The 72089-nt window shown below is 38.5% G+C and overlaps 1 protein-coding gene and 1 long non-coding RNA gene across 4 annotated transcripts; one reads left to right on the top strand and one right to left on the bottom strand.

The window, feature by feature from the left end:
- Window positions 1-22209: 22209 nt before the first annotated feature.
- On the bottom strand, window positions 22210-70741 carry LOC150001871 (uncharacterized). Of its 3 annotated transcripts, XR_016513064.1 has the most exons (4): window positions 70621-70741; window positions 41036-41158; window positions 24307-24446; window positions 22210-22509 (listed from the first exon to the last, which is right to left on the bottom strand). It is a non-coding gene; the product is annotated as an uncharacterized LOC150001871 (long non-coding RNA). The 3 variants fall into 3 exon arrangements; XR_016513062.1 differs by having other exon boundaries at window positions 22210-24446; XR_016513063.1 differs by lacking the exon at window positions 70621-70741 and adding an exon at window positions 52003-52104 and having other exon boundaries at window positions 22210-24446.
- SMIM30 (small integral membrane protein 30) lies at window positions 24371-25741 on the top strand. The gene is made up of 3 exons (XM_090287390.1): window positions 24371-24453; window positions 24862-24955; window positions 25377-25741. Exon 3 carries the CDS (start codon window positions 25423-25425, stop codon window positions 25600-25602), a length of 180 nt encoding a protein of 59 aa, XP_090143516.1. The 5' UTR covers window positions 24371-24453; window positions 24862-24955; window positions 25377-25422; the 3' UTR covers window positions 25603-25741.
- Window positions 70742-72089: the final 1348 nt, after the last annotated feature.

Genomic DNA, 72089 nt, shown 5'->3' with positions numbered 1-72089 from the left:
TTGTAATCCTTCCTACTTTATTCTTATTTCTTAAGATTGCTGAGGCTATTTGGCATCTTTTTGGTTCCATATAAATTTTTGAAATATTTGTTCTAGATCTATGAAATATACCATTGATATTTTAATAAAAATTATGTTGAATTTATATATTGTTTTTGGTAGCATGAACATTTTAATGATTATCATTCTTCTTCCATGAACACAGTATATGTTTCCATTTATTTGTATGTTCTATGGCTTTTCAAGTACAGGTCTTTTACCTCCTTGGTTAAATTTATTCCCAGTGCCTCATTTTTCTTGTTGGTATAGTAAATGGGATTTCGCCCCCTAGTTTCTGTTTCTGATAATTCATTTTTGGTGTACAAAAATGTCAATTTCAGAATATTAACTTTGTATCCTGCTATATTGTCAAATTCACTTATTAGGTTGAGTAGTTTTTTGGCATGGACTATAAGGTGTTCTATGTATGTTACAGAGGGTGGGGGGGATCTCCAAAAATCCCAGAGCCTGTAAATTGGGAATGGGGAAAAAAGAACAGCTTTGAAGATGCCTTTGCATAATTATGGCTAGTAGCTAGTATCTTAGTTATGCAAATGGATTTGGTTCTTCCAAGGCCCCAAGGAGATGGGAGGGGTTTTGACAATGGAATGGAGCGGGAAGAGCATACAGAGCCCGCAGAAGGTTCTGTGACTGGTCAGAACTATTTACCATGCCAACTGTATCACAGGACACAGTCAGGGGGTTAAAAATAGGCAGCAGACAGGAGAACCAAGATGGCGGAAGAGTAAGTGGAAGCTACACTAACCGCCTCCCAGGACTAGTCTGGATTTACAACTTAATTTTGGAGAAATCATCTGGAATAACCAACCGAACACTAGCTGGAAAGAAGTCTTATAACCACGGAGAGACAGAAAAGGCCGCTACACCACAACATGACTGGTGGGGAGTGCGGAGATGCAGAAGGGCTGGCTGGGCTCACACGGGTGGCAGTTGAAGCTACTGAGAAACAGCTCAGCAGCCGGGGGTTCCCCCAGAGAAGAGCAGGGTCTAAACCCCCAGCTGGGCTTCCCACCTACAGCAACAGAGTGGTAAGTAAAATAGTATCCAGCTGTGAAAAGTGAAAAGCCACAGGGTTTCTTGCCAGCTGCAGAGAAACAGCTGGAGGAAAAGAGCTCTTAAGTGGATCACATACAAAAATATTTTGGCCCCCACTTACCCTGGGCTCAAGTAGAGGGAAGGCAGAGAGGACTAGAGATGCTTGGGGAGAGTTTGGTGTAGTGGCTTTGAGGGGAGAACTGAGGAAGCAGCCGACCAGGTGCCAGTGCTGACTCATCCCCAGTACTGCAGGAAGACCATTCCCCTCTGAGGGTGTCAGCCTGAGGGGAAGCAAATGTCCTGCCTATAGGAATTAAGCTGCCACACACTCGGTCCTTAAACTTGATGGCTAATCAGAGATTGAATAGATTGACAACTAGAGGAGACAGACAAAGGCAGTAGATCCCTGGAAGTCTCCAACAGACTGCCTAGGCCTAGGCTGGTACACAATCTTACGCCACCAGAACATATACAGGAAGTGCAGATCATTCTAAGAAACAGCAACAAACAGTAAAGGTCACAAAAATGGGGAGACAGAGAAACAACAACCCATCAAAAGAAAAAGTAGAATCCCTAGAAAGAGTGCTAAATGAAATAGAGGGGAGCAAACTATTGGAATTGGAATTCAAAACATGGATTATGCAGAAGCTCAATGAGCTCAGCGAAAAGTACAAAGGACTCCAGGGAAACTACAAGGAACTTACTGAGAATTACACCAGCATGAAAAAGGATATAGAAGCTATCAATAAGAGCCAGGAGGAAATGAAGAATACGATCTCTGAATTGAAGAACACAGAAGAAGGTATTAAAAGCAGGCTAGAGGAAGCAGAAGATTGGATCAGTGAGCTGGAGGACAATGTACACAAAAACTCCCAGACAGTGCAACAAAATGAAAAAAGACTGAACAATAATGAAGAGGTTCTAAGACAGCTGCAGGACAACATGAAACGTAATAATATCCGTATCATAGGAATTCCAGAAGAAGAAGAGCAAGGGATAGAAAACCTCTTTGAAAAACTAATGACAGAAAACTTCCCTAACAGGAGGATAGAAAGAGTCACACAGGTTCGGGAAGCACAGAGAGTCCCCAATGAAGATGAACCCCAACAGGTCCACTTCAAGATACATCATAATTAAAATGGCAACATTGAAAGACAAAGAGAGAATCCTAAAAGCGGCAAGAGAAAAATAACTAATAACATACGAGGGAGCTCCAATAAGGCTATCATCATATTTCTCAGCAGAAACACTACAAGCCAGAAGGGAATGGCAAAAAATATTCCAAGCAATGAAAAACACAGGCCTACAACCAAGAATACTCTACCCAGCAAGGCTCTCATTCAAAATGGAAGGTGAAATAAGGAGTTTCCAAGACAAAAGAAGGTTAAAAGAATACATCTCCACCAAACCAGCATTGCAAGAGATGCTAAAGGGTCTGCTTTAAGCAGCACTATTTACAATAGCCAAGTTTTGGAAACAACCTAAGTGCCCATCTGTAGATGAATGGATCAAAAAAACTGTGGTACACTTACACAATGGAGTACTATGTAGCAGAAAGAAAGAAGGAACTTCTACCATTTGCAACAACATGGATGGAACTAGAGAGAATTATGCTTAGTGAAATAGCCAGGCAACAAAAGAAAAATACCTTATGCTATCACCAATTACAGGAAACTAATGAACAACACAAACAAATGAGCAAAATTGAGCCAGAGGTATATAAACAAGGAATAAACTAATAGTAACAAAGGGGGGAATGGGAGGGAGAGAAGGGGGTAAGAAGGGGAAGGGTCTAGTCAAAGAACATGTATAAAGGACCCATGGACATGGACAACTGGGTGGGGATTGAATGTGGGAGAAGAGGGGGTCAGGGTGTGGGGAAGCAAGAGGGGGAAAAAGTGGGACAACTATAATGGAAAAAGAAATTTTTTTAGTGGGGGAAAAAATGAAAATATAAAGAATGAAAATGCAAGTTCAGCGAATATTAGAAGGACACAGATTTTTCCTTCACACTATATATTATTCTCCCTATCTGATCCTTCCAGAGTTTGGCATTCTAAACAAGTAAGTAATGACATAAGTTTCTTTGCATAAAACTAATAAGACCAGTTGTTAATAGAGGTTTTTTTTTTTTTGACTAAGACTTTGACTGGAATGTCATGCCTAAAGGAGACATGCTTGGGCTCTGATTATTACCAAAAAGCACTGAGAAACTGGGATTGACTTTCAAAGGTAATAAAAGCCCACGAGATAAAAGGCCTGGTACCGTGGTTAGTTGTGCGGTCTATAGCAATCTTTCCAGGGATGGAATGGAGGTTGATTTCATGAAAGGTGACTAGATGGGACCTTAAGGCACAATGTAAAATCAGAAGGACTTGGAAAAGACAGGTGTTTACAGGCAAAACTGAATGCCAGGTACTTGGCTCAGCTTCTGTGCCCTGAAGGGCAGACTGAAGGTTACGCTAAATGTTCCTTGCGTAAGTTCCAACAAAGCAGAACTAAAGATCATAAGTGATCATTTGCTGCTCTTGTTGTGTTTATGCAAATGAACAGGATAAATTAAAAATGGACTTAATGCAGTCCCTTCAATGACAAAAAGGGTAATCTTAGGGAGAAAAATTGTGATTCAAGGAAAATCACAATGCTCAGTGGTAGATTGTAAAGTAGTGCAGCTAACCGTCTTTAAAGTTTCTTTTCATTTAAAGTTTCTTTTCTTTTGTAAGTTAAACTAGATCTGTGTTATCTTCAAAGATGCTTAATATACAGGCAAGAAGAATTTCAAATACCTTGCAAGTGAATGTCTTTCCATTAAGACAGTCTTACAGATTTAGGGACTTGTTTGTGGGTTATGTTGCATAAAATAACATGTGTTTTCTGTTTTCAAAGGGCATAAGCCTATTATCTCATTACCTGAGTATGTATAGGCCTCACTTAATCCTGTCTGCATTGCTGCCTCCTGAGACTCAACAGTTTTGCTGAACTAAGTGGCTGGGTTGGTGAAGCATGGGGTGGTCTGTGAGCTTCACCTTAAAACGGGTTTCTGTTTTCTATCCTAATGGCTTGGACAGAAAGGACCCAGAGTTCTGAGAGGGGGGAAGTCTAAAGTATTTTCCTCAGCCCAAGCTAATTATAGTGGGCATAAGGGTTTTGGACAGATATGAGATGCCTGGCACACCTTCCTTCAAAGAAGCCCCTTTTATTTCCCTAATGGGGGACATTGAGAAATTAATACCTGCCTTTTGTCATCTAGTGGTTGTGGATTGAATGATGTCTTTTAACCCTGTTGCCAAATCTATTGCCCCCAGAATACAACAAGGTTGCCAGCTTGTTGAACCAAGCATGCCATTGCCCAGGGACAGCCAGCCGACCTGGAGTCTGCAAGATCCTTTCTCATGTGGGAAGGCCGCCCTCCCCTCCACACCTTCACTCTTATTAGGGAATTCTTAACCCAAGCGTAGGTAGGATGACGACCATGCCCAGCTTGAAGCAGCTAGAGGAGCATGAGACCATCGCCCATTGTCCTTTATAAGATTATAAAGGGTCTTAAGTCTGAGAGGGGGGAATTGTTATTTTTTATTGTTATAAAATTTTTAATTAATTAATTAAAAAAAATAATAATATAGGAAAGGAAGGACCTGGAGAGCTTGTGTGCATTACCCATGGGCATGGACTGGGGTGTGGGAGAGTGCTGGGGGAGGGGGTTGCTGGGCAGAAGGGAGCAAAGGGGAAAAAAATTGGAACTAATGTGACAATATAATCAATATATAATTAATAAGATATATTTTCAAAAAAAAAAAGTTTGGGAGTCTTCCCTCTTGTTGGAAATTTTGCAATATTTGAGAAGGGTAGGCATTAGTTCTTTCTTAAATGTTTCATAAAATGTGCCTGTGAAGGTGTCTGGTCCAGGGCTTTTGTCTCCTGTTTTCTAATTACTGTTTCATTTTCCTAGCTGTTATTGGTCTATTCAGGCTTTCAACTTCTTGATTCAGTTTTAAGATTATATTTTTTTAGAAATTTGTCCATTTCATCCAGGTTTTTCAACTTCTTGGCATATAGTTGTTCATAGTAATTTCAATAATTTTTGCATTGCTGTGGTATTGGTTGTAACTTTCCTTCTTTCATACCTGATTTTATTTATTTGGGTGCTCTCTTTTCTTCTTGATGAGTATTGTTAAAAGTTTGTCAATTTTATTTATCTTTTCAAAGAACCAGCTCCTGAATTTATTGACCCTTTGAATTGTTCTTTTAGTCTCAGTGTCATTTAATTCTGCTCTGATTTTGATGGTTTTCTTCCTTCTACTCGCTCTGGGCTTTGTTTGTTGTTTTCCTCTAGTTCTTGTAGCTGTAGGGTTAGATTTTTTATTTGAGATTCTTCTATTCTTTTCAGGTAGGCCTGTATTGCTATGAATTTCCCTCTCAGTACTGCCTTTGTTGTGTCCCATAGGTTTTGAGTTCTTTTTGTGTTCATTTTCATTTGCTTCCAGAAACTTTTTTATTTCTTCCTTGATCTCATTGTTAACCCATTCATTATTTAATAGCAAGTTATTCCATCTTCATGTATTTGAATGTTTTTGAAGTTTTTTTCCTTTAAGTTGGTTTCTAGTTTCAAGTCATTGTGATCCAAGCACATGCTTGATATAATTTCAATATTCTTTTTTGTTGTTGTTGAGTCTTGTTTTGCATTCTTTTATGTGGTTTATCTTTTAAAATGTTCCATGTGCATCTGAAAAGAATACATATTTTGCTTCTTTGGGGTGAAAGACTGTATATATCAATTAAATCCATTTGATCTACAGTGTTGTTCAATGCCACTATATCCTTGTTGATTCTTTGTTGGGAAGATCTATCCATTGTTGGCATTAGGGTGTTAAAATTCCCTTCTATGAATGTGTTGCTATAAATATCCTTTTTGAAGTCCTCTAGGATTTTCCTTACATATTTGGATGCTCCTATTTTGGGTGCATATATATTTAGAAGGGTTATATCTTCTTGATGGTTTGATCCCTTAAGTATTATGAAGCACCCTTCTTTGTCCCTTTCATATGGCGTTTGTTTTGAAATCTGTTTTGTCAGATATAAGCATTACTACCCTATCTTTTTTCATATCCATTTACTCAAATATTTTTTTCCATCCCTTTACTTTCAGTTGTGTAGATCTTTTGTTTTTCAGTTGGTTGCGTTGTTTTATCCTTTCAGCTACCCTATGTCTTTTGATTGTAGTATTTAATCTATTTACATTTACATTTAAGGTTATTGTTGGTAGGTACTAATTCATTGCCATTTTTTTTTTATTTGATCATTGCTCCTCTCTCTCTCTCTCTTTTTTCATCTTCTTAAAGCAGTCCCTTTAACATGTCTTGCAAAGCTGTTTTGGTGGAGATGTATTTTTTTAACCTTCTTTTGTCTGGGAAACTTCTTATTCTGCCTTCCATTTTGAATTAGAGCCTTTTTGGGTAGAGTATTCCCTTCTGGCTTATAGGGTTTTGGTTGAGAAATCAACTGATAGCCTTGTTGGAGCTCACTGGTATATTACTAACTGTTTCTCCCTTGCTTCCTTTAAGATTCTTTCTTTGTCTTTGAATTTTTCCACTTTAATTATGATGTGTCTTGGAGTGGGCCTCTTTGGGCTCATCTTAATTGGCACCTTTGTGCTTCCTGGATATGCATGACTTTTTCTCTCATCAAGTTAAGGATTTTTTTTTATTACATTTTCAAACAGGTTTTCTATTCCTTGCTCTCCGTCTTCTCCTTTGGTACTCCTAGTACATCTATTATTATGTTTCAAGTTGTGTTGCAGCACCCTTAACTCCTCTTCATTATTTTTGAGTCTTTTTTCATTTCATTGCTCTGTCTGGAAATTTTTTTCTACCTTGTCTTCCAGATTGCTTATGTGTCCGCTGCTTCTTCTAGCTGGCTTTTAATTACTTCTACTATGTTCTTCATTTCAGATATCGTGTTCTTCATTTCCTTCATGGCTCTTATTGATAGTTTCTATGTCCTATTTCATGCTGTTGTAGACCACAGTAAGTTCCTTTAGCTTCCCTGGAGTCCTTTGTAATTCTTGCTGAGCTCTTTGAGTATCCTTATAACCATTATTTTGAACTCAGGGTCTGATAGTTTTCTTGCCTCTATTTTCATTTAGCAGTCTTTCCAGGGATTCATCTTACACTTTCGATTCTGAGTTGTTTCTCTGTCTCCCCATTTTAGGTGACTCTTCCTGTTTGTTCCTGCATATTAGATCAGTCTGCTTTGACTCCCTGTCTTTGTGGTGTGATCTTCTGTGTTTGGAGACCTGTGGGACTCACTGGTGCACTCTCTTTTATCTTTGAGCTTGATGCTCTTGGGATGCCTTTATGCTGTGTGTGTGGGCTCTCTGGTTTTGGTTGTTGTTGTGTTGGTCTTTGGTGGCTCCTTCCATCGAGCTGGCTGCCTGAGAGTCATTCCACCTATCATGTCTTGTATATGGTTGTACAGGTACTGCCAGAACCAAACCAAACAGCCCAGGAAACACACCCACACCTGCAAAAACAACCCCCACCCACAACTACAGTATCAACAGCAAATAAGCCAATATTAATAAACTATAAAGAGATTACAACTATTATAAGATAGAAAAAATGAGTATGAGATAAACTGAAAGAAAATAATTTTTCAAGGGTAGAGGGAGGAGCAATAATAACAGTAGGGAATAGAGGCAAGGCAAAGAGAGAAAGAAAATAAAATTTACATCGTAAATAAAGAACGAAGGAGGGAAGGTGGAATGAAGTAAGAAAATGAAACATATAATATTAGAAATAAACTGAAATTTAAAACAATTAATACATATATATTATATATATTGAGAGAAAAACACCAACAAATATATGTATATATTAAAAAAATAGTGACCCTATTGGAGAAGATCCATTATAGCAATATCAACCAAAAAGGCTAAGATTAATATTGGTGGGATGGTAATAAGAAGGAAAAAGGAAAGAAAAATGGTTAACAGATGTCTAGAGGAAAGAGAAATAATTTTGAGAACATAGAGGGAGGAGAAATACTAAGAGAATGAAAATGAGGTTAGGACAGGAGATAATTAAAATCTTAAATAAAAAAACATAAGAGCAGGAGGAAACCAAAGTGGAGTAGGAGAAGGGAATTGTAAAATTTGAAATCTGAAGTACAAAAATAATGACTATCTGGAAATAAAATGGAAAAAATACAACCATAACCACCTTATCCACAACAAATGAGCAAAGATTGATTAAGGTGGAAAGAGAATAAGGTTTTTTTAGGAACAGGGAAAAGAATATGAGATGACTAATGACAAGCAAATATGGTTTTGAGAAGTTGGAGGGGGAAGAAATAGTAAGAATGTGGGATATAAACAAATCATAACAAGAGAGGAAGTAGAATTTAAAACAAAAACAAGAAGAGTAAGGAAGAAGGTAAAATGAATTAAGGGAAGAGCGGAATATGAGAAATTGCAATAAACTACAATATATAACCTGGTGACCTATTAGACCCAGAATTGAGGGACAAGTAATGAATCTTAAAAAGCTATGCAGGAGAGAAAATGGCACAAATCATAAAGAAGACTGAAGGGATCAGGGCCTGGGGAAATTTGTAGCTTGTAGTGTCTAGCGAATGGCCCTTTTAGAGTTTTTTCTTTTTTCCCCTGTGGAAATGTACCCAGCAGGAGACTCCTGAGCCTGGCCCTGTTGATCTGCAGAGCCCGTATTTCCACAGATGGGTGTTGGACTCACCTATCTGTGAAGGGATCTGGGTGGATAGAGCAAATCTCAAGAGTTCAGCTCCAGCCATCCAGTCCTGAGCCTGCCTCTCTCTCACAAGAGGTTTGGCCTGAATTCTGCACTCTGAACAGTCCTCTGCTCATGAGCCATGGTGGGTTGGGTTCTTCTGTTCCTTCAGTGTGACTCTATTCCTCTGAGTTTCTGGTTTGCAGAGCTGCTGCAACCACGCACACACACATGCGAACCCTGATTCCCTGCTGAATCTTGAGTTTCACCTCAGTTTTGCTTTTAAAAGAGTTTCTGTGTGGCCCCCACTCTGCAGCCCTGGTCCATGGGGGGGGGGGTGCCTGTTCTGTGTGTGCTCTCCCTTCCCAGAAATCACAGTCTCTCAAAGTCAGAGCTGTCCACTACCTTTCAGAGCTTCCAACAGTTTTAGATAAATTTTCTCTCTGGATCTTTCTCAGATGGCATTGATAAAAGCCTCACAGCTATTCTATAACACAAGGCAATGACAGAGTGCTAACCCCATTCCCTCCGGAGACCTTCAGCCTCGGGGGGGGGTCTGCTCCCACCATGCTGTTTCTAGAGCCCACACATTCCAGGCCTTCTCTCTCTGCCATTGTAGCTTGCGGTTCCTGAGCCAATCCACAGCTTCCCAAACTATCTGCAGCCAGGAATACTGGAATGGGCAGCCATGTCAGCTCTGCTTGGAAAGCCCAGGCCACTGGCTCTCATGTGCCTTGTAGGTGAGCAGGTTCTTTCCGACCGTCATGAATTCCCCACAATCTCATCCGCAATATGCACTCAATCACGGAGGCTCTCATTCACTCTCTGCTGGACTCTGTTTTGGCTGCAAGACTGGCCCAAGTTTGGGAGCAGATGAATGGAGCTACCAGGTACCAGCTGGTTGAGGAGGCCATGTCAGGTCTCCTTAACTAAAAATTTTCAATAAATATCTACATAAAAGGATCATATTCAAGTTTCCAAGATCAACTTAAAAGTGATCATTGCTTAGGTATTGGTTATTTATAAAAACTCTAGTCTTATACATTCTATCATGTATAAGCTGACTCTAGATAAAAGGCATTATCAAATGAATATGTTGAGATATCTAAAGCAGAAATTCAAGGTCTGAAAAATGAGTGATTTTACTCAGAAAATGTCAAGACCAGAAATTAATTTAATGTCTTTATTACAGGGAAATTAAGCTAAGAGCAGTTAGGAAATGATTCACTCTCCTATTTGCATTTTCTAGATGGTATGTTTTTAATTTTATAAACTTTAGGCCCTGACCAGCATGGTTCACAGTTGGGTGAGCATCATCCCACAAAGTGGAAAGGTCAACAATTCAATTCATAGTCAGAGTACACACCTGGATTGTGGGCCGGTCCCCAGTTGGAGTGCATGCAAGAGGCAACTAATTGATGTTTCTCTCATATATTGATGTTTCTCTCCCTCTCTTTCTCCTTTCTGTCCCCTCTCTCTAAAAATAATTAAATAAAATCTTTAAAATTCATGGTTAACAGCTTTTAATGAAAATGAGCACCTGGTATACAGAGGAATTAATATTTCCTTATGAACTGCACATACTAAATTGTTATAATATTTCTATACTTTTTCAGTAACTAGTTTAAGTTTTCTGACTTCTAAACAAAGATTTTCAAAAGGTTCATTTGACATTTTTTCTTTCTTCCTTTTTTTTTTTTGATTTTGTATATTATATGGACTTCAGTGGTTTCATGATAGTTGAAATTTGCCAGCACACCACAATCTATGATTTTTGACATGTAACATCTGTGCTTCTAAGCCTGGGTCAGAAATATTTCAATAAAAAAAAACAACAACACTTTTTGTTTATATTTATTGTATTGATCAAATATATGTCAAAGTCAATTGACAAATTAGTGAATACTGGTAATCACTCATTCACCAAAGTAGAGCCTGAGGAAAGTATATAAACAACAACAACTCCACAGTGACCCACCACGGTTAGGTTTCCTAAGCAACTTATTTTAAAAAAATGATCTTGTGGGCATTTTATATATAAAAGTATGTGGGCAATATTTAAGAGTCTAGATTTTGTCAGATTTCCTGGATTAATATCTTGACTCTACCATTCACTTGTTGTATAACCTTGGATAAATTAATTATGACTCACTTTCCTCATGTATAACAGGGGATGCTAATACTATCTGTTTCTCAAGATTATTTTAAGTACTGAAGGGACTTATATTAATGTGTAGTATTGTTTCTGGCACATATTAATCACTGTTTAAGTTTTTGTTAAATATAAACTGATCAATTGGTCTTACCCTATATATCATAAAACCATGTTTTTTCTTTTTCCGTAATAAATATTTGCTCACCTTCCCATGAAGCAAGATAATCCCGACTTTAGATTTCCTTGTGCAACATTTAAGTGTTATGGGATCAGCTAGTCCCATGTCTCTGAGGGTCCTATACACTGACCATATTAGGCATTTTACATCATTTTATTTAATCTACATTGGGAATCCTATTGTAAGCGAGCAATCCTGCCCAAAGTCCCCACAGACAATGCTTTTAGTGATGGAGGAAGGAAATAGTATAGATTTTAAGGTACTTTGCATATCTATTGCAGGCTGGTAGCTAGAGCTGGTAAAAGGGTGGATGATACTGTTTAAGATACTTTGCATATCAATGACAAGGGGATTGTCATTTGAAAAATTGTATGGGTCATGCTGTTTGAAAGGATGTAGAAGGGCTCCCATCTGCCATGAGAAGAAGCATGATGAAAAGAGCATGTTAGATGAGCATGATGTACCAGCAGGTTGTAGCATCCATGTGAGAAGAAGGAGCTATGCAGTGTGTAGTCAGGATTTAGCCATGTGGCCTAGGCTAGTAAGAAAGCAGGCACGCTGCTGCTTTGAACATGCCTGCTCTAGCTGACTTTGAAGTTACCAAAGACTCTGTCTTGCAGACCTGGACTCTATCTGGACTCTTGAAACTTGGGACAAATAGAGAGGAAACTCTCTTAGGACTTGTGCCTTCCCTGGACTCCACCATGATCCATTGTAACAGGGCACATCCTTTCCTGGACTATTATATGGAGGCATATGACAATGTACCCCAGATCCTGAAAGAGAGAACTGACAGATAAGGAATGGGGGACTCTTGGGCTTGGTTTTGGTTTATAACCTTTTGGGGAGCAAGGGAAGTGCTGGGTCCTGGGGGAAAACAGGGCTCCAAGCAGAATGCTCTCATCCCCATCCCCAGGTAGGAATATTGTAAATAAAGGCCTCTTTTTCTCAACACTAATTATTGGGTCTTACACCATGAATGAACCCCACTTTTCTCAGTAAACACTATGATGATTAATGATTTTCTTATTACAGATGAAAAAACTCAAGCTTCCAGAAGTGAAATGATTTGCACAAATGCACAGTTAGTAAGTGGCAGAGCTGAATTCTGTGCCAATGGATAACATCTCCAAGGACAATGTTCTTAATCAGTCCATTACCAAGTATTATACAAGACATAATCTCACAACTTTTCAAAATTATAAATTTATTCCATCAATGCATTTTTAAGCTGTTCTTTGAATCCCAACAATGTAAGAAAATTTGAATTCCTTAATTCCTGTGGGTGAGGTTCCTCTACATCCTGGACTCCACAGGCTATATACATGATTGATACCCACAGATTACTGAGGTTCATAGGTGGAAATATGGGTCACATCTGCAATAGACTCTAGATGACATGGTGTCTGGAACCATGACTTTTGCATCTTGCCCATACATCTCTACAAAATACTGGCACTGAAGTGTTTTGTCTCAGCAGGGATGTTTTCTGCAACAGCTGAATAGCTAGCTCTAAAATGTGTGACTTATCACATCCTGTCAACCTAATAATTAGCTCCAATGTAATAATCTGTAAAGAATGTCTTCTTAATGATGAAAAATGATGACAAGCTCTAGGTTGGTCTTTTATGTGAAGCTCCAGTAAAATGTCTGCACTCACCTGGCTTGGCTCAGTTCTCTGGGTTTTATGAATTCCCTGGCACACACCAGTCACTGAAAAATCCTGATGTCTGCCCATTCTGCTTCCTCTGATGGATCCTTCAGGGCCTATCAATGACTCATTTCTCTTGGTGATAAAATAAGCAGAAGTCACTTCCCCATTTTTCTCTGAAAACATTTCTTGGTGACAACTGACTTAGTAAAATTTGCCCTCCACTGCTCAAGTAAGTGATTAAGTAATGTTCTTTGTTTCTGAGTATTACTGGCTACCAGTGATCTATATTTTAGTGAAGGATGGTTTAGGTGTAGGTCCTCTTAAATTCAATAACCCTAGACACATAACATCAAAAGAAGAACTATGTAGAAACCTGCAGAAGCATTCAGACAGCTTGGGGTTGGGAAGTGAAATGTGGCATTACTGCAGAATAATTGTGTTTTGTGTTGCGACCAGAGATGTTCACAGACAGAACTTGTAGCTGGAAGATGCTCAACACAGAAGAAGCTGCTCATTTCCTTAGCACTGCTAAGGAAATGATTTTCATTTATAGAAGAGGGACTATACATTTACATCATGGCAGATATTGTCCAGAGGTCAATGATCTAGACCAAATACCTAAATCTGAGTTACATCTAGGAAACCAGAGTTCATTAAGATGGTTAGCAGGCACATTAGAAAGCAAGTTCAGGTCAAAAAGAGTAGAGATCATTATATTCATTGTATTCCAGAAATTCATCCCTGCAAATACATCATTTAATACTAGTAATCCCAGGGTGGAAGTTTCTAATTGCAATATACATTATAAAATAATGAAAACTATTTATATGACTCTTGACTTATAAGTCAGAGACAAACTTTAAAAAGAAACAAATATAATTTTTGAAGCTATCTGTCAAACTAGAGTTCTTCATCTAGCAAATGAGTTCTTAGTAAGAGTTTTGAGAAAATAATATTTGTCCACTTCAGACAGTAGACATTACTGAGGCCAGGAGGTAAGGTAAAAATCTTGCTACCCTATTCCACACTGTGTGAAGAAGCATCTCTTAGGGGTAATAAAAAAAGCATTTTCTTCTGTCCTGCAAATTCTGCAATTAACTATCCCATAACAATCTATCAAACGTCATATACCCCTTTGAGCCCATAGTTTCAATTCTTATAATTCTCTTTTAACAATGCTTCTAGCACTGCCTTTTTCTTGATTCAATATGGAAAAAGCAGTGCATTTATAGATTAGCTTCTGTGATTAGAAATATAATTTTTTTAAAAAATTAAGACTGTTTCTGTTTGTTGGGTTTTGTTGTGGTGGCCCTACAGTTCATTCCAGCTAAATTATTTCTTGAAGCTCTTCAATTCTATCCAGACCCTCTCAAATGTATTTTCAAAACCCCTTGGACTCAATATTATGAATCAGTAAATGGAGAATATGTTTTAAACATAAGCATAACTGCTATTGGGTATAAAATAGTTAAATACTAAAAGCCTAGCAAGGCAACAATTAGATGGTTTTCTGCCACAACTACTTCAGCTTTTGAGTAATAGGAGAGTGTTTTCCAGACACTCCTTAATCTGAAGCCTAGGAAACCTAAAATGCATCTGCATTAAAGGGTTCTACAAGCATCTCCTATTTACTATGTTTGTCTGCAGATGAGCACATTTACCGTGGAGTGAAGCTACATCCTGGAAACTCCCATATTTCATGAATTTGGTTAATAGCAAAGAATAATAATAGCTAATATTTAATGAGGGCTTTCTACATACCAGCCACTAATTCCAGGAGTTAATTCATTTAATCTTTATAGTATGCTTATGTAGAAAGTAATATTATAGCTCATTTTATAGGTGATAAGCTGAGTCTTAGAATAGTTTACTAATGTGTCTCTTGTCATATGGTTAGTAAGCAGCAGAGCTAGGAATCTAACCAAGTAGTCTGACCCCAGATACCCTAACTCTTAATCACTAACTAGTTGAACAGGAATACAAATAAGGAAAAATTGATAAGTATTGAACTCTGGTAACTCTTTTGGTCACTTTAGAAACATTTCATTTAATTTTCACACAATACACTTTGTTAAATGAAACTTATTCTCAAAGAGATTAACTACCCAATTCCACAAAGCTAGCAAGGGAAAAGATAATGTTTCATATACTATATCACACCACCTCTCTACAGCTCAAAGACTAAAATGAGTGTCAGATATAGAAGCAGAAATCTTATTTCAGTTTGTATTTCAGTGCTGTTATAAGAAAATGACAAGTGGAACTTCTCTAGCAGGGATGCTAATAAGATATAGAAGGAATCTGTAGGTAATGTAAAACCAGCATAAGCAAAAAGCAATAACACCTAAACAATTAAGACAGTGTGGTGTTAGGGTTTGTATGCGTGTGTACACATAAGCACATGTATGAAGTGCTTGCAGTCTGGTTTCACTCTGTTTTCAACTACTACTTTTATTTTGTTGATAAAATCTTCAGTGGTTCTCATCCAGGGACAGTATCCACTACCAAAAAGGGGCAATTTATGAGTGCAGTTGATTTTCTTCATGACTGGGAGATACTATTGGCATTTATGGAACATGGGCTAGAAATACTAAACAAAGCATTGAGTCTGCACAACAAAGCATTGCCCCATCAAAAATGCCAATACTGTTCATCCAACATTAATACTTAAAAGAAAGTGTTCAGGTATTGGAAATAAAAAAATACATGATCCAAGTCTTATACTAGCCTCATTCATTTATTCATTTATTCACAAAATATCTACAAAGTATCTATCATGCTAGATACTGTTCTAGTACCTGGGAAGTCAGTATAATAAAATGGGAGTTTTCCTGCCAATCATGAAAATTTCATGTTAGTTCATTTATTTACCTACTGCACACATATACAAATATGAGGTCTGTCCTAAAGGTATCCATCTGTGTAATATGAAAAAGAGAGATATTTATTGAAGAAGATAAAAGAAACATTGTGCACATGGCAATGATGCCCATTCCCCTTCAAAGGAGGTACCTTGGGACCTCACACAGTTCTCCCAATCACCATCAACTGCCCCATCCTATTTTCCTGAATCTCATTAACAGTCTAAAATCTCTTCCCTTTCAAAGGTGATTTTAGTTTTGGGAAAAACCAGAAGTCACAGGGTGCTAAATCTGGGCTGTAAGGGGGCTGAGTCACCTGGGTGATTTGATGTTTCACCAAAAACTCTGCATGAGATGTGATGCATGAGTGGACTTGTCATTATGAAGATGCCAGTCACTAGTTGCCCATAGTTGTGGCCTTCTGAATCATATGAATAATTTTCATTGAGGAATGTTCAAGCCTAATGCAAAATTTGATTCATTGGTCTACTCATTCAGTGATTTTTTTAATGTAATGGCCACAAAGTACACATGCTCATTCAATGGTGTCTAACATCCCCACTGACTAGTACAATGAAGCCATCATTGTTCATGCATGCGTGTTCCAGTCCACTCTCTTTGGCTTCTAGGTTACATTAATGTCACACAACCCATTCTTGCTACATTAACAATGGCTGGACTTTTTCCAGACAGACCTCATACATACATAATTTCAGTTAGTGATAGGCACTATGTGAAAAAAATAAGGCATAAAAGTAAATAGAGCAATGGGAGAGATATCTTTTGCTAAGTGCACAGGAAAGGAGGTGACACTTGAGCAGAGCCCTAAGTGATGTTGAGAAAAACAGCCATGCAAGTCTGTAGGAAAAGTATTACTTACTGGCAGAGAGAGCAGCAATAACAAAGTTAAAGAGAACAAGAAAATTGATGTGTTTAAGAAATAGCAATAGAAAGGAAGAAGATGGTGTCCTACTGTGTGGAAGCTGAGTCCACTTGCTCTAGCCCCCAACTTGGATTCTTGGCTGATCTCCCAATAATTAACCTGAACTATCAACAGAATCTTAGTTGATATGAGGTTTTGAGCCAAGAAGTACAGAAGAAGCTTCACAATGGGAAGTAAGGAGATTTTAAAACTTGAAGGGGAAATACCCTGTGCATGGTGAAGGTAGATGCAGAAAGATTGATCAGAAAATGCAGATTTGTGGCTCCCTCCCAGGGCAGGAGGCCCAAGTCCTGAGCATGGAGCACACACAACTGGGCCAAGAGTGACTTGGGGGATGTGAGGTTGTGGAGATCCATGCTACATGCACACAGTGAGCAGCATGTCATCCATAGCTGCAGTGCCAAACACCAGCTGGAAGAGGGCCAGAGACAGGGGAGGAGACTCTATTTGCACCTAGGTTGGGCCAAGGCAAGCTGAAGCCAGCCATGCTCATGAGAGACTTCTGGCTTTTTGGAGAAGTGGCATGTGTGGAAAACTGGGCAGTGGGTTAGTGCTGCAGTGAGGGGTGCCACAGAAAGACACTTTAAAAGGGGAGCTAAAACATACTTGGCAGGGACCCTGTGCACAGCTGCCTTACCAACAAGAGGACAAGATTCAGGGCATAGTTTGCTCCCACTGAACACAGCTGAGCAGGAAGATCAGAAAATTGCACAGCAAAGGGATTTCTGGCTCCAGGCCAGCACAGCTAGCAAGCTGGATGTTGTAGTAGTACTTTGTGGTCGAGGGCGCGGACGTAATTCCAGCAGACAGAATGGGACAGATGGAAGGCTGCTGCATGCTCAGGCAAGATCAGCACTGAGCAGAGCAAGCACATTCCTTTTATTGAAATCTGAGGGTGGCAATTACAGGATATACATCCTATTGCTTACAGGGAAAACAGGATACTGGGGTTCAAATATTAACTGCTTAGGTACAAAACAGAACTGTAAGTTCTTAAGGCTAAGTTCCAAACAAGATGATAGGACAAGGGAGTAATGGAGTACTCAGCAAAGTCTCTTTGTCCTCAGGATACCATAGCTCAGTGGCCTGAAACAGCTTGCAGCTAGCATGCAGCTGCCGGCGTTAGCAAGTCCAGCTTGCTTAACTGAGTCACAAGGACACCTGGACAGGAGGGTGTGAAATGCCCCTACCCAGAGACTTGATTTCCACCAACAGCTGGAAGCTACACAAAATGGAGATTTCAGGAATGTGTCTACTACATGGGCAGTGGGCTGGGAATTAGACAAGCAAGAGTTGAGCACCTGAGATGATTTACAGCCAGGTAGAATTCCCTTCCTTGACTGGCAAAATTCAAACCTCTGGGAAGGGAAGAACTGCCAAGCTCCCACCTCCTTCAGGACTGGCAGAACAGACAGGAAAGGCTCAAGAACCCCGTGCAAGTTGGATACCCACAAAAGAAAGGCAAGAAGAGAATCTCTGAAAGGACCCATTTTGAACTTCTCACAGGGATACACAATATAGTGTTTCCTAGGGCCCTATGCCACTGAAGCTAGCAAGTATAGAGGTCAGAAATATGTGCAGCAAAGGGTAATCAGGATTGCACCCAACCTTGACTCTGACAGAGAGCTGCCAACAGCACCAAGCTGACCCTTTTACACAGATTGGCCCCTCCCTTTAAACGGACAGCTAATTCACCAAAAACTATACAACATTGGAAAGAAGTGGAACAGACCAAGACAGGTGGTGCAGGGGCATGGGAACACAGCTATAATATTCCCAGAAAACTGAACAATGTCTCCCAGGGGAGACCCAGGGTTCCCACCCTCCTGATCACAATAGAAGCCTTCTCTAGAGGCAGGTAAATGTGGTATATGCAGTGCTGCTAGAAGTTGGATGACCCACCCCTGAGCCTTGAGCTGATAAAAATTCAGTGGCAGATCCAGAAGGAAAAGACAGACAGCAAACACAAAACTCTGCTGAGACAAATTCCATCTCATTTTTCTTCAGAATTTGTGTTAATTTTTCTCTCACATAACCCTCTAACTTTTCTTGTTTTCTTCAATAATATTCCACTAATTCACTATTTTTGTCTTTTATTTTTCATTCTTTTTATTTAACTTTAATATATTTTTAACTTTATTTTTATTTCAAATCTTATATAGTACCCTTCCTAATATATCTCTTAGGGCACAGAAAATAAAGGAAAGCATAAACAAATGGGACTACATCAAACTAAAGTGTTTCTGCTCAGCGAAAGAAAATATCAGCAAGATGAAAATGGAACCAACCATATGGGAGAACATATTTGCCAATGATACCTCAGACAAGGGTATGATCTCCAAAATATATAAAGAACTTACACGACTGAACACCAGGAAGACAGATAATTCAATTAAAAAATGGGCAAAGGACATGAACACACACTTCTCCAAAGAAGACATAGAGAGGGCCCATAGGCACATGAAAGAATGCTCAACATCACTAGCCATCAGAGAGATGCAAATAAAAACCACAATGAGATACCATCTCACACTGGTCAGACTGGCCATCATAAACAAATCAACAAACAAGTACTGATGAGGATGTGGAGAAAAGGGAACCCTAGTGCACTGTTGGTAGGAATGTAGACTGGTGCAGCCACCATGGAAAATGTATGGAACTTCCTCAAAAAACTAAAAATGGAACTTCCTTTTGATTTAGTGATTCCATTGTTAGGATTATACCCAAAGAATCCTGAAATGCCAATTCAGAAGAATCCGTGTGCCCCTATGTTCATAGCAGCACAATTTACAATAGCCAAGTGGTGGAAACAGCCTAAGTGCCCATCAGTGGATGAGTGGATCAAAAAAAACTGTGGTACATTTACACAATGGCATTCTACACAGCAAAAAGAAAGAAGGAAATCCTACCTTTTGTCACAGCATGGATGGAACTGGAGAGTATTATGCTAAGTAAAATAAGCGAGGCAGCAAAAGACAAATACCCATACGATCTCACCTAATACAGAAATCTAATGAACAAAACAACCAATGAGCAAAATAGAACCAGAGGCATGTAAACAAGGAAGAGACTGGCAGTGACCAGAGGGGAGGGGGAATGGGGAAAGCGGGGAAAGAAGGGGAAGGTTCTAGTCAAGGAACAACTATTAATGACCATTGAACACAGACAACTAAATGAGGACTTGTAGGGGCAAACAAATATTCCCTGCAAAAAGTTTCAAAAGTCTGCTAAATATGTAAATATGTAGGGGTTTCAGATGTTCTTTGTAAGAAGTAGCAAGGACTTGCTAAAAAGCCTTGGAGAAAGGAATGTAGGAAGGAGGGTTGTAGCAATTGGTGATTTACAAGCTAAAAGCACCTCAGCCTCTTTCACCTTCCATTTGCTTGTGTCTTGTTTATATAAGCTAAAAGCACCTCAGCCTCTATCACCTTCCATTTGCTTGTGTCTTGTTTGTAACATTTGTGAAAGTTATACTTTACAGAATATCTGGCCCTTTGAAGATAAATTGCTTTGCAAGAATTCATCCCTGGCTGGAGAGCTATGCTGCCCCTGGAGATAGCCTTACGGTCTTGCGAATTTCTGTTCCTGTTACTGCCAAGACATTCCTACAGTCCTGCCCAGCCCCCCTCTTCCTAAGGCTGTTTTCCACCAAAGAAGAAGTAAAGGGGAATTACCAGTATATAAGCCCCTGCCTAAAAATCCCAGGAGGTGGGAGCTTGTTAGAGATGAGCTCAGGGTCTAGCCGACTTGCCAGTAACCATTAAAATCCTTTGCTTATTTTATACACCGCTTCAGAGTGTTCAATCTCGCCTATGTAGCCATAACAGATTGACTGTGGGAAACGGGGTAGGTGGGTTGGACAGGGGAGAGAGAGCAAAGTGGGAAAAATGAAAGAAGTATAATAGAAAAACAATTTTAAAAAATTTGAAAAAGAAAAAGAAAACCCTACAGTCTCCACCAAAAACCTACTCCATCTAATAAGTGAATTTGGCAAAATAGCAGGATACAAAGTCGATATTCAGAAATCAATGACATTTTTGCACACCAACAATGAAATATCAGAAACAGACAGTAGGGAAAATGTCCCATTTACTACAGCAACAAGAAATTAAGTACCTAGAAATAAATTTTGCCAAGGATGTAAAAGACCTGTACTCAGAAAACTAGAGAACACTAAAGAAATTAAGGAAGATATAAATAAGAAGCATATACCATGTTCATGGTTTACAAGTGCCTATCAGTAGATGAGTAGATCAAAAAACCATGGTATATTTACACAATGGAATACTACGCAGCAGAAAGAAAGAACCGCTACCTTTTGCAACAGCATGGATTGAACTGGTGAATATTATGCTAAGTGAAATAAGCCAGTTGGTGAAAGATAAATACCATGTGATCTCACCTATAAGAGGAATCTAATGAACAAAGTAACCTTACGAACAAAATAGGACCACAGACATGGAAACACGGAACAGAGGGGATGGGCGAGAAGTATAATTGTGGAATGAAGGGGAACGGACTAGTTAAAGGATATATATGAATGACCTTGGAACATGGACAAGAATGTGGGTATTGACTATAGGAGTGGAGGTGTGGGATGGGTGGAGAAGGGCAAAAGGGTGAAGTTTGGGACAATTGTAATAGCATAGCAATAAAAAAAAATCTAAACAAAAGAGAAACAGCAATAAAGTGTGATTGAAATGTAATGAGCATGGACAGGTGGTTGGTTGACATCAAAGAGGCAGGCAGAGGGCAGAATGTTTAGGGCTTCGTGGGTCTTGATAAGGAGCTTGGATTTAACATGATACAATGGGAGAGTTTTAAGCACAGATATAAATTATCTGATTTAAAAAATTACTAGTTAGGGTAGCAGAAAACAAAACTGAAAACTAGGATGCCATGCTATTCGGGAAACTAGGGATGTAATAAAGCAAACAAGACCATAACCTTTGTTAAAGTGCCTGACTGGAGTGGGTGTTGGTTAGCAGAAATTAGCCAATTTTATCTTTAAACTATGGGGGCCCAAAATATGCCTGTACAAACTTATGCCACTGTTTTTCAGATGGACAAAGTCATTAATTGATCTTTTACTATAAAACTGTAATATATATATATATATATATATTGTATATATATATATATACAATATATATATATATATTGGATCCTTCAGCTGCGAAGAGAGGGGGGGTCTGCTGCATGGGCAACAGCAGACCCCCCATATTACCCTGCCCAGGCTCTGTAGCTTCAGCGTCATCGCAAGATGTCGATTCAACACGGGAGGAGACAGATACTACCATGTCACTCCCGAGTCGGACTGCACAGCCATTCTCAGTGGTGCAGATAGACTCTTAAGAAGCTACACCATCGTCTCTCGAGACGGACGGCTGCCGATGACGACGATATATATATATATATGTATATATATATATATATATACATATATATATAAGCACTTTACCATCTACAGCCTCTTTGAACTTAAAAACAAATTATCATCTTCAATGTTAAGGTACATAGAAACAAGTCTGTAATAGTGTTACGGCTACATAGGTGGGATTGAACACTCTGAAGCAGTGTATAAAGTTAATCAAAGGATTTTAATAATGGCCGAGTTGGGCAGACCCTGAACTGGTCTTTAACATGCTCCAACCTACAATGGAGTCTAAACGCCGGGTTTTTATACTCGTGCAGTCTCTTTGTTTCTTCTTTGGCAGGAAACAGCCTTAGGAAGAGGGGGCTGGGCAGGACTGCAGGAATGTCTTGGCAGTAACAGGAACAGAAATTCGGAAGTCTATAAGGTTATCTCTGGCAGCAGCATAGCTCTTCAGCCAGGGACAAACTCCCGGTGAAGCAATTTATCTTCAAAGGCCTAGACATTCTGCAAAGCACAACCTTCATAAATGTTATAAACCAGACACAAGCAAGCAAATGGGAGGTGATAGAGGCTGAGGAGCTTTTAGCATGTAAATCCCTAATTGCTATAACACTCCTTTTTACATTTCTTTTTCCAAGGCCTTTTAGCAAGTCCTTGCTACTTTTTACAAAGAACATTTAAAACCCTTACATACTTACATATTTAGCAGACCTTTGAAACTTTTTTTACAGGGAATATTTGGTGTCCCTACAGTAGCACTAACTTTAAAGTAGTCTCTGCTGACTTGAGCTAACTTAAATAAACATATAGGGAAAAATTAAATACACAAAAACTTTCACACCAGAATATAAAATAATATTTTGGAATCCATAAAAATATCTCATATTCAAATATAATTTATTAAAAAGGTACAAAACTAAAAATAGATAAAGAAAATGAGGCAAAGATAGAACTTGCTGAAATAATCAAGTTTAGAGAAACAATGTGGACAACGTTAGGAAAAGGGTCTCAAGGTCTGGGCTGTTCTTACTAAATGCTACTCTTGCTAAATATTAAAATGTAGCACAGTATTTTGTAGATGCAGCTGTAAACTAGATGAAACTGACAGGAACTTACCCCATTAAAGTAGCCAACTACAAAGAAAAAAATCAACATGTAATTGACAAAATATTGTATATGAGCAATGTCTAAGCTTTTCTGGGAGACAGAGGTTTGGATGTGAATACCCTATCTCCTTTACTTGTTGAAAGTAAATAATACTATCTGTGTTAACCATGTCTAGTTCTTGCCTGGAGCACCCTCAACAGCAAACCCCCTTGAGTGTAGTTATCCTCAGACTTTTAAATTGCAAGACATCTTGGTTTGGTATTTGTCTCATAAAATCTTGTAGGCACATTTATTTATTATTATTAGCCAAATAATTTTTGGCCAAAATTACTGAGTACTTCCTGGGTGTGTGTTGATGTAGGAATATAAAGTTTTGCTAATAGTCTAGAGAGATTAGTAATGTGTAAGAAAAAGATAACCAACATGCTATTTATATCTGAGAAAATGTATCTGAGAGGCTGAGACTTTCAGATATGGTGGGTTACTTCGTCCTTAACCCACATCGTTAATAACTGACAATCTGAGGGTGTCAAAATAAATTGTGGAGTCAGTCAATGAGAGTTGAGAAGAATCAGTGACTGGAAAGGTACAGTGAGGATTTCACAGATATCTGACTTTAAAAGACTCATAACGGGTTATAACGTATATGGAAACAGTTCATTCTTATGATTTAAAAGGAATAATTTTATATCTTTTCACAAATATTTGGGGACATTTAGAGTGGTTATCATAAAACATGATTGAGAAGCAATCACTAAAGTGTACCATATACTGCACTCTTGAACTAATAGGGAAACTCAGAACCAGAGTTAAAACATTTTTTCCTAAACTTTCCCTGCCCTCCCACTCTCTAAAACTGGCTTTAACATTTTCCAAAATGTCATATTGTTTTCCCTCCGTTGGTTAAAAAGGATTAAACTCATAAGGAACATTTGTTAGATAGTGGCAGTGGATTCTGTTTCAAAATTGTGGAAGCAGCTAGTTTAAAAGCACCCTAAACAGACGGCTCTGCTCAGGTGATCTCTTCCTGCTGTTCTGTCTTCACTTTAATGGAAGAAAAAGCCATAACGTCTTGTTTAAATAGAGTAAAAAAAAAAAAAATGTTGCTGTCATTTTGTGTTCTATTAAGTGGCTTTCGTACAAATACACTAAACTACTTTGTAAAACATTGGGACATGTAGTAAAGTCCCTTACTCGCTACTCTTCTACTCCCATAGAGCACAGCCAGTCAGAAGGAGCTCACTGGTGCATCCCGGGAGTCGTGGGCTGCGGCGATTGTGGGAACTGTAGTTTAGAGACGCCGTCCTTCTCGCCATTCCTGTAATGGCTCCTTCCTGTAAGGTAATGTAAGAACTGTCTTAGAAAGGGTAGTTGGGGTGCTACAGCGTGTTTGTAAGACAGGGGGCAAATTTGCACCCTGCCCGGCCACAGCAGGGAGTTGTTTTTTTTTTTTTTTGTTTTTTTTTTTTTTAATATCTTAACATTAAGTTCTCGAACGAACGTGTCTCTTGCTACGATTTTTTTTTTTTTCTTTTTTCAGTTTTTCCTGTATGGACGAATTGACCGACCTTAAGTCTAATACCCCTGCTTGAACAAACTGTTTTCTCTAGTTATTACTCATTCTTCCCTCTTCCGTACTACCTCCCTGATCTGCACTGACTGTAGCTGCCCCCTTAAAATAATAATAATAGTAATAGTAATGATAATGAGGAGTAATTTTTAAATCTTCCCTTCCTCATCTGATAATAGGCCTTGTCACGTGGAACCTCTTAGCTTCAGCATTCGGAGCACCAGGAAGGGAGTATTTCGAGTCAGATAAAATTATACATATATCGTTTTTTTGGTAAGTCATAACCAATTCCCCACAACTTTATAGAGTTTTATTTGTGTGACCAGATTTGTCTGCATTTCCTGGATGGGGGAGACCCTAAGAAAATGTAATTTTTATTCACTAGGATATTTTAAGTTTCCCGGTGAATGACTTGCACGTTTTCTGTTCTTAATTATGTTCTGTGATTAATGTGTTTGATTCTCACGTGTTGGCGTTGCAGAGTGTCGAATCAGTTAATTATGAGAAGGGAAGATAGCCTCATATGACCATCTTGAGTACCTTTTACTTCCCTTAGTTTTTTTCGCAGTGAAATGAGACGTTTCTGAAATTTAAATTTGAAAGGTTGTGTAGACTGTTTGTCATGTATTCCTACTGTAATTTAAAAAGGTAGGAATTTTAATGGCTCCTTTTTGTTTCCATGTTTAATTTCTAGAAAACTTCAGCGCTCAAGATCCAGCCATTCCCAAGGTCCCAACATCATGACCTCAGTTTCAGCACAGTTGTTCTTAGTCCTCATTTCACTGCTCTTGCTGTTGCCTGTTGTTGAAGGAGTAGAAGCGGGAGATACGATTGCTCTCTTTTTAGGTGTGGTTCTCTGCATTACAGGCCTTTGTGCTTGTTTGGGGATATATGCACGGAAGAGAAATGGAGAGTTATGACTTTGAAGGGCCACCTAAATCAAATCTCACCTGAAAATATTTGAGTTATTGATGTTAGAAACAGAGCTTTGGTGTTTGAAAGTTCCCAAGCAACAATAAATTGGGTAATTTTACATTATTATTTTCCCTGTAAATGGGAATAAATATGTTAAATGGAAAAAATTGTTTTTTCACGAGAAATAGTGCTTGAAAAATGCAGTCTATAACTTGTATTTGCTAGTTAGAAAGTGGGTCAAGTAAGTAATATTGCTGATATTTGCATAATTAATATTTAATAGTCTCAGATTTCTCAAAGCAATGAAATTGGAAGAAGGAAACTCTTGTCCAGGATTCTAGGAAGTTGTCACTATTCAGTTGTAATCACTTCCTCCTGCATTGTTGGGGAGTCTTTTCTCTATATTTTATTAGATTTTTGTTTTGTTATCTCCGAAGTTAATATTGTACTTAGATGTTAGATATCAAATATAGTCAGTCAAAACTGAAAACTTTTATTACCTAGGAAGAAAAAGGTTTGAAAAATGCATTCAGTGTATCTAACATTGAAATGGAGAAAATATTTAACGTAAAAAAAAGATTTTGTATTGACACTGGAAATAGAGAAGAGATACAATGTTAAAACTATATTAAATGAGTAGCACCCAATTGTGAGAAATACTATCTTAAATATAAACCCATTAGGTTGTAAGTTAATGTATGATGTCTATTTTTTGTTTAAGCTATTGCTTCTTTGTGTGGACTTTTTATATGAGCTAAGTAAGAAGCGCAGGATACCTGACCTTAACTGATCCTATTAGCTTATAGAGTCACAGTAAGTGAAAACTGAGAAATAGGCATAATCAAGGTAGGAGAGGAAGGAAATGTGGTTTGTATTGATTTTACACTAGCCCAATGAGACATGCTACTTAAAGTGTTCCCAAACCAACAATATCACCTGAGGACTCGTTAGAAATGCAGAATCTCAGGCACAATCCAGACCAATCGGATCATAATTTGCATTTGTTTCAGAGCCCAGGCTAATTTGTATACACATTTAAGTTTTAAGACTATTGCTCTAAACTGTTTGAGTCCAAGAATCACCCAATGCACTGGATAAAACTCAAATTCCCGATCCCTCTCCATTGTGTTGTAGTCATTGTAGGTGGATCCTAGAATTCTGTGTTTAAAAAGGGCCCCCAGTGATTCTTTTGATTCTGTAGGTACAACCACCATAGAATAATCTGAATAAATCAAACTATTTTAGTGTCTTACTGTCAAGTTTCTTCCTAAAATAATGCATTATTTAATCTCTAACTTCCAGGTGACATTGCAAACCTTAATTTTGGTCAGAAAACAGGCAGCAGCAATTTAAATTCTGTTTACAATGCATTTCTTCTGCAAGTGTAAGCTGAATTGGCTAATGAGGAATTTGGTGGATGGTACAAGGAGTGAGGGACAGCCACAATATAAAGACATTATAAAAACTGAATGGATCTGTTTTTGTCACAGCTGTTTTGTTTTTTTTTCCACCAAAGAAAGCTCTAACATTTGTTCAGATAAATTGGCATTTACAGATTGTGTCATTATAGAACTTCATTTTATATGCTTTTTTTTTTAAGATGGAAAAAGGTATGCAGCTTGTTGGGACAGTTTGTCCTGTCTCTTAAAAACTAGTCCATTGGTATTGATGGAGGTAGAGAGGCTGCTGTATGCCTGAACTTTTCCATTGGACTCAAATGTAAAGTACATTTTAAATTATAGTGCATTAGTAATTTAGTCACCTGCAGATATTATTTTTTAAATGTTCAAAATAAGGCTACAGGCAAACATTCTTTAATGAACATGTAAGGAATTAGAAAACTGCTATTTTTCTATTTTTCCCTTAAGAGTAGATAATTATAAAGAGGCATTCAATAATTTTTAAAATTGTATTTATTGTATTTTGTTCAATTACAGTTGTCCCAATTATTCCCCCATTGCTCTCCCCTGCCATGAACACCACCCCTGCTCCCACTTGTTAATACCCACCCTGTTGTCTATATCCATGAGTCATTTATAAGTGTTCCTTGACTAGACCCTTCCCCTTCTTTCCCCTCTTCTCCTGTCCCCCCCTCCTCCGGTTACTGTCAGACTGTTCCTTATTTCCATGCCTCTGGTTCTGTTTTGCTCGTTAGTTTGTTAGTTTCCAGTATTGGGTGAGATCATACACTATTTGTCTTTCACCGCCTGGATTATTTTACTAAGCATAATACTCTCCCGTTCCATCCATGCTGTCACAAAAGGTAACAGTTCCTCTTTCTTTCTGCTGTGTAGTATTCTATTGTATAAGTGCACCACAGTTTTTTGATCCACTCATCCACTGTGTTTCCAGCACTTGGCTATTGTGAATAGTGCTGCTATGAACATAGGGGTGCATAGGTTCTTTTGAATTGGTGTTTCAGGATTCTTTGGGTATAATCCTAATAGTGGAATCACTGAATCAAACAGAAGTTGTTTTTAGTTTTTTGAGGAAATTCCATACATCTTTCCACTGTGGCTGCACCAGTCTGCATTCCCACAAAAGTGCACAAGGGTTCCCTTTTCTCCCAGTCCTTGCCAGTGCTTGCTGTTCATTGATTTGTTTATGATGGTCAGTCTGACCACTGTGAGGTGATATCTCATTGTGGTTTTAATATGCATCTCTCTCATGGCTGGTGATATTCAGCATCGTTTCATATGCCTATGGGCCCTCTGTATGTCCTCCTTGGAGAAGTATCTGCTAAGATCCTTTGTCTATTTTTTAATTGGATTGTCTGTCTTCCTGGTGTTGAGTCATGTAAGTTCTTTATATATTTTGGAGATCAAACCCTTGTCCAAGGTATCATTGGCAAATATGTTTTTCCCATACAGTAGGTTCCCTTTTCAATTACTGCTGGTTTTTTTGTTTTTTTGCTAAGCAGAAATTTCTAGTTTGCTGTAGTCCCATTTGTTTATTCTTTCCTTTATTTCCCTTGCCACTGATATTTCCCTATATCAGTGAAAATATTGCTGCATAGGATATCTGAAATTCTAGTGCCTATGTATTCCTCTGGAACTTTTATGGTGGCCCAGCTTACATTTAAGCCTTTCTTCATCTTGAGTTTATTCTAGTGTATGATGTAACTTGGTGGTCTAGTTTCATTTTTTTGCATGTCCCTGTCCAGTTCTTCCAGCATCATTTGTTGAAGAAGCTATTTTCACTCCCTTTTACAGTCCTCCCCTCTTTGACAAATATTAATTAACCATAGAGTCATGGATTTTTTTCTGGGTTCTCTACTCTGTTCCATTGATCTATATGTCTGTTCTTATGCCAGTACCAGACTGTTTTGATTACAATGGCCTTGTAATGTAGTTTCATATCAGGTATTATGATTCCTCCTACTTTGTTCTTCTTTCTCATGATTGCTGAGCCTATTCAGGTAACTTTTGGTTGCATATAAATATTTGAAATATTTGTTCTAGATCTGTGAAATAATGTCACTAGTATTTTAATAGGGATTGCATTGAATCTCTTAATTGCCTTGGGTAGTATGGACATTTTAATGATGTTAATTCCTCCCCTCCATGAACATGGCAAATGCTTCCATTTATTTGTATCTTTCTTAATTTCTTTCTTCAGTGTTCTGTAATTTTCCAACTATAGGACTTTACCTTCTTGGTTAACTATATTCCTAGATACTTAATTTATTTATAGTCAATGCGACTTTTTTTCTAGTTTCTGTCTCTGATATTTCATTGTTGGTATACAAAAAAGCCTTCGATATCTGAATATTGAATTTGTATCCCACTGTTTTGCCAAATTCACTTATTAGGTCAAGTAGTTTTTTGCTGGAGTCTTATAGGGTTTTCTATGTACAATATCATGTCATCTACAGATAATGACAGTTTTACTTATTGCTTTGGCCCTGGCTGGTTTGGCTCAGTGGATTGAGCGTCGGCCTGCGAGCTAAGTGTCGCTGGTTCGATCTTCCAGTCAGGGCACATCAGAGAAGGAAAACTCTGACTCCAAAAAACCTCCACTGCCTTGCGGCATACCTCTTCAGGGGAAAGGCTAAGGGAGTAAACCCCGACAGAAAATCCGGAGCCGGAGTCCCTAAGGCGGTTTGACGTTGTAGTCAACACCGGCAACTCCTGCGGCGCACCTGAAGCCAAGCTGTATTGACTCCGTCTTTCCCTTGGATCCCTCAGCTGCGAAGAGAGGGGGGGTCTGCTGCATGGGCAACAGCAGACCCTCCATATCACCCTGCCCAGGCTCTGTAGCTTCAGCTCCACTGGAGAGGACACTCCAGCGTCATCGCAAGATGTCGATTCAACACGGGAGGAGACAGATACCGTGTCACTCCCGAGTCGGACTGCACAGCCATTCTCGGCGGTGCAGATAGACTCTTAAGAAGCTACACCATCGTCTCTCGAGACGGACGGCTGCCGACGAAGTATTGCTACCCCTGATTTTTTTTCATGTCTCTTTGCTTGAAGTATTTTTTTCCATCATTTCACTTTCAGTCTGTGTAGATCTTTTGTTCTGAGGTGGGTCTCTTGTAGACAGCATATGTGTGGGTCATGTTTTTTTAAACCCATTCAGCTATCCTATGTGTTTTGATTACAGCATTTAACCCATTTACATTTAAGGTTATTTTTGATCAGTGCTTACTCATTGTCATTTTTTTCCTTTGTAACTGTGTTCCTCTCTCTTTTTCTTCATCTTAAAGCATTCCCTGTAGCATCTCTTGCAATACTGATTTGGTGGAGATGTATTCTTTTAGCCTTCTTTTGTCTGGGAAAGTCATTTTTTTCACCTCCCATTTTGAATGAAAGCCTTGCTGGGTAGAGAAGTCTTAGTTGTAGGCAATACAACTTAGTTGTAGTCTTTGTTGTTTGGAATATTTTTTGCCATTCCCTTCTGGCTGGGAGTGTTTCTGTTGAGAAATCAGCTGATAGCCTTAGTGGGGCTCCTTGCTGTTTTTCTCTTTGCCTTTAGGATTTTCTTTTTGTCTTTAAGTTTTGCCATTTTAATTATGATGTGTCTTGGAGTAGGCATCTCTGGGTTCATCTTCATTGCTTCCTGCAATTGCATCTCTTTTTCTCTCATCAATTTAGGGGAACTTTTCTGTCATTACTTCTTAAAAGATTTTCTATTCCTTTCCCCCTTCTTCTCCTTCTAGTGTTGATATTATATGGATATTATTACATTTCATGTTGTTCTGTATTTCTCTGAATTCCTCTTTGTTCTTTTTGAGCCTTTTTCTTTTTGTTGTTCTCTGGGAATTTTTTTCTACTCTGTCCTCCAGCTCACTGATTTAATCCTCTGCTTCATCCAACCTTCTGTTAATCTATTCCTGCTTATTTATTCATTTTAGATATTTTGTTTTTCATTTCCTCCTGGGTCTTATTGACAGTTTCTATGTCTTTTTAATGCTGATATAGTTCGCAGTAAGTTCCTTGTAGCTTCCCTGGAGCTCTTTGTAATTCCCCTGGACTTCTTTGTAGTTTTCTCTGAGCTCACTGAGCTCATTGAGCTTCCTTATAACCATTAATTTAAATTCCATGTCTGATAGTTTGCTTGCCTCTATTTCATTTAACACCTTTCTGTGGATTTCTCATTTCCTTTTGATTGGGGGTTGTTTCTTTGTCTCCCCAATTTAGGTGACTAGTCTTATTTCTTTCTGCTTCTTAGATTGATCTGCTTTGACTTCCTTCTTTGTGATGTGACCTTCTGTGGTAGGAGATGAGTTTCTTCTCTTTCTGGATCTGCCTCTTGTGATGTCAGATCATGTCTCAGTCTTGGCCTAGGCAGCCTGTTAGAGAGTACAGGTGTTCTACTGCCTGTGGCTGTCTCCTTCAGTTGTTAATCTAGTCAATCTGTAATCAGCACTCAAGCTTAAGCCCCAGGATTGGGCTAATTCCTGTGGGCAGGGCTATTGCTTTCCCTTAGGTTGATGCCACTTGGAGGTGAGTGGTCTGCCTGAACTAGATGGCTCCTGCAGTATGGGGGATGAGTCATTACTGAGGTCCCATTGTCTGCTCCCTCAGTTCTCTCCCTGAAGCCACTGCCCTGAACTCTCCTCAAGTGTCTCTATTCCACTCTGCCCTCCTTCTACCAGAGCCCTGGGTAAGTGTGTGCAAATAAAATTTTGTGCATTTTCCCTTTAAGAATCACTCTGTGTTTCCAGCAGTTTCTCTCAGGCCAGCATAAAAAAAATAAAAATTAAAAAAAACCCAGTCGCTTTTCGCTTTTCAAAGCTGGATGCTATCTGGTTTACTCTTGGCTCTGATGCTGTAGGCTGGATGGCCCAGCTTGGGGTTTAGACCCCACACTTCCAGGGGGAACCCTTGGGGCACTGAAATACTTCTCCATACCTTCAGCTGCCACCTTTAGAAGCCCAGCCAGCCTCCCGCACCTCCTCCATGCTCCATACCAGACATGTGATGAAGTGATTTCTTCTGTCTGTCCATGATTATAAGGCTTCTGTCCAGCTAGTGTTCAGTTGGTTATTCCAGATGATTTCTCCACAATTAAGTTGTAATTCCAGATTGGTCCTGGCAGGAGGATAGTGTAGCTTCCACTTACTCCTCCACCATCTTGGATTCATCTTGCATTCAAGAATTTTGGTGAATACAACTGGGAATACTTTGTCTATTTTTAGACTTTCTTCTCATCTATCTAAGTTAGGTTACATGGTTTTGCCTGAAAAGAGCAGAAACTCTTACAGTGGCTCTTAACCTTTGGGGGCCCACCAGCTTCTATGAGAATCTGACAAAAGATATGCTCATTTCTGAGAAAAATGCATATACGTGGTGGCATTTTTAGATTAATTTTAGCGAGTTCACAGAGGTGAAGTCCATCCTGAACTCCCAATTTACCAATTTCTGCTCTTATATGATTTTTTGTGTGTGTGAGAGATTTTTTTCCAATTCTGGAATTCCTTGATTTGATCTGAGGCATAGCACCTGCTATAGAAGCAATTAGGGGAAAAAATGGGATTGAAAATGTCCCCTAGGTGCCCAGTATAACTTGTAGATGTCCAGTAAATGCTTTATACATGTTAACTCAGTTGAGTCCAGTAAAAATGTGCTGGTTACAAGCCTATTGTTCTAATGCCAAAAATCAATGTATTTCCTACATCATTTCTCTGGCTGCTTTCAAGACTTTTTTTCACTATCCTTAATTTTCAGAAGGTTGAATGTAATGTGTCTTATCTTTGGGTTTATGCTGTTTGGGGACCACTCAGGTTCTTAAACTTATAGGTTTATGTCTTTCCCAAAGTTAAGTAATTGTTAGCCACTCTTTTTCAAATATTCTTTCAGCACCATTCATTTCTCTTTTTGTTATAGCCCCACTTGTCCCCAAGGCTCACTAATTATTGTTTGTTTGTTTGTTTATGTATTCTGTTCAGACTGGGTAATTTCTAGTGATCTATCTTCAAGTTCACTGATTCTGCTATTTTGTTTTTAGTTCTAAATTTTCTATTTGGCCTTTCTTTGCAACTTATTTTTTTGCTGAGACCTTCTATTTATTTTACTTGTTCCAAGCATGTTTGTAATTGTTAGTTGAAGCACTTTTGTAATGGCTGCTTTCAAATTCTTGTCAGATTAATCTAACATCTGTATCATGTCACTATTGACATTTTTATTGTCTTTTCTAATTCAAGTTAACATCTTCCTTGGTATCATGAGTGATTTTTTCATTGATACCAGGACATTGTGAATATTATATTAAAAAAACTCTTGGTCTTATTTAAATCTTGTATTTTTTCAGGCCTCCTCTGATACCACTCTCTTAGGGGAAGGGAAGATACTGCCTCGTTACTGCCAGATAGAGGTAGAAGTCCAGGGAACACCTCATTACTGCTCTCCATGGCCTCCATTGACCCTCAGGGTGGGGTACCTTGTGGTAGAAGTGGATGTCCAGACTCCCCCAACATGGTCTCCACTGGCCCATGGCCATGTCTGAGCCCAGCACATTTCTTGGTTGCCAGCTTCTCCAACATCTAATTAGAGGTTTATGAGGCAAAAAGAAAACCCAGAGAATTTACTTCATATCTTTCTTCTATTCCTGAGGTCCTAGACAGTCTGCCTTCTTTCCACCTTTCAGAATATTTTTATTTTTCAGGGTTTTTAACTGTATTTAGTGGGACAACTAGCAAAAAGGAAGTCTCCATCTTCCTGGAAGCAGAAGTCTGTGTGCATATTTAAAGAGTGAATTTTCTGGAAAGATAAAACATAAGATATTTCACTCACAGACTTTTGTCCTGTGATCTCCCACATCCGCCCTACCCTCTTCACCCATCCAATGTATTGTTTATTTCTGTCTTACCCAATAAGCTCAACTAGGAAGTATGACTAACAATGAAGAATGCAGGAGTGCAGATGAAGAATGAAAAAAGGAGCTGTATTCATATTTTGTCTCAGCATAGAGAGTACAAGTGGCAGCTTCTTGAAAAACTATTGTTATACCAAATGTACTAACTGAAGGAACTAGCCATGTCTAGGAAATCTCAGTAACTACACATCTCATGCACCTTTAGCATCTTAATTCTTCTAAGCTCTGCAGAAACTTATCAAATATTATTTCCAGCCTTAGCTGTAGGAAACGTTATTTAGCTTCAGATCCTGCAGCTACATAATGAAGAGAGGAGAATTCTCTGCATTGGAACCATCTATCAGAGATTCGCATTGTCAGTCTCTGATGGAATCACAATAGGGGTTAAAGGCTAAAGTTCTGGAATCCAACAGACCTAAATAGATAACCACACCATTTTAAATGTGATCTTAAGCAAGTCACAACTTTTTAAAAATTTCTGTCTCCCTATCTGTGAAATGGGGATACTATATCAACCTCACAGATCAGTAAGAAATACATAAAATAATGCATGTAAAACACTTGGCATACTGGGTGTTATTATTATTGGTATTTGGGGCAGCTGGAGCTAATAATACTAATTTGTATTTAAAAAGGATATTTTTAGAAAAGCGTACAAACATATCCCATATTAAATAATTCATTATATATTAATTTTGACATTTTCCCTGGGTCATTTTTTTCGTTTTTTTTGACTGACCCTTTTTTACCCTCCTTTGCTCCCTCCCCCCTCCTCTCTTGTCACTGTTGGTCTGCTCCTTGTTTACATGCCTGTGATCCAATTTTGCTCATTTGTGTTGTTCATTTGTTTCCTGTATTAGGTGATATCATATGGTATTTTGCTTTCTTTGCCTGGCTTATTTCATTAAGCAAAATTCTTTCTAGTTCCATCCATGTTGTTGCAAATGGCAGGAGTTCCTTCCTTCTTTCTGCTACATAGTATTTCGTTGTGTAAATGTACCAGTTTTTTGAAACTCATCTATAGATGGGCACTTCAGCTGTTTCCAGCACTTAGCTATTGTAAACAGGGCTACTATGAACATAGGGGTGCATAGGTTTTTTTGAATTAGGGATTTAGGATTTTTCGGATATAATCCTAGCAGTGGAATCGCTGGTTCAAAAGGCAGTTCCATTATTAGTTTTTGGAGGTAATTCCATAATGTTTTTCATAGTGGCTGCACCAGTCTGCATTCCCACCAACAGTGCAGTAGGGTTCCTGTTTCTCCACATCCTCGCCAGCATTTGTTGTTTGTTGATTTGTTGATGATGGCCATTCTGACAGGTGTAAAATGGTATCTCATAGTGGTTTTTATTTGCATCTCTGATGGCTAGTGATGTTGAGCATTCTTTCATATGTGTATGAACCTTCTGTACGTCCTCTTAGGAGAAATGTTTGTTCAGGTCCTTTGCCCATTTTTTAATTGGGTTGTCTGTCTTCTTGGTGTTGAGTTGTATAAGTTCTTAATATATTTTGGAGGTCAGTCTCTTGTCTGAGGTATCATTGGCAAATATGGTTTCCCATACAGTTGGTTCCCTTCTCATCTTGCTGATATTTCTTTTGCTGAGCAGAAACTCTTTAGTTTGATGTAGTCCCATTTGTTTATTCTTTCCTTTATTTCCCTTCCCTTAGGTAATATATTGATGAAAATACTGCTACGTGGGATATCTGAAATTTTCCTGCCTATGTTTTCCTCTATGACTTTTATGGTGTCACAGCTTACATTGAAGTCTTTTATCCATCTTGAGTTTATACTGGTGTAGGGTGTAGGTGGGTGGTCTAGTTTCTTTTATTTTGCATGTCGCTGTTCAGTTCTCCTAGCACCATTTGTTGAAGAGGCCTTTTTCACTCTATTTGATGTTCCTTCCTTCTTTGTCAAATATTAGTTGACCATATAGACCTTGGTTTATTCTGGGCTCTCTGATCTGTTCCATTGCTCTATATGTCTGTTCTTATGCTAGTACCAGACTGTTTTGATTAACATGGCCTTGTAGTATAGTTTGGTACAGGCACTGTGATTCCTCCTACTGTGTTCTTCTTTGTCAAGATTGCTGTGGCTATTCAGGAACTTTTTTTTTGGTTCCATATAAATTTTTGAAGTATTTATTCTAGGTCTCTGAAATACGTCATTAGTATTTTAATGGGAATTGCACTGAATCTATGATTTGCTTTGGGTAATATGGATATTTTAATGATGTTGATTCTTCCATCCATGAACATGGTATGTGCTTCCACTTATCTGTATCTCCCTTTATTTTTTTCTTCAGTGTTATGTATTTTTCTGAGTATAGGTCTTTTATCTTCTTGGTAAGTTTTTTTCCTAGGTATTTTATTTTTCTTGTTGCTGTAGTAAGTGGGATTTTTTTCCTAGTTTTTATGTCTGATATTTTATTGTTGGTGTACAGAAATGCCTTTGATTTCTGAATATTGACCTTGTATTTTGCTATTTTACCAAATTTATTTATTAGTTTGAGCAGTTTTTTTGTGGAGTCTATAGAGTTTTGTATGTACGCTATCATGTCATCTGCAAATAATGACAGTTTTACTTCCTCTTTTCCAGTTTGGATGCCTTTTATTTCTCTTTCTTGTCTGATTGCTGTGGCTAGAACTTCCAAGACTATTGAATAGGAGTGGAGAGAGTGGACATCCTTGTCTTGTTTCTGATCACAGAGGGAATGCTTTTAGTTTTTGCCCATTGAGTATGATGTTGGCTTCAGGTTTCTCATATATGGCCTTTATTATGTTGAGGTATGCTCCCTCTATTCCCATTTTGCTGAGAATTGTACTTTATCAAATGGTCTTTCAGGATCTATTGATATGATCATGTGGTTTTTGTCTTTCGTGTTGTTTATGTGGTGTATTACGTTTATTGATATGTGAATATTAAACCACCCTTGCACCCCTGGGATGAATCCCACTTGATCGTGGTGTATGACCTTTCTAATGTGTTGCTGAATCCAGTTTGCCAATATTTTGTGAGAATTTTAGCATCTGTGTTCATCAGTGATATTGGCCTGTAGTTTTCTTTCTTTGTCGTGTCTTGACCTGGTTTTGGAATTTGGGTAATACTGGCTTCATAGAACGAGTTTGGGAGTCTTCTCTCTTCTTGGATTTTTTGTAATAGTTGAGGAGGATAGGAGTTAGTTCTTTCCTAAATGTTTTGTAGAATTCACCTGTAAAGCCATCCGATCCAGAGCTTTTGTGTGCCAGGAGTTTTTTGATTAGTGCTTCAATTGCAGTAGTTGTTATTGGTTAATTCAGGCTTCTGCTTCTTCTTGATTCAGTTTTGGGAGATTATATGTTTCCAGAAATTTGTCCATTTCATCTAGGTTGTCAAATTTCTTGCTATACATTTGTTCGTAATAATTTCTTACAATCCTTTGTATTTCTGTGGTATCAGTTGTATTTCTCCTCGTTCATTTCTGATTTTATTTATTTGGGTCCTCTCTTTTTTTTTCTTGTTGAGCCTGATTAAAGGCTTGTCAATTTTGTTTACCTTTTCAAAGAACCAGCTCCTACTTTTGTTGATCTTTTGAATTTTTAGTTTAGTCTCTATGTCATTTAATTCTGCTCTGATCTGGATGATTTTCTTCCTTTTACTCACTCTGGGCTTTGCTTCTTGTTCTTCCTTTAGTTCTTGTACTATAGGGTTAAATTTTTTTATTAGAGATTCTTCTATCTTTTTTAGGTAGGCCTGTACTGCTCTGAACTTCCCTCTTAGGACTGCTTTTGCTATATCCCATAGGTTTTGGGCTGTTGTATCTTCATTATCATTAGTTTCCAGAAACTTTTTGATTTCTTCCTTGATGTCATTGTTAACCCATTCATTATTTAATAGCATGTTATTCATTCTCTATGAGTTTGAATGTTTTTGAGTTTTTTTCTTGAGGTTGATTTCCAGTTTCAAGGCATTGAGATCTGAGAAGATGCTTGATATAATTTCAATTTTCTTGAATTTGTTGAGGCTTGTTTTGTGTCCTGCCATGTAGTCTACCTTTGAAAATGTTCCATGTGCACTTGAGAAGAATGTATATTTTGCTTCTTTGGGGTGAAATGTTCTATATATATTGACTAAGTCCATTTGATCTAGAGTGTTGTTCAGTGCCTCAATATCTTTGGTGTTTCTTTGCTTCAAAGATCTGTCCGTTGTTGACAATGGAGTGTTAAAGTCCCCTACTATGAGTGTGTTGCTGTCTATATCTTTCCTGGAGTCTTTCAAAATTTTTCTTACATATTTGGGTGCTCCTAAGTTGGGTGCATATATGTTTACAAGGGTTACATCTTCTTTATGGATTTTTCCCTTAAATATTATGAAATGCCCTTCTTTGTCTCTTTTATTTGCCTTTACTGTGTTTTGTCTGATTTAAGTATGGCTACCCCAGCTTTTTTTTTATGTCCATTTGCTTGAAATACTTTTTTCCATCCCTTCACTTTCAGTCTCTGTAGATCTTTTCTTCTAAGGTAGGTGTCTTATAGACAGCATATATGTGGGTCATGCTTTCTAATCAATTCAGCTATCTTACGTATTTTGATTGGAGCATTTAATTCATTTACATTTAAGGTTATTACCAATAGGTATTTATTCATTGTCATTTACCCCCCTTTGTTCTTGTGTTCCTCTCTGTCTCTGTTTCTTCATCTTCTTAAAGCAGACCCTTTAGCATCTCTTGCAATGCTGGTTTGGTTGAGATATATTCTTTTAGCCTTCTTTTGTCTTGGAAACTCCTTATTTCACCTTTCATTATGAATGAGAGCCTTGCTGGGTAGCGTATTCTTGGTTGTAGGCCTTTGTTTTACATTTCTTGGAATATTTTTTGCCATTCCCTTCTGGCTTGCAGTGTTTCTGTTGAGAAATAGATGATAGCCTTATTGGAGCTCCCTTGTATGTTATTAGTTGTTTCTCTCTTGCTGCTTTTACTATTCTCTCTTTGTCTTTGCATGTTGCCATTTTACTTATGATGTGTCTTGAAGTGGGCCTGTTGGGGTTCATCTTCATTGGGACCCTCTGTGCTTCCTGGACTTGTGTGACTCTTTCTCTCCTTATGGTAGAGAAGTTTTCTGTCATTAACTTTTCAAACAGATTTTCTATCCCTTGCTCTTCTCCTTCTGGAATTCCTATGATATGGATATTATTATGTTTCATCTTGTCCTGCAACTGTCTTAGAACATCTTCATCCTTGTTCAGTCTTTTCATATTTTGTTGCACTGTCTGGAAGTTTTTGTCTACGTTGTCCTCCAGATCTGATCTTCTGCTTCCTCTAGGCTGCTTTTAATTCCTTCTAATATGTTCTTCCATTCAGAGAGTGTATTCTTCATTTCCTCCTGGCTCTTATTGATAGCTTCTATGTCCTTTTTCTTGCTGGTGTAATTTTTAGTAAGTTACTTGTAGTAGTCCCTGGAGTTCTTTGTAGTTTTTTTTGAGCTTGCTGAGCTCAGTGAGCTTTCCTATAATTCATATTTTGAATTTTATGTGACAGTTTGCTTTTTTTTATTTCATTTCGCACTCTTTCTGGGAATTCCTTCTTTCCTTTTGATGTGGGGTTGTTCCCCTGTCTCCCCATTTTTGTTACTCTTCTTGTTTGTTTCTCTTTCTTAGGTTGATCTGCACTTCATGGATCTGCCCCTGGTGGTGTCAGGTCATGTATTGCTCTGGGCCTAGGCAGCCTGTTGGAGAATACCAGAGAGCTCCCTGAGTTGTCTTTGCCATAATTTTCCTCTCACCCTAGCGGAATTGCTGAAACTCAAAGACATCTGTGAAGAAAAAAAAAATTGGCTTCCTTAAAGTTTCCCCAAGTTTTTTAATTTGTACGTGGCTCTTTTCAGCGGGAAAAAAAGTAAGAAAAAAAGAGAGAAATATTTGATTAATTCTATTTCAGTAATTTCTAACATGTTCAACTATGGGTTTTTCCTACATGACATAATAAATCTTAACAGCAACTGCTCAGTTCATTTAAAAAGACACAGGGAATTTTGTTCTGCCTGTTCAAGAAAATAGCATGTCCAGTTTGTATTCCACCAGGAAAAATACATTGACTAATCTCTCCTCCTTAGAAGTTATAAAAATATAAACTATATAAAATTTGTTTAATATTTTCTTTCTATGGTAGTGAATAAAGAGGAAGCTTCTCTTTTGACTCAGTGATCCCAGACAGACTTTATATTCTTAGGTGACAACCGTGCCAAATAAATAAATATGTGTGAATAGCATTTAAAATTTTTTTTTTAGTTTTTAGTAACTTCCTTTTTCTAAATAATTTCTCTGATTAAATAATATACATCTAACATCTAAATGGAAAACACAGAGAGACCAGAAAAAGATGACGGCTACAAAATACTAAAGTGTGGTTTAATATTTCATTGATTGTAATTATGGAACTACAGTACCCCTCTCACTCATATTTCCAAAGAATCTATTATATCTGGGTGATTAAAAATTTGAAAATATTAGTTGGTACTTGATAATCTGAAATGTAATTATGAATTTTATATACAACAGGGTTAATTACTTTTAAGGGCTAATCATGCAGCACTTGGTCCAATTGAGATTATAAATACCATATTTCTCAATATCAATGAAGAGAATTATGCTCTAGATAAATGTGCATAAATCATATAATAAAATAATTGAGAATCAGGCATGATTACCTTAAACAGAAACTATACCATTTTGTATTTTAGATCATTTGTCAGAACAACCCTTTCATTTTGCCACAAAAATTAGCTGGGTATTTTGATACCAACATATAACTATTTTATGGGTTATGTGATAATATTTGCCCACTTTCACTTGTTTAATCAACACCTTTTAAGACATCATCAGTGGAATTTTGAAACAAAAATAATCAACTATCAGGTAATTGACCTTGAGCCAATAATTTAACCTCTACAATTTTCATTTATAAAATTATTTGTCAGTAATCTCTGAAAGGCTTCTTAGTGATAGAATTTTGTGGCTCCATAAAAAGTTTTTCTAATTTAAAAAATAATAAGGTCCAGGACATGTGCAATAGTGTCAACAATAAAAAAAGCAATATTTTATGTCAAAATAAGTAATAAAGTCTGTGTTAAAATATTGTAATTACCCATTTTCATTCAGCAGCATGAGGATCTGATTTTCTCTTCAAACTCCTAAGTGAAAACTGTTGTATTATCTGGAACATTTTTGGGTTTCAATTAATTGCAGCAGGGGCAGCTCATTTTCTGTACTGAAAAAGTATGTACAATTAGGTATTGTCTCAAGAAAGAATAAGAACAAACTCTAGCCCCTACTCAGAGCAAACAGCCCTCACACTAATTGATGTTAGCCTGGCAGCATCCAGGAACAAGCCACCTTGCATTTTTATGTACCCCATTTTTCTGGCACTACTGGTGAGACTCGGTTAATAGACACTAACTTCCCAGTGGCAAAGACATAATTGAAAGGATGCATAGCAATTTCATCTCACATTCCATATCCAGTTCTCTAAGTACTATAGAACCCACCTCCAAATTTTGCCTAGCATCCACCCACTTATCTCCATCCTCATGGCCCTACCCAAGTTCAGACCACTATCATCGTGTGGATTAAAACCACAGCAACCTCCTCATTGATCTTCTGTCTTCCCATCTTAACCCTCTGCAATCTTTTCTAAACAGAATGATCCTGTTACATTTCAACTCAAAACACTTTAATAGATTTATTGTTTTCATGAATTTTTTTACAAGCCTCAGTAAAGTTTAATCTGCTCTTCTGTCCCCCTCTATTTTTCTAGTCTAACCTATGTCCATGAACCTCAACCCACCTTGCATTCTAGATTTCAGTTATATAAACTGATTCATCTCCTAGAAAGCACTGTGTTTGTTCCATCTCTCTATTCTCCCACTTTCCCTGCTCTGCATGCTATTTCCTCTGCCTGGTATAGTTTCACTAAGTTCACCTGCTTTATTCCAACCTTCTTAGGCTTAAACAGTGCTTCTTTAGGATGTCTTCCTGGACCCTTCCTGTCTGAGTTACATAGTCTACTGTATGCCCACACAGCGTTTTTTACATCTATCAGGTGCATACCACTGTATTTGAATCTCTGTGTACCTATCTCTCTCTCAACCAACATTAACACCATCTTAGGACTCAGGATTCTAAGCTCTGAGAGGATAGGGACTGAATCATTAATTCCTAGCTTCTAGCACAATGCCTGGCTTCTAGAAATATTTTGTAAAATGAATATTGTGGGCCCTGAGAAAGACAATACCTATTAAAAGGGGTCTCAGGTGGCCAGCTAAGCAAAATAAACAGCAACAAAGCAAAACCATAACCAACCAACTAGGCAAACAGCAGAGTCTAGCAGCCATTTCTACACAGGGGCTTTTCATGAAATGCACAAGAAGCCTTTACTGAACTACCTACCACTGCACTGAACTACTTGCCTGCACTGTTCTCTGCACCTGAGCCAGCCTTAAAGAAAAGTACCTGGAATCCTGTTTCAACCAATAGAACTTTCCCTATCAGATTGGACTTGTGCAGCTCTATCACCATCAGCTTCTTCATTGACCAATTAGAGTGGTTCCATTCTGACCAATCAGGATAGTACGCTTTTGGTCAATCAAACTGTAAGGATTTAGAGTCCTCATTTGCATGAATATGGACCAATTAGGGACCAGGGGAGGAGACTTCTGTCTATATAAGTCAGCTTTCCTCTGGCTCTGAGAGCATGCTTTCTCTTTCCACCAAAGATTGAAGAATGCTAATATCAGTTGGGATCTGCCTTAAGCAAAACAATAAGAAACCCAAAATGGAAGTACAAATTGTGATTGTATTATTGAGACTGGTACTAGAGAGAAAGATAAAAGATAAGGTTCCCAGAAAGTAGGAAGGGGTCTGGGTTGGTAATGGCCTTGGGGTGAAGCCCTTCTCCAGTTAGAGAGTTTTGCAGACCTCTGTTCCACCTGTTCTGCTCTGCTCTGCTCTGCTCTTGTCCCATGAAATATCTTTTGTGTTTCAGCTCCAGCTAGGAAAACTGTCTTGGTGAAAAGGGAAAATGCCTACCTTAGCCAGAGGGGAGCTGACTTATATAAGAGAAGTCCTGACCCTTTGCCCCTAATTAGTTCATCTTAATGCAAATGAGGACTGCAAGTTCTTACAGTTTGATTGGATCAAAATGCAGTGTCTTGATTGGTCAGAATAGACCTGCTTTGATAGTGAAGATGCTGATGGGTATAAAGCTTCACAGCTCTAATTGGTCAGGGAAAGCCTCAGTTCTATTGGTTGAATTAAGATTCCAGGAACTCTTTTATAACAGACAGGCTCAGATGTCAGGAACACAGTGCAAGCAAGGAGTTTAGTGCAGGCTTCTCCCTAAACTGTGGTTTTTATGAAAGGACCTTGTTTAGAAATAGCCTGCACTTCTCAGAAGGACCCAGAACCATGGCCCCTAGTGGACAGCTTCAGAACACATTAAGGCATCACCACCCAACCACCTCCTCAAGCAATACATTCAAGTAGCAGGTTCAGTGGGCACAAGAACCCTGATGAATTAAGTCTTGCATTATGGGGTGGGGCCCTACACAGCTAATCCTCCACAGTGGTCAGAGGTCAGTGGTTGCAGCCAGTCCTTGCAACTGATCAGCTGGTGGATAAATCCTACCATTGATGTGCCAACAGCAATTAAGGCTTAACTACAAGAGGAAGGTGTACACAGCCAACATGGGGGGCAGGGTGCACATGGAGTATCCAGCTTATTCATTAGGAAGGAAGTGTCACTGGACCCTACAGAACACCTACTACAATAGGCCTATCTACCAGTCCTGGGAGATGTGGCAGCTCCGCCTAATACATAGAAAAAAACACAGGGCGGCTGCCAAAATGAAACAAAGAAATATGATCCAAATGAAAGAACATAACATAACTCCAGAAAAAGACCTAAATGAAATGGAGACAAGCAATCTACTAGATGTAGAGTTCAAAATACTGGTTACAGGGATGCTTAATGAACTTAATGAGAACATTAACAGCATAAAAAAGGACCAGTCATAAATGAAGCTTACACACTAAGTTAAAGAATAATACAGGAAATCAACTGTAGAATAGATGAAGTGAAAATCAAGTTAGAGATTTGGAATATTCAGAAGCAAAGAACACCCAATCAGAAGAGCAAAAGAAAAATCCCCCCAAAATGAAGATAGTGTAAGGACACTCTGGGACAATTTAAAGCACACCAAAATTTGCATCATGGGGATGCCAGAAGGAGAAGAGAGATAAAGAAATTGAAAACCTATCTGAAAAAATAATGACATAAAATTTTCCTAACCTGGTGAAGGAAGTAAACATACAAGTTCAGGAAGCAAAGAGAGTCCCAAACAAAATGAACCAAAAAAGACCAACATCACCATACATCATAATTAAAATACAGAAGGTTAGGCACTTGCCCCAGGGGCTCGGCATGGCCAACCCCAAGGGGTCCAGCTTCCCAGCATGCTTGAACAGCCACCTGGATGTGTTCCTGTGCAGGCACCTGTCACCTGAGTTCTATGATGCCAGCTGCACCTATGAGCTATGAATTGTGTCTGACTCAGAGAAGCACACATTTAAGTACTTGGTTCTCCGCAACCAGCTCATCTATCTGACCAAGAACCCACCCAAGTCCATGTGACAGGTCATGGCACTGTGTGAGGTCATGGTCACTGATCCGATTGATGATTACCCACAATTTTTGAGTCCACAAGATAGAGAAACCAATGAACACATTTGTTTCATATTTTCAACTATTTTGAAAAAAGAGTGTGAAAAGTCGAAAGGTGTCAGGAAAGTTTTACTATTTCATCACACCAATGAATATAACAAAAAAGTCCAAGAAGAAAATAGTGGCTCTTTCCTTTGGAGAGGCAAAGAATCTAAAAGTCTGAATGAATCCTCTCTCAGCAGTCTGATTATGATGTGGCTGGTATGGAATTCTTTGAATTTATCTTGTTTGGGGTTCACTGAGATTCTAAAAAATAGATACACAATTAGCTCATTAGAAAAACAGTTGATCCAGTCAAGATGGCAGTGTAGGCAGAAATGGTTTGCCTCTTTGCATAACCACATCAAGATTACAACTAAAATATTGAACAACTATCAGAAATCAAGTTGAATGGAACTTCGACAACCACAGAATTAAAGAAATTACATCCATCAACATAGGTAGGGATGCAGACATGGAATATTCTGGTCTTCCACCCACATGTGGTGGATAAAAATTCAGGAGGGTTATCTCAAGAATGAGGAGTCCAAGCTCCACACCAGGCCCCTTGGCCCAGCATTCCAGTGCCAGGAAGATAAGTCTCCGAAACCTCTGGCTTCAAAAACCAGCAGGGATTAAGTCGGTAGAAGAAACTTCTGGAGCCCCAAGCAGTTCATCTTAAAGAACACACACACAGATTCATCTACTCAGACTCACTCCCTCTGAGCTCCAGCACTGTGGTAGCAGCTTGAAAGGAACCAGAGGCATACATGGAGGAACTGAAGTGTCTGGCATCAAGGTGAACAGAGATAATTGTTCCCTTTCTAAACCCTCCCCATACAAAGCCAGTAAGCTGGTGCCATATCTGAAACTCCATCAACTTGGCTTACACTGTTTGATTTGCCTTGCAGGTCCCCAGAGACTCAGTCCCACCCAAATTACAGCCCTATTCAAGTTGCTTTTCCATATGAATGGCTGGTCTTAGCTTATGCTTGACTACTTAATAAACCCTCTCAAATAAGCAACAGGTGACCTCAGTGAGCATCAGGCCTGGCTCTAACAGCAACTAGCTTAGATTCAAAGCTAACTTTGCCTGGGAATCCCGAGCCCAGAACAAGTAGCAGCCATCTTAGATTGTATTATAACTCAGGCAGGGTGGTCCCAAGCAACACATAGGTTGGGGCTGATTTTGGCCTTACTACCCAGGAAACCCCAGGGCCAGCACTCCCAGAGGACAGCTACACACCATGTCAGAGCACCACCACCCTGCCCCCTGCACAGCTGATCTTTCAGAGAAGGCAGAGGTTGGTGGTAAGTAGTCACAGCCAGTCCTTACAACTGACTGGCCTGGGTAAGTCCTTTCTATTTATCTGCCAATAAAAGCAAGGCTCAACTACAAAAGGAGGGTGTATTCAGCTCACATGAATTGTGTACCTCAAGTACCCAGCTTGGGTGATAGGAAAGGCTGTGCCACTGAACCTCATAGACCATCTACTACATTAGGTCACACTACCAAGACACAGAATCTAAGCAGCTCTACCTAATACATAGAAACAAACACAGGGAGGCTGCCAAATGAGGAGACAAAAAAACATGGCCCGAATTAAAGAACAGATCAAAAGTCCAGAAAAAAAGCTAAATAAAATGGAGATAAATAATCTATCAGATGCAGAGTCAAAACACTGGTTATAAGGATGTTCATGGAACTTAGTGAGGACCTCAACAATATAGAAAAGATCCAGTCAGAAACAACAATTTACAGGAAACCAACAGAAGAGTAGATAAAGCTAAGAATCAAATCAAAGATTTTTATAGTAAGGAATCTGTTGTATTAAATGTGGTCGAGGGCGCAGAAGTAATTTCAGCAAGGAGAATGAGTCGGTTGGAGGGCTGCTGCATGCTCTGGCAGGTCAGCAACAAGCGGCGCAAAGACCTCTCCTTTTATTGAGTTTTACAAGTATAGAAATCAATAGGGAGGGAAAGGAATGAGCTCACAGGCACATTCCAATATTGATTACAATATACAATTACTTGGGATTACAACAAAAGGAGGTTAATATATAAACTATGAAGAATGATTTTTATCAAAAACAAAAACTAGGAATTTAATCATCTATTCTTTTAAGACTATGGGAACGGCTACACTGTTCCTTAAACATTCACAGAAAGCACGCAAGGTTAAGCACTACCTGTGCTACCTGTGCTCAGCTTTGTTTGGTTTCCTTGTCAACATCAGGGAGGATGGAGTACTCAGCAAGATTTCTTTTAAGTCACAGAATGTCTTGAAACCCTGAGGCCTGATCAGTCAAAGACTGTCAGCGCTAGTAAGTTCAGCTCGCCAGCTCAGGTCATAGAACACCTGGACCGAGAAGCATGAGAACATGCCTCAGTTTAGGAACCTTGATTTCCATCATCATCTCCCCCTTTTTGTTTTATGGAAACCTTATTAGCCATAACCAAAAAGATGGCATTTTTAACCTGCTGCTTTCTTCTATACTTATATCCTACTATAACAATGATTAAGAAGATTACAAGAAACAAAAAAAGCAGACCTACATGAGATGTAGCAAACCCATTAACATAAGGAATAGGATTCATATTATCAATACTTTTAACAATATTTTCAAAGATTTCCTGACCTGACAATTGTTCTAGATATTTCTTAAAAGTACTATGGATTTTCATCTGTAATGAAATAATATGCTTTGTTAGATTATTATAATTCAACAAATGTTTTCTAACCTTATTCCAAGGGAACTCAGTTGCATTATAAGGCACAGGAGTAATACAATAAGTAGACTGATTCCAATTACATTTTAACTTAATCTGCTTTTTTAAACTTTGCACTTGATTTTTTACAAGAATAACTGCCTGATTTAAATTTGCTAATTCAGATTGCATTTCAGAGTCAATTCGACGTTGAGCAGTTCATAATTGTTCAGAGTTCTGATGCCATGAACAAACAAAGTCAGCTGTCTGCACAGAGTGATGAAGTGCTACACCAGCAGTCGCTGCAATGGCTGTGACAGCAATAAGTCCCATTATTATGGCAATTAGAAGTCCAATAAAATGCTTGCTTCTTTTTTAAAAGTCGTTCTGCAATTTTTCTGATGAATCCTAGGGTGGGGCTGTCCTACCAAAGGTGATTCATCTGGATGGGGATTCAAACTTCAGTCCTAGCTTTCAGGAAATAAAAGCTTTCCTTGGGAGACAAACTCATAGTATGATTAATACAAGTATATAAAGAACAATTATAACAATAAATTTTTCCTATTTTATAATTCTAAGATATTTTTCCTTTTAAGATTAGATATGGAATGCATACACAAGCTTGGGCATAACAAGTATAATTTTTAACTAACATAATGTTATAAAAGGAATTTAAATATTCTGGGTACCTGTGGAAATATAAGTATAACCTCGGCCCCATTGAATAACTGTTGCTGGGAGCCAATTGGAGCTTAAAACATAATAAAAAAACAGGTTGATTTATTGGTGAAACAGTTTTCATTGTCCAATACCTTTGAGCTGGAACGAGACAGTCATTACCAATTTGCAAAAAATTTAGAGTAAATACTGCATTCATTAATCTTTTTTTCGGGGAGTTCATACCATATCCCCCTTTTTGTTTTAAAAGTAGCTTTTTTAGAGTTTTATTATGACGTTCAGTGAGGGCTTGTCCAGTGTTATTATATGGAATGCATGTTTAATATTATGCTGAGAAAAAAAAAGTTCCTGATATTTTTTACAGAGATAAGCTGGAGTATTATTTGTCTTAATAGTTTTTGGCTTTTTAAGAATAGCGAAAGCTTCTAGGAGGTGTGTAATAGCACATTCTGCATGTTCAGAGGACATTGCTGTAGCCCAGAAGAATTTAGAGTAAGTATTAATAGAATGATGAACAAATTTAAGCTTTCCAAAACTAGGTATAATAGTAACATTTATTTGCTAGATTTGATTAGGTAATAGACCTTTAGGATTAACACCTGTTGGTAAAGAAAGCTGATAATAGGTTGACATGTAGGACAATTTTTAACAATTTGATGTGCTTGATGACAGGTAAGATTATGTCTGTGTCTAAGCAACCGAGCATTATTATGATGAAGCTGGTGTTTAGCTTGTGCTTTGATAACAGAATCAACTAGAGTATTTATATAATTGTTGCCTTCAGCTAAAGGTCCTGATAAACCTATATGGGAACAAATATGTGTTATGTAGATAGAATGATGGTGAGCTTGGAGAATAAACTGTAGCTGTAAAAAAAAGAGTATTAAGTTCAGAACCATTCTGAGGTATGGTCACAGCTTCTAAAGTTTGAACTGTATGGGCGGCACACTGTGAGTCTGTAATGATGTTTAAAGGAACTGAAAATACATTAGTTAGAAGCATAACAATAGCGAATAACTTTGCCTTTTGTACAGAACTATAAGGACTTTGAATAGTTTTACTATTTTTCAAGTTACTATAACCATTAATACTAAATTTATTAGCATTAGTAAAATATGTCTTTGCCTTAGATAAAGGTTGTGAAACAACACATTTGGGAAGTATTCACTGAGTTCATTTTAAAAATTGAAACCTTTTGGAGAAAGGATATGAATTATTAACTTTACCTAGAAAGTCAGAGAAGGCATTTTGCTATTTCTCACATAATATTTCATGATTAGTAATTTCTTTATTGGTAAAAGGAACAATAATTTTGTCAGGATTTTGACTACAAAGTTGTCTAAAACATAATTCACTACGAGTTATAATTTGAACAATTTTACTGAGATAAGTTTTTAACCTTTTGGTTGATTTGTGTGGTAAGAATAGCCATTTAATTATATTTTGTTTCTGACACAGTACTTTAGTATTTAATAGTTCCTGAAATGTTTTATTTTTAATTTTTACTTCTAAAAGAGGTTTTTGTAATTTAATAGAGGCAGCCTAAAAAACAGATTGATTATTAGTGCTGCTAAAGCCTTTGTTTCCTTTTTTAACGTTTAAAGTTGCAGGCACAGTATAAGGAAGAAGTATAAGCTGTGTTATGCGAGTGTTAGCAAGTATGATATGATAGCCCGTGGCTTGTATTATAACTTTGATTTCTTTATTAAAATTAGAGTTAATAACTTCCGATTGAGTAATAATACCCTTAACAATAAGGCTAGATTGGCTAATTATTAAACCTACATATTCTTTAGGCAAAGGTTTCCATACTCCAGTAGGAGCAACATAAATGCGATTTTGTTCTTTAAGAGTTAATTGCTGGGTGGTGACCAAGTCCAGCCCTGTGCTCCCGCTTGTGGCTGCACAAAGATTTGTGACTTGGCACTGCCCTGACTTCAAAATATTTGATTGCTGGGGCCTTGGGGGCTCCTGTTTTGGTTCAGGGCACTGGAGCTTACACCTCGCTGCCAGTTTCTCTGATTATCAGAGGCTGTTATACATTTACTATTCTTATTAAATTTAGATTTATTGTCCTTGGCCCAATGTTTCCCCTTGCCACAACAAGGACAGTTCTTTCTTGGTGATTTAAAGTTTCCTTTTTGATTATTGCGGCACTCCTTCCTAAGGTGGCCTGTTTTTCCACAAACAAAGCATTTAATTTCTTTTTGATCTTTGGCTGCAGCCGTAGAGGTGGCTGCAGCGAGTAGAGATGCTTTATAATTCTTCGTGCCAATATTTTGACAAGCCTGAATAAACTGACTAATATTTCGAAAGTTTTGTTTAAGAGGACGAAGAACTGTTTTACAGCCTTTATTAGTATTTTCAAAAGCCAATTGTTTTTGAGCTTTTTTGTAAAATTTTCTTATTTGACAAAGCTTTCTTTCCAAGTATCTTAAAATGTATTAAGCCTGATTGGTTTAGTTTTCTTCTTTTTGGTAAGAAGAAAATAATAAATTCCTGAGATATCTCAAGGGCCCTTTGAAATATCTCAAGGATGTAAGAAAGTTTTTTAACTTTTAAATCTTGGAAATTTTGTCAACTAAGAAATATATATTATGAAATAATATTTGACTATTTATTTAAAGTGATATCCCCCTGGCTGGTTTGGCTCAGTGGATTGAGCGTCGGCCTGCGAGCTAAGTGTCGCTGGTTCGATCTTCCAGTCAGGGCACATCAGAGAAGGAAAACTCTGACTCCAAAAAACCTCCGCTGCCTTGCGGCATACCTCTTCAGGGGAAAGGCTAAGGGAGTAAACCCTGACAGAAAATCCGGAGCCGGAGTCCCTAAGGCGGTTTGACGTTGTAGTCAACACCGGCAACTCCTGCGGCGCACCTGAAGCCAAGCTGTATTGACTCTGTCTTTCCCTTGGACCCTTCAGCTGCGAAGAGAGGGGGGGTCTGCTGCATGGGCAACAGCAGACCCTCCATATCACCCTACCCAGGCTCTGTAGCTTCAGCTTCACTGGAGAGGACACTCCAGCGTCATCGCAAGATGTCGATTCAACACGGGAGGAGACAGATACCGTGTCACTCCCGAGTCGGACTGCACAGCCATTCTCGGCGGTGCAGATAGACTCTTAAGAAGCTACACCATCGTCTCTCTCGAGACGGACGGCTGCCGATCAATAAAAGATATATAATATTAATATATACTGACAAAAATTCAGTTCTTAGCACTAAAAGACATGAATTTTTGAATATTAGTTGAATATTTGAGTAATATACCACAAGATATTATTTTACTAAATAGAACCTTAGTTTTAAGGCAATTGTAGGAAAAAAATTTTTACAGTTTTTCTTTCAAGGTTTGGATCAGCCAGTGGGCCTGTGTCAGCCGACAGAGGCTGCAAGAGACATTGTGGCTTTCCAGCATTCCAGAGGGAAGGGTTCTGCAGAGCCGATTGTTTGACAGCGCTCCACATATTCCCCTTTTCCTCCCCCTTTCCTACTTTTATCATGACTGTGGCACTTTTTAATCTTGAGTAATTTTTCTTAATTTTCCTTTGTTTTTCTGAGACCACAGTGCTGTGATCCACAGCAGTATATAGTAAATTAATCAGATGCCTTTCCTTAATCTGGCATCCAGTTCTTTTTATTAGTTGCTGCAACAACCTAAAGTAAAGCTCTTGTTCCTTAGATGACCCTGACCCCATTCTTTCATGGGAAATGGGTCCTTTTTTGTTGTTTTTGGTTTTTCCCTTTTCTGGAATATACCAATAACAATGTTTCTTAACCTGAGTAAGGAGATCAATAAGAGTACTTTCCTTAACCTTAATTTGTGAACTTTTCAATAAAGATTGAATAAGAATAATATACTCTTCCTTTACAGACGGGGAATTCCCCATGACTCCAACTCGTATGCCGAGAGGCTTGCGAACTCTGCACAACCTAATACCCTTCTCGGTTCTCCCTGTTCCCAGTTCTTACCTTCTGTCCCTGTTTGGGCACCAGATGTTGTATTAAATGTGGTCGAGGGCATGAAAGTAACTTCAGCAAGGAGAATGAGTCGGTTGGAGGGCTGCTGCACGCTCTGGCAGGTCAGCAGCAAGTGGCACAAAGACCTCTCCTTTTATTGAGTTTTACAAGTATAGAAATCAATAGGGAGGGAAAGGAGTGAGCTCACAGGCACATTCCAATATTGATTACAATATACAATTACTTACTTGGGATTACAACAAAAGGAGGTTAATATATAAACTACGAAGAATGATTTTTATCAAAAACAAAAACTAGGAATTCAATCATCTATTCTTTTAAGACTATGGGAATGGCTACACTGTTCCTTAAACATTCACAGAAAGCATGCAGGGTTAAGCACTACCTGTGCTACCTGTGCTCAGCTTTGTTTGGTTTCCTTGTCAACATCAGGGAGGATGGAGTACGCAGCAAGATTTCTTTTAAGTCACAGAATGTCTTGAAACCCTGAGGCCTGATCAGTCAAAGACTGTCGATGCTAGCAAGTCCAGCTCGCCAGCTTGGGTCATAGAACACCTAGACTGAGAGGCATGAGAACATGCCTCAGTTTAAGAACCTTGATTTCCAGCATCAGGAATCAATCAGATCAACAGGAACAAAAAAGAATAAAAAAAAAATGAGCAGCCTCTGGGGCAACTTCAACAGATTTAACATTTGTATCATAAGGGTGCCAGAAGGAGAAGAGAAAGAGCAAGAAATTGAAAACTGAAAAAGTAATGAAAGAAAACTTCCCTAATTTGTTGAAGGAAATAGATGCACAAATCCAGGAAGCACAAAGAATCCCAAACAAGATGGATGCAAAGAGACCCAAGACACATCATAATTAAAATGCCAAAGATTAAAAACAAAGAGAGAATCTTAAAAGTGGAAAGAGAAAAGAAGTTAGTTACCTACAGGGGAGTTCCCATAAGACTCAGCTGATTTCTGAAAAGAAACTTTGCAGGCTAGAAGGGATTGGCAAGAAATATTCAAAGTCATGTGGAGCAGGGACCTACAGCCAAGATTGCTCTACCCAGCAAAGCTATAATTTAGAATCCAAGGGCAGATAAAGAGCTTCCCCAACAAGAAAAAAAAAAAAGAGTTCGTCATCACTAAACCATTATTATATGAAATGTTAAAGGGAGTTATTTACAAAAAAGAAGAAGATCAAAACTATGAAAAACAAAATGACAAAAATACAAATCTATCAACAACTGAATCTAAAAAACAAACTACACAAACAAGAACAGAGACAGAATCATGGATACAGAGAGCATTTTAATGGTTGCCAGATGGGAGAGGTTGTGGGGGGAATGAATGAAGAGGTGTGGGTATTAAGAAATACAAATAAGTAGTTAGAGAATAGCCATGGGGATGTAAAGTTAAGTATAGGAAATAAAGTAGCCAAAGAACTTATATGCATGACCCATCGACATGAACAATGTTGGGGGAATTGCCTGAGGGAGTGAGGGGTACTCTGTGGAGGGTGCCAAAGGGGAAAAGTCAGTACAACTGTAATATCATAGTCAATAACATACAATTTAAAAAGTTTATAGCACCTGTGATAAAGAGGACATTTCTTTTTTTTTTTTTTAAATATATTTTATTGATTATGCTGTTACAGTAGTTCCAATTTTTTCCCCTTTACTCCCCTCCACCCAGTATCTCCCTCCCCCAGCATCCCCCCCCAAGTCCATACCCATGGTTCGTAAAAAATAACTATCCCTCCCTCTCAGATATTAAGACCCTTTGTAATCTTGTAAAGGACAATGGGCGAAGGTCTCAAGCTCCTCTAGCTGCTTCAAGCTGGACATGGTCGTCGTCCTACCTACCCTTGGGTCCAGAAATCCCTAATAAGAGTGGGGGTGTGGAGGGGAGGGTGGCCTTCCCACATGGGGAAGGATCATGCAGACTCCAGGTCAGTTGGCTGTCTCCGGACAACGGCGTGCTTGGTTTAGCAGGCTGGCATCCTTGTTGTGTTCTGGGGGCAACAGATTTGGCAAAAAGGGTTAAAAAGCATCATTCAATCCATAACTACTAGGTGGCAAAAGGCAGGGATTAATTTTTCAATGTTCCACATTAGGAGAAAAAAAAAAAAAAAAAAAAGGGCTTCTTTGGAGGAAGGTGTGCTAGGCACATCTCTCCTGTCCAAAACCCTTTTGCCCATTTTATTTAGTTTGGGCTGAGGGAAATAGTTTATGTTTCCCCCCTCTCAGACCTCTGGGCCCTTTCTGTCCAAGCCATTAGGATAGAAAAGAGAATTCAGTTTTAAAGTGAAGCCCACAGACCACCCCATTCTTCACCAACTCAGCCATTTAGTTCAGCCAAACTGTTGAGTCTCCGGAGGCAGCGCTGCAGAGAGGATTAAGTGAGGCTTATGCGTACAGACAATCACTCAGGTAATGCGGTCATAGGCTTATGCCCTTTGAAAACAGAAAACACATGTTAATTTATGTAACATAACCAACAAAAAAGTCTCTAAATCTGTAAGACTGTCTTATTGGGAAGACATACAGTTGCAAGGCACTTGACATTCTACTTGCCTGCAACTTGAATCTCTTTGGTGATATCACAGATATGGTTTAATTTTCAAGTGAAACCATTTTTTAAATGAGAAGAAACTTTTAAGACGGTTAGCTGCCCTACTTTACAGTCTGCCACTGATCATTGTGATTTTCCTTGAATACTGATTTTTCTCACTAAGATTACTCTCCTTGTCTTTAAAGGGACTACATTAAGTCCATTTTTAATTTATCCTGTTCATTTGCATAAGCATAACAAGAGCAGCAAATGATCACTTATGATCTTTAGTTCTGTTTTGCTGGAACTTACCCAAGGAACATTTAGGGTGGCCCTCAGTCTGCTCTTCAGTGCACAGAAGCTGGGCCACATACCTGGCATTCATCCTTGCCTGTACACACCTGTCCTTTCCAAGTCTTTCTGGTTTTCCATTGTGCCTTAAGGTCCCTTCTAGCCATCTTTCAGGAAAACAACCTTCGTTCCTTCCCTGGAGAGATTGCTGTGGACCGCACAACCAACCATGGCAGCAGGCCTTTTATTTCGCAGGCTTTTATTACCTTTGAAAGTCATTCCCAGTTCCTTAGGGCTTTTTGGTAACAACATGAGCCCAAGCATGTCTCCTTTAGGCTTGACATTCCAGTCAAAGGCTTGTTCAGAAAAAGGAACCTCTATTAACAACTGGTCTTATTAGGTCTATGCAAAGAAACTTAAGTCATTACTTACTTGTTTAGAATGCCAAACTCTGGAGAGATCAAATAGGGAGAAAAATATACAACGTGAAGGAAAATCTTTGTCCTAATATTCACTGAACTGGCATTTCCATTCTTCATATTTTCATTTTCCCCCACTAAAAAAAATTTTTTTGTTTGTTTTTCCATTACAGTTGTCTCTCTTTTTTTTTTTTCCCCCTCTTGCTTCCCTGTATCCTGCCCCTCCCTTCCCCCACATTCAGTCCCCACTCAGTTGCCCATGTCTGTGGGTCATTTATACATGTTCTTTGATTTTACACTTCCCCTTCTTACCCCCTTTTCTCCCTCCCCCCTCCCCCCTTGTTACTGTTAGTCTACTCCTTGTTTACATACCTCTGGTTCAATTTTGCTCATTTGTTTGTGTTGTTCATTAGTTTCCTGTAATAGGTGACAGCATAACATATTTTTCTTTCGTTGCCTGGCTTATTTCGCTAAGCATAATTCTCTCTAGTTCCATCCATGTTGTTGCAAATGGTAGAAGTTCCTTCTTTCTTTCTGCTACATAGAACTCCATTGTGTAAATGTACCACAGTTTTTTGATCCACTCATCTACAGATGGGCATTTAGGTTGTTTCCAGCACTTGGCTATTGTAAATAGTGCTGCTATGAACATTGGAGTGCATAGGTTCTTTTGAATTGGTGTTTCAGGATTTTTCGGGTATAATCCCAGTAATGGAATTGCTGGTTCAAAAGGCAGTTCCATTTTTAGTTTTTTGAGGAAATTCCAAACTGTTTTCCATAGTGGCTGCACCAGTCTGCATTCCCACCAGCAATGCACCAGGGTTCCCGTTTCTCCGCATCCTCTCCAGCACAAGTTGTTTGTTGATTTGTTGATTATGGCCATTCTGACTGGTGTGAGGTGGTATCTCATTGTGGTTTTTATTTGCATCTCTCTGATGGCTAGTGATGTTGAGCATATTTTCATATGTCTATGGGCCCTCTGTATGTCTTCTTTGGAGAAGTGTTTGTTCAGGTCCTTTGCCCATTTTTTAATTGGGTTGTCTGTCTTCTTGGTGTTGAGTCGTATGAGTTCTTTATATATTTTGGAGATCAATCCCTTGTCTGAGATGTCATTGGCGAATATATTTTCCCATATGGTTGGTTTCCTTTTCATCTTGCTGATGTTTTCTTTAGCTGAGCAGAAACTTTTTAGTTTGATGTAGTCCCATTTGTTTATTCTTTCCTTTATTTCCCTTGCCTTAGGAGATATATCAGTGAAAATGTTGCTACGTGGGATATCTGAAATTTTCCTGCCTATTTTTTCCTCTAGGACTTTTATGGTATCACGGCTTACATTTAAGTCTTTGATCCATTTTGAGTTTATTCTGGTGTATGGTGTAAGTTGGTGGTCTAGTTTCATTTTTTTGCATGTCCCTGTCCAGTTCTCCCAACACCATTTGTTGAAGAGGCTCTTTTCACTCCATTTGATGTTCTTTCCCCCTTTGTCAAATATTAGTTGACCATATGAACCTGGGTTTATTTCTGGGCTCTCTATTCTGTTCCATTGATCTATATGTCTGTTTTTATGCCAGTACCAGACTGTTTTGATTACCGTGGCCTTGTAGTATAGTTTGATATCAGGTATTGTGATTCCTCCTACTGTGTTCTTCTTCCTCAAAATTGCTGTGGCTATTCGGTCTCTTTTTTGGTTCCATATAAATTTTTGAAGTATTTGTTCTAGGTCTGTGAAATATGTTGCTGGTATTTTAATAGGGATTGCATTGAATCTATAAATTGCTTTGGGTAGTATGGACATTTTAATGATGTTGATTCTTCCCATCCATGAGCATGGTATATGCTTCCATTTATTTGTATCTTCTTTAATTTCTTTCTTCAATGTTATGTAGTTTTCTGAGTACAGGTCTTTTACCTCCTTGGTTAAGTTTATTCCTAGGTATTTTATTTTTCTTGTTGCTATGGTAAATTGAATTTTTCTTTCAGTTTCTATCTCTGAGTTTTTATTGTTGGTGTATAAAAATGCCTTTGATTTCTTAATATTGACTTTGTATCCTGCTATTTTGCCGAATTCACTTATTAGGTCGAGTAGTTTTTTTGTGGAGTCTATAGGGTTTTCTATGTACACTATCATGTCATCTGCAAATAATGACAGTTTTACTTCCTCTTTTCCAATTTGGATGCCTTTTATTTCTCTTTCTTGTCTGATTGCGGTGGCTAGAACTTCCAAGACTATGTTGAATAGGAGTGGGGAGAGCGGACATCCTTGTCTTGTTCCTGATCTCAGGGGGAATGCTCTCAGTTTTTGCCCATTGAGTATGATGCTGGCTTCAGGTTTCTCATATATGGCCTTTATTATGTTGAGGTATGCTCCCTCTATTCCCATTTTGCTGAGAGTTTTTATCATAAATGGGTGTTGTACTTTATCAAATGCTTTTTCTGCATCTATTGATATTATCATGTGGTTTTTGTCTTTCATTTTGTTTATGTGGTGTATTACGTTTATTGATTTACGAATGTTAAACCATCCTTGCATCCCTGGGATGAATCCTACTTGATCGTGGTGTATGATCTTTCTAATGTGTTGCTGGATCCGGTTTGCCAATATTTTGTTGAGGATTTTAGCATCTATGTTCATCAGCGATATTGGCCTGTAGTTTTCTTTCTTTGTTGTGTCTTGACCTGGTTTTGGAATTAGGGTTATACTGGCTTCATAGAATGAGTTTGGCAGTCTTCCCTCTTCTTGTATCTTTTGGAATAGTCTGAGAAGGATAGGAGTTAGTTCTTTCCTAAATGTTTTGTAGAATTCACTTGTGAAGCCATCCGGTCCAGGGCTTTTGTGTGCTGGGAGTTTTTTGATTACTGCTTCAATTTCACTAGCTGTTATTGGTCTATTCAGACTTTCTGCTTCTTCTTGATTCAGTTTGGGAAGACTATAGGTTTCCAGGAATCTGTCCATTTCCTCTAGGTTGTCAAATTTCTTGCCATACAGTTGTTCATAATAATTTCTTATAATCCTTTGTATTTCTGTGGTATCAGTTGTGATTTCTCCTCTTTCATTTCTGATTTTATTTATTTGGGTCCTCTCTCTTTTTTTCTTGATGAGCCTGCTTAAAGGCTTGTCAATTTTGTTTATTTTTTCAAAGAACCAGCTCCTACTTTTGTTGATCTTTTGAATTGTTAGTTTAGACTCTATGTCATTTAATTCTGCTCTGATCTTGATGATTTCCTTCCTTCTACTTGATCTGGGCTTTGCTTGTTGTTCTTCCTCTAGATCTTGTAGCTGTAGGGTTAAATTTTTTATTAGATATTCCTCTAGCTTTTTTAGGTAGGCCTGTATTGCTATGAACTTTCCTCTTAGGACTGCTTTCGCTGTATCCCATAGGTTTTGGGTTGTTGTGTGTTCATTATCATTAGTTTCCAGAAACTTTTTGATTTCTTCCTTGATGTCATTGTTAACCCATTCATTATTTAATAGCATGTTATTCATTCTCCATGAGTTTGAATGTTTTTGAGTTTTTTCCTTGAGGTTGATTTCCAATTTTAAGGCATTGTGATCTGAGAAGATGCTTGATATAATTTCAATTTTCTTGAATTTGTTAAGGCTTGTTTTGTGTCCTACCATGTGGTCTATCTTTGAAAATGTTCCATGTGCACTTGAGAAGTATGTATATTTTGCTTCTTTGGGGTGAAAACTTCTATATATATTGACTAAGTCCATTTGATCTAGAGTGTTGTTCAGTGCCTCCATATCTTTGGTGTTTCTTTGCTTCGAAGATCTGTCCATTGTTGACAATGGGGTGTTAAAGTCCCCTACTATGAGTGTGTTGTTGTCTATATCTTTCTTGGAGTCTTTCAAAAGTTTCCTTACATATTTGGGTGCTCCTAAGTTTGGTGCATATATATTTATAAGGGTTATATCTTCTTGATGATTTTTCCCTTAAGTATTATGAAATGCCCTTCTTTGTCTCTTTTTATGGACTTTGCTGTGAAATCTGTTTTGTCTGATATAAGTATTGCTACCCCTGCTTTTTTTTCATGTCCATTTGCTTGGAATACATTTTTCCATCCCTTTACTTTCAGTCTGTGTAGATCTTTTGTTCTAAGGTGGGTCTCTTGTAGACAGCATATATGTGGGTCATTCTTTCTAATCCATTCAGCTACCCTATGTCTTTTAATTGGAGCATTTAATCCATTTACATTTAAGGTTATTACCGATAAGTACTTATTCATTGTCATTTTTCCCCTTTGTACTCGTATTCTTCTCTGTCTCTCTCTGTTTCTTTATCTTCTTAGAGCAGACCTTTTAGCATCTCTTGCATTGCTGGTTTGGTGGAGATGTATTCTTTTAGCCTTCTTTTGTCTTGGAAGCTCCTTATTTCACCCTCCATTTTGAATGAGAGCTTTGCTGGGTATAGTATTCTAGGTTGTAGGCCTTTGTTTTTCATTGCTTGGAATACTTTTTGCCATTCCCTTCTGGCTTGTAGTGTTTCTGCTGAGAAATCTGATGATAGCCTTATTGGAGTACCCTTGTATGTTATTAGTTGTTTTTCTCTTGCTGCTTTTAGGATCCTCTCTTTGTCTTTGAATGTTGCCATTTTAATTATGATGTGTCTTGAGGTGGGCCTGTTGGGGTTCATCTTCATTGGGACCCTCTGTGCTTCCTGGACTTGCGTGACTCTTTCTCTCGTCATGTTAGGAAAGTTTTCTGTCATTAGTTTTTCAAAGAGGTTTTCTATCCCTTGCTCTTCTTCTTCTCCTTCTGGAATTCCTATGATACGGATATTATTACGTTTCATGTTGTCCTGCAGCTGTCTTAGAACCTCTTCAGTCTTGTTCAGTCTTTTTTCATTTTGTTGCATTGTCTGGGAGTTTTTGTGTAGGTTGTCCTCCAGCTCGCTGATCCGATCTTCTGCTTCCTCTAGCCTGCTTTTAATTCCTTCTACTGTGTTCTTCAATTCAGAGATCGTATTTTTCATTTCCTCCTGGCTCTTATTGATAGCTTCTATGTCCTTTTTCATGCTCACGTAATTTTCTGTGAGTTCCTTGTAGTTTTTCTGGAGTTCTTTGAAGTTTCCGCTGAGCTCATTCAGCTTCTCCATAATCCATGTTTTGAATTCCATATCTGATAGTTCGCTCCCCTCTATTTCATTTAGCACTCTTTCTGGGGATTCTACCTTTCCTTTTGATGGGAGGTTGTTTCTCTGTCTCCCCATTTTTTTGACTCCTATTGTTTGTTGGTGCTTCTTGGAATGATCTGCACTTCCTGGATCTGCCTCTGGTGGCGTCAGATCATGTACCAGTCTGGCCCTAGGCAGCCTGTTGGAGACTTCCAGGGATCTACTGCTGTTGTCTGTCTTCTTTGATTGTTAATCTATTCAATCTGTGATTAGCTGTCAGGCTTAAGAACTGTGGGTGTGGCAGCTTAATTCCTGTAGGCAGGGCTTTTGCTTCCCCTCAGGCTGACGCCACTTGGAGGGGAATGGTCTACCCGCAGTACTGGGGATGAGTCAGCACTGGGACCCAGTCAGCTGCTCCTCCAATTCTCCCCTCAAAGCCACCGTGCCAAATTCTCCCCAAGTGTCTCCAGTCCTCTCTGCCTTCCCTCTGCTTGAGCCCAGGGTAAGTGGTGGCCAAAATATTTTCGTATGTGATCCACTTAAGAGCTCTTTTTCTCCTGCTGTTTCTCTCCGGCTAGCAAGAAAGCCTGTGGCTTTTCGTTTTTCACAGCTGATACTATTTTACTTTCCACTCTGTCGCTGTAGGCTGGGAAGCCCAGCTGGGGGTTTAGACCCTGCCCTTCTCAGGGTGAATCCCCGGCTGCTGAGCTGTTTCTCAGTCCCTTCAGCAGCCACCCGTGTGAGCCCAGCCAGCCCTTCCGCGTCTCCGCACTCCCTACCGGTCACGTTGTGATGTAGCGGCCTTTTTTGTCTCTCCGTGGTTATAAGACTTCTTTCCAGCTAGTGTTCCGTTGGTTATTCCAGATGATTTCTCCAAAATTAAGTTGTAAATCCAGACTGGTCCTGGGAGGAGGTTAGTGTAGCTTCCACTTACTCCTCCGCCATCTTGGATCTCCGAGGACATTTCTAACACAACACACTTTCTGAAGTTCATAGGATTCCAGCCTTCTTCCCTAACTGAAATGCATTATGACAACATGCTTTGCACAGTTTGCCTGTTTTTAAACAGAAAGAATATATGAAAAGGAGTTGCTGCATTCTTATAGGCCACGGAGATTTGAATTATTTTTACTTTTTCTTTATGCTTCATGTAACTTTTTAAAAGTTATGTAAATAAACAAATAGTAGAGAGTAAAATCAGCTAGTATGGCCTTCAAGGTATGGGAGATGATTATATAGCCATAGAGACTGACTCCTAAGAGAAACCTTGCAAAAGGGATATCTCAGAGCCATACTTCACACAACAGGGCAGTAGTAATTTCATCTGGGCATGGAGTCTTGGCGATTGATTTTTCTCTTGAAGTCTGATCACCAAGTTGGTATTTATGTGCCTGATTAACTCTGAGTATGGGGATTCATTTTTCCAAACTTAATATTCTTATCTGTACATAAAGACTTTAGGCCTGATGGTTCAAAGCCAGTTTAAGCACTGGAAATATAGGTAGTTTAAATTAACATCCTCTGCTTGTGTTGCAAAATACATTCTGAATTTTGAAGACAGTGAGAAAAAATACATAAAATATATCTAATTCTATTGTATTAATTATATGCTGACAGTATTTTGGGGTATTTTAGTTTAAATAAAATATATTATTAAAATTAGTTTTCTTTTTTTCTTTTTTCTTTTTATACTGAACACCAGGAAAATGTAAAATTACACATGTGGCTCACACTAAATATCTATGAACAACACTAGTTTAGACTGAAAATGTATAAAATCAAATTCTAGCTTTACCATTTCTTGAGGTAAATTACATAACACAAATCCCAAATTTTCCATTGACCTTGGCAAATTATTATACCTCTCTGTGCCTCAAGTTTTCTCATCAGTAAAATGAATCATGCAAGCTACTTTAACAGTTTTTGTGAAAATCAAAAAAGTTAATAAGTACAAAGAACAACACTCATTACATTATAAATACCATATAAATATTATTCTTACCTCTAAGTTTTTTAATTTTATTGAAAGAAGAACAATACTTCACAGGATAAAGTTAGATTCCAATGGAATAATGTTTTAAAGTTAATTTATGAATCAAAAAAGACTAGGTAATTTACAAATCATAATAACTAGGTAAATTTTATTACCAGTGTTTTCTTCTAGGACTTTTAAGGTGTCACAGCTTATGTTTAAGTATTTTATCCATTTTGAGTTTGTGCTGCTGTATGATGTAAGTTGGTGGTCTAGTTTCTTTCTTTCTTTTCTTTTTTTTTTTTTGCCTGTCCAGATCTCCCAAATCCATTAGTTGAAGAGATTACCTTTACTTCATTTTATTCTCCTATTGTCTTTGTCAAATATTAATTGACCATAGAGACATAGGTTTATTTCTGGGCTCTATTCTGTTCCATTTATATATGTGTCTGTTCTTATGCCGGTACCAGACTGTTTTTGATTCAAGTATGATCCCTTGTACTTTGTTCTTTCTCAAGATTGCTGAAGCTATTTAGGGTCATTTTTGTGTCTATATAAATTTTTGAAATGTTTGTTCTAGATATGTGAAATATGTCCTTGGTATGTTAATAGAGACTGTGTTGAATCTGTAGATTGCTTTCAGTAGTATGGAATTTTAATATTACTTCTTCCATTCCAAAACCCAGTGTATGCTTCCATTTATTTGTATCTTCCTTAATTTTTTCTTTCGTGTTCTGTTGTTTTCTGACTACAGGACTTTACCGTCTTGGTTAAGTTTATTCGTAGGTATTTAATTTTTCTTGTTGCTATAGTAAATGGAATTTTTTTTCTTAGTATCTATTTCAGGTATTTCATTGTTGATGCACATAAGTGCCTCTATTTCTGAATATTGACTTTGTATCCCACTATTTTGCCAAATTCACTTATTAGGTCAAGTAGTTTTTTTGGTGGAGCCTATAGAGTTTTCTATGTATGCTATAATGTCATCTGCAAATTATTACAGTTTTACTTCCTCTTTTCCAATTTGTATGCCTTTTATTTCTTTTTCTTGTCTGTTTGCTGTGGCTTGAACTTCCAATACTATATTGAATAAAAGTTGTGAAAAGAGACATCCTTGTCTTGTTCCTGATCTTAAGGGGAAAGCTTTTAGTTTTTGCTCATTGAGTATAATGTTGGCTCTAGGTTTCTCATATACGGCCTTTATTATGTTGAGGTATGCTCCCCTATATTCCCACTTTGCAGAGCCGTTTTATCATAAATGGGTGCTGGATTTTATCAAATGCTTTTTCTGCATCTATTGATATGATCATGTGACATTTGTCTTTCATTTGTTTATGTGGTGTACTCCATTTATTGATTTTTGAGTATTATACCATCCTTGCATCCCTGGAATGAATCCCACTTGATCATGGTGTGTGACCATTTTAATGTATTGCTGGATCCAGTTTGCCAATATTTTGCTGAGGATTATAGTGTCTATATTCTTTAGCAATATTGGCCTATAGTTTTCTTTCTTTGTTGTGTCTTGACTTGGTTCTGGAATTAGGATAATACTGGCCTCATAAAAAAGTTCGGGAGTCTTCCCTCTTCTGGAATTTTTTGAAATAGTTTGAGAAGTATGAGTTAGATCTTCCTGAAATGTTTGGTAAATTTTGCCTGTGAAGTGGTCTGGTCCAGGGCTTTTGTATGTTCACACTTTTTTATTACTGCTTCCACATTTCTAGTTGTTATAGGTCTCTTTAGACTTTCTGCTTCTTGATTCAAATTTGGAAGATTATGTGATTCCAGAAATGTTTCCATTATACCCAGTTGTCAAATTTCTTAGTATAGAGTTGTTTAAAGTAATTTCTTACATTCTTTTGTATTTCTGTGTTATCAGTTGTGATTTCTCCTCTTTTGTTTCTTTTTTTTTAATTTTATTTTTTTGTTATTCAATTACAGTTGTCCGATTTTTCCCCCATTGCTCCCCCCTCCCAGCCCATCCCTACTCCCACAATTATATCCCTCCCTGTTCTCCATGTCCATGAGTCATTCATATACGTTCCTTGACTAGACCCTTCCCTTACTTATCCCCCGTCTCTCCCTCCCCCCTACCCCCTACTGACTACTATTCTAGACTATGCCTATTTAGTTCATTTGTGTTGCTCTCTAATTTCCTGTATTGGGTGATATCATATGGTATTTTGCTTTCTTTGCCTAGCTTATTTCACTAAGCATAATTCTCTCTAGTTCCATCCATGTTGTCGCAAATGGCAGGAGCTCCTTCTTTCTTTCTGCTACATAGTATTCCATTGTGTAGATGTACCCCAGTTTTTTGATCCACTCATCTACAGATGGGCACTTAGGCTGTTTCCAGCACTTAGCTATTGTAAGCAGGGCTGCTATGAACATAGGGGTGCATAAGTTTTTTTAAATTAAGGTTTTAGGATTTTTCGGGTATAATCCTAGCAATGGAATCACTGGTTCAAATGGCAGTTCCATTTTTAATCTTTTGAGGTAATTCCATACTGCTTTCCATAGTGGCTGCACCAGTCTGCGTTCCCACCAACAGTGCAGTAGGGTTCCCGTTTCTCCACATCCTCGCTAGCATTTGTTGTTTGTTGATTTGTTGATGATGGCCATTCTGACAGGTGTAAGGTGGTATCTCATTGTGGTTTTTACTTGCATCTCTCTGATGGCCAATGATGTTGAGCATTTTTCCATGTGCCTATGAACCTCCTGTATGTCCTCTTCAGAGAAGTGTTTGTTCAGGTCCTTTGCCCATTTTTTAATTGGGTTGTTTTTCTTGATGTTGAGTCATATAAGCTCTTTATATATTTTGGAGATCAGTCCCCTGTCTGTGATGTCATTGGCAAATATGTTTTCCCATATGGTTGGTTTCCTTTTCATCTTGCTGATGTTTTCTTTTGCTGAGCAGAAACTCTTTAGTTTGATGTAGTCCCATTTGTTTATTTTTTCCTTTATTTCTCTTGCTTTAGGAGATGTATCCGTGAAGATATTGTTACGTGTGATATCTGAAATTTTCCTGCCTATGTTTTCTTCTAGGACTTTTATAGTATCACGGCTTACATTTAAGTCTTTAATCCATCTTGAGTTTATTCTCGTGTGTGGTGTAAGTTGGTGGTCTAGTTTCATTTTTTTGCAGGTCCCTATCCAGTTCTCCCAGCACCATTTGTTAAAGAGGCTCTTCTCACTCCATTTTATGTTCCTTCCTCCTTTATCAAAGATTAGTTGAACATAAAGGCCTGGGTTTTTTTCTGGGCTTTCAATTCTGTTCCACTGATCTATATTTCTGTTCTTATGCCAGTACCAGACTGTTTTGATCACAGTGGCTTTGTAGTATTGTTTGATGTCTGGTATCGTGATTCCTCCTGCTGTGTTCTTTTGTTTCAAGATTGCTTTTGCTATTTGGGGTCTTTTTTGGTTCCATATGAATTTTTGGAGCATTTGTTCTAGGTCAGTGAAATATGTCATTGGTATTTTAATAGGGATTGCATTGAATTTGTAAATTGCTTTGCGTAGTATGGCCATTTTGATGATGTTGATTCTTCCCATCCAAGAACATGGCATTTGCCTCCATTTATTTGTATCTTCCTTAATTTCTTTCTTCAATGTTGCATAATTTTCAGTGTACAGGTCTTTTATCTCTTTGGTTAAGTTTATTCCTAGGTACTTCATTTTTCTTGTTGTTATAGTAAATGGTATTTTCTTTTTTGCTTCTGTCTCTGATATTTTATTGTTGGCGTACAGAAATGCCTTAGATTTCTGTATATTTATTTTGTACCCTGCTATTTTGCCAAATTCACTTATTATATCAAGTAGTCTTTTTGTGGATTTTATAGGGTTTTCTAGGTATACTATCATGTCATCTGCAAATAGTGATAACTTTACTTCTTCTTTCCCAATTTGGATGCCGTTTATTTCTTTGTATTGTCTGATTGCTGTGGCTAGGATTTCCAACACTATGTTGAATAGAAGTGGGGAGAGTGGACAGCCTTGTCTAGTTCCTGATTCCAGGGGGAATGCTTTCAGTTTTTGTCCATTGAGTATGATGTTGGCTTCAGGCTTCTCATATCTAGCCTTAATTATGTTAAGGTATGCTCCCTCTATTCCCATTTTGCTGAGTGTTTACAACATAAATGGGTGTTGTACTTTATCAAATGCTTTTTCTGCAGCTATAGATATGATCATGTGATTTTAGTCTTTCATTTTGTTTAGGTGATGTATTATATTTATTGATTTGCAAATATTAAACCATCCTTGCATCCCTGGGATGAATCCCACCTGATCCATGGTGTATGATCTTTTTGATGCATTGTTGGATCCTGTTTGCCAAACTTTTATTGAGGATTTTTGCATCTATGTTCATCAGTGATATTGGCGTGTAGTTTTCTTTCTTTGCTGTGTCTTGACCTGGTTTTGGGATTAGGGTAATACTGGCTTCATAGAAAGAGTTTGGGGTTTTTCCCTCTTCTTGGATTTTTTGGAATAATTTGAGGATGGTAGGAGTTAGTTCTTCCCTAAATGTTTTGTAAAATTCGCCTGTGAAGCCATCCGGTCCAGGACTTTTGTCTGCAGGGAGATTTTTGATTACTGTTTCAACTCCCTTCTTTGTTATTGGTCTGTTGAGACTTTCTACTTCTTCTTGATTCAGTTTTTGAAGGTTATATGTTTCTAGAAATCTGTCCATTTCTACTAGGTTGTCAAATTTCTTGCCATATAGTTGCTTGTAGTAATTTCTTATAATTGTTTGTATTTCTGAGATATCAGTCGTGATTTCTCCTCTTTCATTTCTGATTTTGTTTATCTGGGTCTTCTCTCTTTTTTTCTTAATGAGCCTGGCTAGAGGCTTGTCAATTTTGTTTATTTTTTCAAAGAACCAGCTCCTAGTTTTGTTGATTTTTTCGATTGTTCGTTTCGTTTCTATGTCGTTTAATTCTGCTTTGATCTTGGTTATTTCCTTTCTTCTTTTTGCCCTAGGCTTTGTTTGTTGTTGCTGTTCTAGTTCTTGTAGCTTTATGGCTAGGTTTTTTATTTGAGATTCTTCTAGTCTTTTCAGATATGCCTGTATTGCTATGAACTTCCCTCTTAGGACTGCTTTTGCTGTGTCCCATAGGTTTTGGGCTGTTGTGTGTTCATTGTCATTAGTTTCTAGAAATTTCTTCTTTTTTTTTTTTTTCCCCTCAGAAGCTATTTTATTTTATTTTTTATTTTTATTTTTTTTAATTTTTTTATTTTGGTTTTTCAATTACAGTTGTCCCCTTTTCCCCCAATTTCTCTCCCCCACCCTCTAGAAATTTCTTGATTTCCTCTTTGATGTCATTGTTAACCCATTCGTTATTTAAGAGCGTGTTATTCATTCTCCATGAGTTTGGGTGTCTTTGATTTTTTTTCCCTGAGGTTGATTTTTAGTTTCAAGGCACTGTAGTCTGAAAAGATGCTTGATATAATTTCAATTTTCTTGAATTTGTTGAGGCTTGTTTTGTGTCCTATTTTGTGGTCTATCTTTGAAAATGTCCCATGTGCCTTTGAAAAGAATGTATATTTTTCTTCTTTGGGGTGAAAAGTTCTATATATATCAGTTAAGTCCATGTGGTTTAGTGTGTTGTTCAATGCCTGTATATCCTTGGTGTTTCTTTGCTTGGATGATCTGTCTATTGTTGATAATGGAGTGTGTTGTTGTTAATATCCTTCTTGTGGTCTTCTAGTATTTGCTTTATGTATTTGGGTGCTCCTATGTTGGGTGCATATATGTTTATCAGTGTTATATCTTCTTGATGATTAGTTCCTTTAAGTATTATGAAATGTCCTTCTCTGTCTCTTTTTATTGCCCTTGCTTTGAAATCCATTTTGTCTGATATGAGGACTGCTACCCCAGCTTTTTTTTCAGGTCCATTTGCTTGGAATATTTTTTTATATCCCTTTACTTTCAGTCTATGTAAATCTTTTGTTTTGATGTGCGTTTCTTGTAGACAGCAAATATGTGGGTCCTGTTTTCTTATCCATTCCGTTACCCTATGTCTTTTAATGGAAGCATTTAATCCATTTACATTTAAGGTTATTATTGACATGTATTTATTCATTTCCATTTTGTATCTCTGTTTCTCTACTCTTTTTTGTTTTTTCTCTTCCTTTTTCTTAGAATATTCCCTTTAGCATCTCTTGCAATGCTGGTTTTGTGGAGATGTATTCTTTTAGTCTTCCTTTGTCTGGGAAACTCCTTATTTCACCTTCTATTTTGAATGAGAGCCTTGCTGGGTAGAGTATTCTTGGCTGTAGGCTTTTGTTTTTCATTGCTTGAAATATTTTTGACCATTCCCTTCTGGTTTGTAATGTTTCTGTTGAGAAATCGGTCGATAGCCTTATTGGAGCTCCCTTGTAAGTTATTTGCTGCTTTTCTCTTGCTGCTTTTAGGGTTCTCTCTTTGTCTTGGAATATTGCCTTTTTAACTATTATGTGCCTTGGAGTGGGTTTTGGGGGGTTCCTCTTGATTGGAACTCTCAGTGCTTTTTGGACTTGCATAACTTTTTCTCTCATCAGGTTCGGAAAATTTTCTGTCACTATTTCTCCTATCAGTTTTTCAATTCCATGCTCCTTTTCTTCTCCCTCTCTTATTCCTATGATCCTGATATTATTTTTTTTAATGCTATCCTGTAATTCCCTTACATCTTGTTCATATTTTTTCAATCTTTTTTTCATTTTGCTGTATCATTTGAGAATTATTACCTACATTATCCTCTAACTCACTAATCCGATCCCCTGCTTCGTTTAATCTGCTTTTGACTGATTCTACTGTGTTTTTCAGTTCAGAGATTGCATTCTTCATTTCTTCCTGGTTCTTGTTGATAGTTTCTATGTCTTGTTTTATGCTGGTGTAGTTCTCTGCAAGTTCCCTGTAATTTTCTTGGAACTGTTGGTAACTTCCTTGGAGGTTGTCATAGTTGTTTTTGAGGTTTTCGAGCATATTGAGCTTCTTCATCACCATAGTTTTGAATTCCATGTCTGACATTTGGGCTATGTCTATTCCATCTACCTCTCTTTCTGGGGATTCCTCTTTTCTTTTCATTGAGAGGTTGTTTCTGCATCTTACTATGTTGGATTCTTCTTGTTTGTTTTTGTTATTTGGATTTGTCTGCTTTGCCTTCCCACCTTTGTGGTATGAGATTCTTTATGGTAGATCTGGGGGTTTCAGTGGTGCAGTCTCTTTGATCTCCTGAGCCTGATGTTCTTGGGGTACCTTTTATATGGTTTGTTTATGCTGTCTCGTTATATTTCAGATTTTTTTTGTTAAGATCTTCCTTCTGGCTTGTTGATTGAAAGTCACTCTATCCACTTTATCTCGAATTCTTTTGTGGAAATGTCCGTTTTAGCCTTGGTGTGTCGCCTTCTTTTTCTGCGTCCACTGCTAGTCTAGTATGGCAGTTCAGAGGTTCTTGTTTCTTGCAGCAATGGTGTGCGCCTGCGGTTGCCACAATGGTGCGTGCCCACGGTTACCGGCACGGCACTCTCCCTTGCTGCCCGCCGGAGCCAGTTGAGGTGTCCTTGCGCGCGAGCCCCTGCACGGGCGGGGCTGCTTGAGAGTTTGCCCCGTGGTTGGTGGCTATTGTTGCCGGGCCGAGGTGGTTCCGCGTTCTCGCCGAGGTGTCCTTGCGCGCGAGCCCCTGCACGGGCGGGGCGGCCGAGAGCTTGCCCCACGATTGGCGCCTATTGTCCCCGGGCTGAGGTGTTTTCTGGCTTGCGTGCCCATGGCCTTCGTCCCGCTGAGCCGAGCTCCTGGAGTTGGTCTCTCACCTCTTAGGGCAGGGACGTGGACACTTGTGCTCAGTGGAAGTGAGTGTCTGTGAGTCGCTGCTGCCCGCTGTTCTGGTGCCGCAGTCGCCCGCCTTCCCTCAACCATCTGGGCGGGCACGAAGAGAGCCTGAGCTAGTGGTCTGCTTTCCGGCCTGGGGCCCGGCGCCCACTGGAGCTGGCTAGGGGTGTCTGCGCACGGTCCTCTGCGTGTTCAGTGGGCCCTCCCTGTGCCCGTTGGGTCACTGATCTTATGTCCATTGGGGAGTGTCCGAGGGACGCCTGGACTCACGGCCCTGCGCACCTGAGCCAGTGAGTGAGAGCACTTCTCTATGCGCGCCCCCGCGATCCAAGGGTAGGGTTGGGGAGTGGATGAGCGCACCACTGCGCCTGCGCTCCTCAAGAATGGCCTACCACCCCCAAATTTTCCTCCCCTCTCCACTGTCCACTAGAGAAAAATATAAAGGAGAATTATGTTCTCACTTACCCGGCAGCACGCTGTCTCCTGTCCTTCAGCACCAATGCCACTTGGTCGAGTCCCGTCTCTGCCAGCAGGCAGAGATCCGCTCTCCTCCCAACTCCTCTCCTGGGTAGCCTGTGGTCACCAAAAAGCCTTTGTGTACTTACAGCCGCAGCTCGGGCAGCCGCCCCAGTCAGGAATCCCGTTTCGTCCCCTTTTCCTCCACTATCCTCATTAAACAGGTTGTTCCCAGATGGTTTTTCTCTAATCCAGCAGTGCCTTGGCTCGACTCCTGCCAGTGTCCAGCTGCTCACTGAGATGTTCTGACTGCAATTAGCCCAAACTGCAAATGGGTCTCAGGAGTCTGAAACCGCAGCCTCTCCTCACTCCTCCGCCATCTTCTCCTCTCTCCTCTTTTGTTTCTGATTTTATTTGTTTGAGTCTTCTCTCTCTCTCTCTCTCTCTCTTTATGAGTCTGGTTAAGTGCTCATCAATTTTGTTTATCTTTTCAAAGAACCAGGAGGCAGTAAAATTTCAAATATCCCACACAGCAATATTTTTGCCAATATATCTCATAGGGCAAGGGAAATAAAAGAAAGAATAAATAAATGGGACTACATCAAATTAAAAACTTCTTTACAGCTAAAGAAAACATCAGCAAAATGAATAGGGAACCAGTCATATGGGAAACCATTTGCCAATGATACCTCAGACAAGGGTTTGATCTCCAAAACATATAAAGAATCATATGACTCAACACCAGAGACAAACAATCCAATTAAAAAACAGGCAAAGGACCTGAACAGACAATTCTCCAAGGAGACACACAGAGGGCCCCTAGGCATATTAAAGGGTGCTCAACATCACTGGCCATCAGAGAGATACAAATAAAAACCACAATGAGATACCATCTCACACTCCTCAGAATGGTCATTAACAAATCAACAAAGTGCTGGTGAGGATGTGGAGAAAAGGGAAACCTAGTGCACTGTTGACAGGAATGCAGACTGTTGCAGTCACTATGGAAAACAGTATGGAATTGTGAGATATGCTCACAATAAATACACTGGAACATAGGACTTTAGCAGTAACTGAGGCAGTTGTTTATTCATAGATCTGCAGCTCCAGGCACAGCCAAATCAAAGGTGCATGCTGACAAAATGCAGCAGACTGTTTTTATCCTAACTCAACTAAACCACCCCCCTTCTCCCCTCACCCTCCTTCTCGTTCTCCGTTTTTTCATGCTGGATGCCCCAGAGTTACAATCTAATGCCATTAGCTAAATTAACTGAGGGTGATAATTAACTAAGAATGATCTGGTTATAGGTCTATCTCCAGTTCTTCTTTGAAATTTTCCTAACTTGTTTGCTGAGCTGTCTAGCTACATTTTCCCATTTCTCTGTGTTTGATGATGAATATTTCCCCCTTTTAATCTCAGAGGTATTTGTGCTGAGCTGTGTAATGCCAGTTCCTGATTTTTAAGTGTGCTAATACTA

Source organism: Furipterus horrens, unplaced genomic scaffold (genome assembly GCF_987537825.1).
Source record: "Furipterus horrens unplaced genomic scaffold, mFurHor1.1.pri manual_scaffold_9, whole genome shotgun sequence".
Taxonomy (NCBI): domain Eukaryota; kingdom Metazoa; phylum Chordata; class Mammalia; order Chiroptera; family Furipteridae; genus Furipterus; species Furipterus horrens.
Note: the sequence above shows the minus strand (reverse complement) of the source record. Positions and strands in the feature narration are given on the sequence as shown.

Excerpts from the sequence above, each read along its gene's own strand:
- SMIM30 (XM_090287390.1), top strand. The coding sequence starts at position 25,423 with ATGACCTCAGTTTCAGCACAGTTGTTCTTAGTCCTCATTTCACTGCTC.